Source organism: Molothrus ater, chromosome 26 (genome assembly GCF_012460135.2).
Source record: "Molothrus ater isolate BHLD 08-10-18 breed brown headed cowbird chromosome 26, BPBGC_Mater_1.1, whole genome shotgun sequence".
Taxonomy (NCBI): domain Eukaryota; kingdom Metazoa; phylum Chordata; class Aves; order Passeriformes; family Icteridae; genus Molothrus; species Molothrus ater.
In genome coordinates, this window is record NC_050503.2 from 5,587,883 (window position 1) to 5,655,837 (window position 67,955).

The 67,955-nt window shown below is 51.0% G+C and overlaps 2 protein-coding genes and 2 long non-coding RNA genes across 7 annotated transcripts; 1 reads left to right on the forward strand and 3 right to left on the reverse strand.

The window, feature by feature from the left end:
* Window positions 1-1,111: 1,111 nt before the first annotated feature.
* On the reverse strand, window positions 1,112-17,562 carry COMP (cartilage oligomeric matrix protein). Its single transcript, XM_036399655.2, has 20 exons — window positions 17,313-17,562; window positions 14,710-14,793; window positions 12,975-13,063; window positions 12,445-12,496; window positions 11,620-11,792; window positions 10,171-10,308; window positions 8,883-8,960; window positions 8,275-8,442; window positions 7,176-7,280; window positions 6,949-7,056; window positions 5,945-6,104; window positions 4,895-5,013; window positions 4,594-4,646; window positions 3,556-3,749; window positions 2,957-3,135; window positions 2,748-2,796; window positions 2,382-2,578; window positions 2,103-2,275; window positions 1,786-1,925; window positions 1,112-1,657 (listed from the first exon to the last, which is right to left on the reverse strand). Exons 1-20 carry the CDS (start codon window positions 17,386-17,388, stop codon window positions 1,611-1,613), a joined length of 2,382 nt encoding a protein of 793 aa, XP_036255548.1. The 5' UTR covers window positions 17,389-17,562; the 3' UTR covers window positions 1,112-1,610.
* A 3,359-nt stretch (window positions 17,563-20,921) lies between these two features.
* On the reverse strand, window positions 20,922-39,080 carry LOC118697087 (uncharacterized). 2 transcript variants are annotated; one of them, XR_004981723.2, is made up of 3 exons: window positions 38,951-39,080; window positions 21,390-21,480; window positions 20,922-21,288 (listed from the first exon to the last, which is right to left on the reverse strand). It is a non-coding gene; the product is annotated as an uncharacterized LOC118697087 (long non-coding RNA). The 2 variants fall into 2 exon arrangements; XR_008508853.1 differs by lacking the exons at window positions 20,922-21,288; window positions 21,390-21,480 and adding an exon at window positions 34,974-35,711.
* A 3,020-nt stretch (window positions 39,081-42,100) lies between these two features.
* On the reverse strand, window positions 42,101-44,165 carry LOC129046939 (uncharacterized). Of its 2 annotated transcripts, none has more exons than XR_008508845.1 (2): window positions 44,080-44,165; window positions 42,101-42,433 (listed from the first exon to the last, which is right to left on the reverse strand). It is a non-coding gene; the product is annotated as an uncharacterized LOC129046939 (long non-coding RNA). The 2 variants fall into 2 exon arrangements; XR_008508846.1 differs by having other exon boundaries at window positions 42,101-42,450; window positions 44,080-44,162.
* On the forward strand, window positions 43,718-67,792 carry UPF1 (UPF1 RNA helicase and ATPase). 2 transcript variants are annotated; one of them, XM_036399560.1, is made up of 24 exons: window positions 43,718-44,263; window positions 50,080-50,222; window positions 51,220-51,309; window positions 51,556-51,723; window positions 52,514-52,694; window positions 53,137-53,298; window positions 53,909-53,993; window positions 54,137-54,235; window positions 54,429-54,546; window positions 55,348-55,507; window positions 55,625-55,743; window positions 55,979-56,143; window positions 56,316-56,430; window positions 56,591-56,734; window positions 58,229-58,442; window positions 59,120-59,237; window positions 60,195-60,351; window positions 61,410-61,552; window positions 62,244-62,418; window positions 63,045-63,126; window positions 63,937-64,098; window positions 64,188-64,405; window positions 64,736-64,858; window positions 65,362-67,792. In XM_036399560.1, exons 1-23 carry the CDS (start codon window positions 44,039-44,041, stop codon window positions 64,853-64,855), a joined length of 3,363 nt encoding a protein of 1,120 aa, XP_036255453.1. In that variant the 5' UTR covers window positions 43,718-44,038; the 3' UTR covers window positions 64,856-64,858; window positions 65,362-67,792. The 2 variants fall into 2 exon arrangements, with proteins under 2 accessions (XP_036255453.1, XP_036255454.1); XM_036399561.1 differs by having other exon boundaries at window positions 54,438-54,546.
* Window positions 67,793-67,955: the final 163 nt, after the last annotated feature.

The window sequence follows — 67,955 nt, forward strand, 5'->3', positions numbered from 1 at the left end:
CTTGAGCTTAATTTCCTTAATTCCCTTAAGGAAAGGCCCTGGAAACCCCCTCTGGACAGGAAGGAAGCAGGAAGGCCCCTCCTCCCCCCGCAGATCCCGACCTTGGCTGTTTTTTTCGGGAGAAACCCCAAAACCAGCGCGTTTATTCCTCGGAGCAACGGCGCCCCCGTCACTGTGATGGCAATGTGAAAGCGCAGGTAGCCTTTGTTACGTGTGTCTGTCCTTTTTAAAAAACAACCAGGAAAAAGAAAAAAAACCCAAAAAAACCTCCCTCCCTCTTAGAATTAAACTTTGTAGTGTTCCTGTTCTTTGTATTTTGAGTTGCATCTTATTTATACGGCGCAGTGTAGGCATGGATTGCATGTCGGTTTTCTATGCGGGCACCACGACATTCTGACTGTGTATTATAAATCATTTTTACCTTTTTAAACAGGGAAAAACAAAAAAAAAAACCAACAAAACAAACAAAAAAAAAATAACAACAACACAACAGAATCATTGTGTGGAATTTCTATACTGCAAAGCCAAACACTACATGGAGTCCTCTCTTGGTTTGTGTTATTTATTTTCCGAGGCGGTTGGGGCGGGCGGGGGGCGGGCGGAGCCGTGTGTGCGTTGCCTTATGTGGGCTTGACCAATTTTATCAAAATAAAGGCCTGAAGGGGTAAAATCCACTGGCTCTTGTCTTCAGGGGGTGGAGGGGTGGGATGGGGAAAGCGTGGACAAAGGGAGAGAACCCATGGAAAAAAGGGAGAGAACCCATGGAAAAAAGGGAGAGAACCCATGGAAGAAAGGGAGAGAATCCCGTGGGAAAAAGGGAGAGAATCCATGGAAGAAAGGGAGAGAATCCATGGGAAAAAGGGAGAGAACCCTGTGGAAAAAAAGGAGAAGCTTGAATTGTTGTTCCAGCAAGAAGCAGGCAGGGCAGGGCTGAGGAGAGGGGGGTTCTTGAGGAAAAGGTGCCTCCATGCTTTGGCATCTCCAAGAAAATTCCCAATCCAGCCCAGGCTCTCTCAGCCCCATTGAGCCCTGGAGGGTTCCTCCCTTCCACGTCTGCAAGGGAAAAGCTTCAGAAGAGTGGAGAGAACACAGACATGACCAAGGAGAAATCTAGAATTTATTATCCAGCATTCCAAGTGTTTATTTTCCAACATTCCAGAACAAAGATACTCTCCTTAAAGTGCTTTTTCATTCATTAAAATGAGCAACCGAGGCCACTCCTCACATCCCTCTCAGACTCGTGCTGAGTTTGCTTTGCAGCAGGTCTTGAAAAGGAAAACAGCATTCACACTCAGGAGGAGCCTCGGAGCAGGGAGAAGATTCCTGGGAATCATCCACGCCCAAGGAACTCCAACCATCCCAGCTGCTGCAGGGAGCTCCCAGCGCGGCCCCGAGCCGGGGCTTGCAGCAGCTCGGGCTCCTGGTCACACTCCCTGTCTCCACCTCTGCCCTTCCCAGAGGATCTGTGTAACATTTTCAGGGATTTGCTGGTGGGGAAGGGGAGCTGGAGGCGGTGAGGGCGGGGTGGGAGGCGCTGACAGCGCTTGGGGCGGGATTCCAGAGCGGGAGCGGGCGGCGAGCGCGGGCTGGGGCGGGAGGCGCTGCGGGGATCAGTCCTGCTGGAACCGGAACGTCTCGTAGTCCTCTGGGATGGTGTCTGAGGGGTAAAGCAAGCAGAGATCAGGGGCAGGAACAGCAGGGAAAGCAGCCTCGGGTCCCGTTCGCTGCCCCGCTCCCGTGGCTGGACAAGGGAGGAGAATTCCCAGTTTGCCTTTCCCGACTCACCGTTGCAGCGGTAGCGGAGGTTGGACCAGATGATGTTCTCCTGGGAGAAGCAGAAGACCCCGAGGCGTCCCCCTCTCATGGTGGTGTCCAGGACAACCCCAGTGTCTGCCACGACCTCGGGGCCCTCATAGAACCGAGCCCTGGCGGGGAGCAAGGCAGGGAATGGCGGGAGCTGCCCGGCCTCAGGGCTGCTCCATCCCCGGGATGCCCGAGGGGCAGCACAGGGGTCCCTGCCCATGGCCGAGCTCCCTTCCAGAACGTTCCGGGGCTCCCTGGGGCTGATTTCCCTGCTGGGGATGGTCCTGGCCGAGCCTCACCTGATGTAGCCGACCTGGGGCCGGTGCTGCAGGAACCAGCGGTAGGAGGTCTTGTCCTTCCAGCCCGAGTTCCTGGGGTCCTTCCAGAGCAGCTTCACCTGGTCCGTGGTGTCTCCCGTGTGCCACAGGGAATTCCGCAGGTACTCCCCAGGGCCCGTTTTGGATTTCACTGCCTGGGACAGAGGAGAGCCTGCTCAAGGTGTGCACAGAGGATTCCACACAGCTGCTGATCCCGAGGCAAAATTCCAGCAGGGAATTCCTTCTGCAGGGTTCCTGTACCTTCAGCTGAATGCCAGGCTCTGCCACTGCCCGGAAGGGGTTGGCCTGCCAGTAGGTCTGTTCCATCTGCTTCCACATCACCACGTAGAAGCTGGAGCTGTCCTGGTAGCCAAAGATGAACCCGGCGTAGTCGTCGTCCGTGGCCGTGTTGACGTGGAAGGTGCCCTCAAAGTCCACCCCGTTAAAGGCTGTGTACCCTGTCAGGGGCAGCAGAACAGAGCCAGGACTCAGCTGGGGAGGTGGATTTTTCCAGGGGCAATCTGGACTCTGTGCACTACAGGAAACAGGGGATGGAGTCATGGAGCAGTGGCTGATCAAAGCTGCAGCGAGTGATGATTTCCCAAAGGGAGAAGGGAAATTCCTCACCTACAGCCAGGCCAGGGTCGCTGTTCATGGTCTGGACAATCTCCATGCCCTGAGAGAGAGAAATTGTGACTCTTTAGTGCAGTTCCAGACACATCAAACTCCCTCTTGTGCTTCTCCAGGGCTGGGACTCGGGGATTTGGGCACTGCAGAACCACGGAGCCTTTGAGGGAAACCCCCCCAGGACTGTTCCCAGCTGGAGCTCTCCCCACCTGGTTGAGGACGATCCAGTTGGGGTCAATCTGAGCGTCCCCCTCGGGGTCCAGCACCACGGTCTGGAAGGCCCTGAAGTCCGTGAGCGTCACCTCGGCGTTCTCGGGGCAGACGTCGATCCTGTCGATCACCATGTCCCTGTCGAAGTCATCCTCACACAGGTTCCCCACGCCGTCCCCTGGGCACGAGGAGGAGGAGGAGGAGGAAGGAGCCTGGAGCAGCAGCTCCTGCCCTGGGTTTGCTCAGCCTCGGGCACCACCAGGGGCAGCTGAGGGCACCGAGGGACTGGGGCACCCCAAGGAGCTGCAGAGAAACCTGGAGGCTTCTCCTGCTGGCAGAGAAACCCCTCAAAGCCCAGACACTTCTGGGAGAGAGAACCTGACCCAAACATGGCCCCAAACCTGACCCCAAACCTGACCCCAAACCTGCCCCCAAACCTGACCCAGTGCTGGCACTGTGGACACCTGCAGTGTCCCAGGTCTGGCACGAGTCAGTCCCAACAAAACCCAAACTCCTGTGGTTTCCAGAGCCTGGAGTGGCCCCAGGGACCCCAAAGGACCCATCCCTCCCTCCCTCCCTCCCTCCCTCCCTCCCTCACCATCCGAGTCCTCCTGGCTGGGGTTGGGCACCAGCCTGCAGTTGTCGGGGCCGGGGGGTCTGAAGTCGGGGATGCCATCATCATCATCATCCTCGTCACACTCGTCCCCCAGCCCGTCGCCGTCCGTGTCCACCTGGGAGCTGTTGGGCACCGTGGGGCAGTTGTCCCTCGAGTCCTGGTGCCCGTCCCCGTCACTGGGGGAGAAGGGACAGGGACAGGGACAGGGACAGACACAGGGACAGGGACAGGAACAGACACAGGGACAGGGACAGACACAGGGACACGTCACCCACGGCCACCAGCACGGGGAGCTGCCCCGGGGCTGGGGCTGCAGCTGCATCTGTGACTTCAGCCCAGGAATGGGTCAGGAATGTCTGAGAGTCCCCAGGACGAGGGAAGAGCTGAGAATCTTGGCTCCATGTCTCAGAAAGCTGATTTATCATTTTATTATATTTTATACTATATTATATATCACATATTATATTAATTATATTATATTAATTTACTATATTATATTAATTATACTATATTATATTATACTATACTACATTACATTACATTATATATGCTATACTAAAACTACACTAAAGAAAGAGAAAAGAGACATCAGAAGGCTGGAAAAGAATCAATAATAAAATCTCGTGACTGACCAGAGAGTCTGACACAGCTGGCTGTGATTGGCCATTAATTAACAACAATCCACAGGAGACCAATCAAAGCTGCACCTGTTGCTAAACCATCTCCAGAGCACATTCCAAGCCATCAGATAATTATTGATCACATTTCTGAGGCTTCTCAGGAGAAAAATCCTAGAGGAAGGATTTTCCTAAAGTATGTCAGTGACATTCCTGCTGGAAATGGAGCTCTGGGAGTGCTCCTTCCTTCCAGTGGTCACTTTTTGTGAGGTCTAAAGAAAATTTCACCTCTAAACCTCCATTTTTTATAGGATAAGGCCAAGCCAGGTTTTCACAGCCTTTTGGTCCCTTCAATCCCAGGATTTCATGCGAATAATTAGAATTTTTAATTTCTGCAGCTCACCTGTCCTGGTTGGTGTCACATTCATCTCCCACCAGATCGTGGTCAGTGTCTTTCTAGAAAAATAAAGGAAGAATAATTTAAATTTTCCAGAGGAAAAGGCAAGGAAGGGAACAGAGAGCTGCCAACAGCAGGAGACTTTCTGTGGGATGTTTTGGGGGGATCCTGAGGAATTCCAGCAGTGGGGCAGGGCAGGGAGGGAGAGCCCAGAGTGCCCAATTTCCCTGTGTGCCCCAGGAGGGCGGCAGCTGGAACTGAGCCCTGGCCTGGCCGGTGACAGGAGGGGCTCAGCCGGGGCCCGTACCTGGTCAGGGTTGCTGAGCGTGGGGCAGCTGTCACAGGCGTCCCCCACGCCGTCCCCGTCCCCGTCCCTCTGGTCAGGGTTGGGAACTCTCCTGCAGTTGTCCACGGTGTTCTTGATCCCTGCAAAACAGGGGAGAGTGGACCCACAAAGACCCAGGCTAAAGCAAGGATTTCAGCATTGGGGGATTTCAGTGTTTGCTGGCATCCCTGGCTGCTGGGAGCAGCTTTTGTGCACTCTGTGATCAGCTCAGGTTCCAAAGCCAGCCAGGCTTGTGTCCACCCCAGGGGCCTCCCCCAGCCTCGAGCCAGGAGCTGCTGCCAGCTCAGATATTCCCAAATTTCTTCCTTAAGATGCAGCACAAGGCAGTCAGGATGAGGCTGGCTGGGACTGTGTGTCACTGTCATTTCTGAAAAATCCCTTTGCCAGGATTTCTTCTCCCGGCAAGCTGAGAAGCCTCAGAGAAAAAGGAAAACAATAATTATCTGATTGCTTCTCTTGTGTTTTGCTGCTTTGGAACGTGGCTGGAGATTGTTTGATTGGTTTCATGTGAATTGTTTTAACTTAATGACCAATCAGGGTCAGGCTGTGTTGGGACTCTGGAGGGAGTTATGAGGTTTTGTTACCATTTTTGTTAAGCCTTCTGGCTCTATCTTTTCTCTATTCTTTAGTATAGTTTTAGTATAGCATTCTTAAATATAATATAATAAATATAATATAATAAATATAATATAATAAATATAATATAATATAATATAATATAATATAATATAATATAATATAATATAATATAATAATAAATGAGTCTTCTAAGAACATGGAGTCAGATTCATCATTTCCTCCCTTCCACGGGGAACCCTGAAAAAACCACGGCTGTGGCCAATAAAAATGAAAATAAACCCAAGGGGGAGCAGCACCCGTGAGAGGCTGAGCTCGGGGACACGGGGACACGGGGACCGCCCTGTCTGTCCCCAGAGGCCGAGCTGGGGTGACACAAACAAAACCAGCATTATCTCCATTTTCCTGGCCCAGCCCGGGGGCAGCCGCTCTCACCGTCCCCGTCCATGTCCTCGTCGCACTCGTCGCCCCTGCCGTCGCCATCGATGTCCCTCTGGTCGTTGTTCTTCACCTGCCGGCAGTTGTCACACGCGTCCCCAAAGTTGTCCTTGTCGGCGTTGCGCTGGTCCGCGTTCCTGGTGTACACGCAGTTGTCCTGCAGGGACAGGGGGCACGCGCTGGGGACACCGGCGCCTCCCGGGCTGTCCCCAGCGGGGCCGGCTGAGCACGGGCCCTGCGCGACCTCGGGGTGCCAGCCTGGTCTGGGGTCCTCAGAGCCCCCAGGGCGAGGCCACGCTGGGACCCCTGGACTCCACTGGGACCCCTGAATTCAAACTGGGACCCCTGAATTCAAACTGGGACCCCTGGACTCCACTGGGACCCCTGAATTCAAACTGGGACCCCTGAACTCCACTGGGACCCCTGAATTCAAACTGGGACCCCTGGACTCCACTGGGACCCCTGAATTCAAACTGGGACCCCTGGATTCAAACTGGGACTCCTGAATTCAAACTGGGACCCCTGAATTCAAACTGGGACCCCTGGACTCCACTGGGACCCCTGAATTCAAACTGGGACCCCTGGATTCAAACTGGGACCCCTGAATTCAAACTGGGACCCCTGAACTCCACTGGGACCCCTGAATTCAAACTGGGACCCCTGGATTCAAACTGGGACCCCTGAACTCCACTGGGACCCCTGATTTCACACGGAGGTCTCTGAACTGCCACTGGGACCCCTGAATTCCACTGAGACCCCTAAATTCCCACTGGGACCCCTGAGTTCCTACTGGAACCCCTAAATTACCACTGGGACCTCTGAACTCTCACTGGGATCCCTAAATTCCCACTGGGACCCCTGAGTTCCCACTGGGACCCCCGAATCCCCACTGGGCACCCCTAAATCCCCACGGGGACCCCTGAACTGCCACCGGGACCCCCGGATTCCCCCCGCAGGTGCCGCTGCCCCGCAGGAGCCGCCGGGGGCAGCAGAGCCCGGACCTCGGCGTTGGGGATCCCGTCCCCGTCGGCGTCGTCGTCGCAGGCGTCCCCGATGCCGTCCCGGTCCGCGTCCTCCTGGCCCGAGTTGGGCACGGTCACGCAGTTGTCCTGCAGGGCAGAGGCTCGGGAATGTGGGACTGCAGCCAGCCCGGGCTCCGCAGCTCTCGGCAGCACCCAGGGCCGGCCCGCGGGGAGATTGGGCTGAAATCCCCGGATTTCCTGCTCACCTTGCGGCAGCTCTTGTCGGAGCAGCGCTGCTTCTCGTCGGGGACGCCGTCGATGTCCGTGTCCTTGCCGCACACGTAGCCGTTCCCTGCCCAGCCCACGAGGCACTGCAAGGGGCACACACACAGAGTCAGCCCCCAAACCCCGGGGTTTGCCAGGGACACGGCACGGAACGCTGCCGATCCGGGATGTGAAACCCTGCAGGGAAATACCGCCCGGGGGAAACATTTCTGGGATTTCACCAGCTCGGACCGGGCCCTCGGCGCTGCTGCAGCACAAGCTGGCCCTGAGGAGGAGCAGAGCTCGGCTCTGAGGCTGCCGATCCTGGATCCCGAGTCCCTGGATCCTCCCTGCTCAGCCCCAGGGAATCCCGCACCCGACAGGTTCGCAGCGCTCCAGGGAAAACCGAAACCCCAAAAAGCGGGAGGGAGCAGCCCAGGGAGGAGCTCGGGGGACGAGCAGGGATGGTTCGGGAAGGGCGATGTCCAGGAGAGGGCAGTGGCAGACCCGGGAGAGGAGCGCGGGACGAGGAACGAGGAGCGAGCAGACCGACCCCAGTCCCAGGGAGTTTGGGATGAGACCGACCCCAGTCCCAGGGAGTTTGGGAGCAGACCGACCCCAGTCCCAGGGAGTTTGGGATCACAGCCGACCCCAGTCCCAGGGAGTTTGGGATCAGACCGACCCCAGTCCCAGGGAGCTTGGGAGCAGACCGACCCCAGTCCCAGGGAGTTTGGGATCAGACCGACCCCAGTCCCAGGGAGTTTGGGATCAGACCGACCCCAGTCCCAGGGAGTTTGGGATCAGACCGACCGCAGTCCCAGGGAGTTTGGGATGAGACCGACCCCAGTCCCAGGGAGTTTGGGATCAGACCGACCCCAGTCCCAGGGAGTTTGGGATCAGACCGACCCCAATCCCAGGGAGTTTGGGATCAGACCGACCCCAGTGTCGGCAGAGACTGGAACCATTCCCCATTTGCAGGAGGGTCAGGCCAGACCCCTCCATCCCACGGGATCAGAGCCGAGCCAGTCTGGGCAGGGCGGGATCAGACCCCAGCGCCCATAGGGTGGCACCACACCCCAGAGTCCCTAGAGGTGCCCGCACCTGGCAGGACAGCGAGCCGTCCCTCTCCACCACGCACTCGGCTTTCTCGTGGCACGGGCTGATCTCGCCGTTGGGGCAGCGCCGTGCCCCGGTCGCCGTCGGGCTCCGGCAGCCGCTGATCTGATCCCCCACAAAGCCCGGCTTGCAGGCCCCGCATTTGTAGGATCCCTGCGGGGGGAACGGGAGCGGGAACTCGAACGGGAATCCCGGAAAATCCCGGAAAATCCCTGCTCGGGATTTGCTTTTACCCTCCCGGTGAAGCCCTTCCTTGGGCCACCTGCCCTGGGGCACTGCCCTGGATCCAGGGGCAGCCACAGCTGCTCTGGGAACTCCATCCCATTCCCTCCCCACCCTCCCAGCCAGGAATCCCTTCCCAATATCCCACCCAAATCTCCCTCTTCCCACTTTAAATCCATTGCCTGGCTCCTGTCCCTCCAGGCCTTGTCCCCAGTCCCTCTGCAGCTCTCCTGGAGCCCCTTCAGGCCTTGCCAGGGGCTCTGAGCTCTCCCTGGCGCCTTCTCCTCTCCAGGTGAGCACCCCCAGGTGTCCCAGCCTGGCTCCAGGGGGGCTCCAGCCCTGGGACCCTCCCCAAATCCCTGAGGATTTACCCGAGTGTTGATGCAGATGGAGTTTGGGACACAATTCCTGGCAGCTCCAGTCTCACACTCGTTGATGTCGGTGCACACCTGCCCAGGGGGAACAGGACCCACCTTCACCTTCACCCCAGGGGGAACAGGACCCACCTTCATCCCAGGGAGAACAGGACCCACCTTCACCCCAGGGAGAACAGGACCCACCTTCACCTCCATCCCAGGGAGAACAGGACCCACCTTCACCCCAGGGAGAACAGGACCCACCTTCACCTTCACCCCAGGGAGAACAGGACCCACCTTCACCTTCACCTTCACCCCAGGGAGAACAGGACCCACCTTCACCTTCACCCCAGGGGGAACAGGACCCACCTTCACCTTCACCCCACCCCAGGGAGAACAGGACCCACCTTCACCTTCACCCCAGGGGGAACAGGACCCACCTTCACCTTCACCCCATCCCACCCCAAATCCCAGCACTGGAGCGGGGCCAGAGCAGAAGCAGAGCCCTGGCACACCTCACTAGGCCAGGACTAGCGAGTGCTCCTGCTGACAAGCTTGAGGCAGGTCCCAGCAGGGCTCCAGACCCCCCTCCAGAGTCAGCAGAGGCTCCATGGATTTGGAAGCTCAATGGCTGCATCCCACGACCAGCCCCAAATTCCCAGAGCTAGATGTGGGATAATAACCCCTAAAAACCCCAATCAGCCCAGGCTGTTGGGATTTTTAATCCGCCTGGAGCTGTCAGAGAAGCTGGGAGGGGGTGGCAGCAGCTGCAGGAACTTTTCTGTGTCCCATGAATCCCAGGAAGGATTCCCATCCCCATCCCATTCCCATCCCCATCCCATTCCCATTCTCACTCCCACTCCCATTCCCATCCCATTCCCACTCCCATCCCATTCCCACTCCCAGCCCTGTTCCCATCCCCAGGATGGCCCCACAGCCCCAGAGGAGCTGGGATGCTCTGCCCAGCCCCAGTTTGGCACAGGGGAGGTGGCTCTGGGCACTCTCCTCCCCCTGCATTCCCACCTGGAATCCATGGAATTGTGGAATCCCAAAACAGTTTGGGTTGGGAGGGGCCTTTAACCGCCCCATCCCCACCCCCAGGGACACCTTCCACTGTCCCAGGCTGCTCCAGGCTGGCCTGGGACCCTCCCAGGGATGGGCATTCCCTCCCAGCCCCTCTCCACCCTCCCTTCCATCCTGGGGAGCCATCACCTCGAGTTTCCCTCCTGCTTCCTCACATTCCCAGCTGCAGAGGGGAGAGCATTGCCAGCTGCTGAGGGACACAGGTCCCCGAGGCCCTCACCTGTTTGTTGGCCCTGGCAAAGGCCATTCCCACCCCTTGCAGCAGCTGCCCGGTGAAGCCGGGCGGGCAGGGGTCGCAGCGGAAGCCGGGGTTGGTGTTAATGCACTGGACTTTCGGGAAGCAGGGGTTGGCATTGCACTGAAACAACACACAGGGTGCCCAGGGCTGTGCCAGGGGGCAGCTCCAGCCCTGGGGCACCTCCAGCTCGTGGGGTTTTAGTCTGGAGGAAGAAGACAAAAGGGCACAGAAGTTCCTCAGAGGGCTCCCCCAGCCCGGCGTCCCCTGGGCTGCAACAGAACAAAGTCAGAGCCATTGGAGCTCTGACTCCCCTCAGGTGACACCAGAGCCCTGGCACGGAGCTGCTCTTGCTTCACCTTTTCCTTCCTGGAATCCTCAGGGGCCTGGACAATTCCCCACCCTGGCCCTGAAACACAACTCGAGTTGTTTGTTCACCACCCTTTCTTTCCAAAATTGCTCCGAATGCTTTGCTTCCTCCAACACTTCATTATTTTTCCCTGGATTTTTATGCTCTGTCCTGGCAGATGCCTCACAGGAATACAGTGGACCCCCATGTTTTGGGCTGACAATCCCAAAATCTGCCATGGAGCCTTCAGCAGGTGTTTAAATTGAAATGCAATCGAGGCTGTGCGAGAGTGGGATAATCAAGTTCGTGGTTTGGGAAGCACAGAGCTCAGGAGCCCTACAAAAAAATCCATGGATGAGCAGAGCTTTGCACACACACAGAGCTTAAAATTGGTGGAATGCCACATTTCCTAAAAAAAGAGAAAATGTCCTAAAAATAATACACGGTATCTGCCCAGCAAGGTTTGATTTAAGGGCAGAAACAAAGCCCTGTGGCTGGGATTTGCTGTTTCCAGGATTATCTGGGAACTGTTTGATCCCATTCCACACTCAATAAATCTTATCTCGAACAGCTCCTCAGCAAAGGAGGCGGCTCTGGTGTTCCAAACTCCCCTCCCTGTGTGGCACAAACCTCAGGATTTATTTTGTTGGGACTGGGCTGGCCCTAAACCCTCCCTGGGGAGGGCCAGGCACAGAATTCCAGAGCCTGCAGGAATTCCAGTGTGTGCCAGGCACGGAACTGCAGCTCCTGCAGGAAATCCAGAGTGTGCCAGGCACAGAATTCCAGAGTCTGCAGGAATCCCAGCGTGTGCCAGGCATGGAACTGCAGCTCCTGCAGGAATCCCAGTGTGTACCAGGCACAGAACTGCAGCTCCTGCAGGAGTTGCAGCTCCTGCAGGGATCCCAGCGTGTGCCAGGCACAGAACTGCAGCTCCTGCAGGAATCGCAGCTCCTGCAGGGATCCCAGCGTGTGCCAGGCACGGAGCTGCAGCTCCTGCAGGGATCCCTGCCCCGCGGCAGCGCAGGGGCCGTGCTGCCCGTTGTTCCCGGTGCTCCCTCCCTCTCCCCCGGCCCGGCTCTGCTCACCTCGTTGATGTCGGAGCAGTGGGTGCCGTTGCCGGAGTAGCCGGCGGGGCAGGGCCCGCAGCGGAAGCTGCCGCCGCTCTCGGTGCAGGGCACGCCCGGGAAGCAGGGGCTGGGCACGCAGCGGCTGAACTGGGTCACGGTGACCACAGGGCCGGTCACCTCCGGCCGCATGCCTGGGGACAGCAGCGCGTGAGCACAGCGCCCCGGAGCCACCGGAACAGCCTGGGGCGTCCCAGAGCCACCATGGGGTGTCCCAGAGCCACCACAGCATGTCCCAAAGCCACCATGGGTGTCCCAGAGCCACCAGCTCAGCTCTGGGGTGTCCCAGAGCCACCACGGGGCGTCCCAGAGCCACCAGCTCGGCTCTGGGGTGTCCCAGAGCCACCACGGGGTGTCCCAGAGCCACCAGCTCAGCTCTGGGGTGTCCCAGAGCCAGCGGGGGGTGCCCCAAAGCCAATATGGGATGTCCCAAAGCCACCAGTACAGTTCCAGGGTGTCCCAAAGGCACCAGCTCAGCTCTGGGGTGTCCCAGAGCCACCAGCCCAGCTCAGAGGCAGGGAGGCAGAAGCAAAGGCTGGGGTGAAGGGTGTGAGGACCAGGACCAACTGTGATGAGCAGGAATAACTAACTGTGCTGACCAGGACTGACTGGGATCACCAGGCCTCACCGTGGTGACCAGGCCTGACCGGGATCACCAGGCCTGACTGGGATCACCAGGCCTGACTGGGATCACCAGGCCTGACTGCTCCAGGCTGGGATTTGCCCCCGGCGGGCAGCAGAGGGCACAGAGGGCACAGGGGGCTCAGGGAGCACAGCCGCACTCACCACAGGCATCACACTCCATGACCGTGTTCTTCAGGAACGTGATCTCCTTGATCTGCAGGGGAACAGCAGCGGGGCTGAGCCGGGGCCAGGAGCCCGGCCAGTGAAATCAACCAACAATAAATAAATAATAACAACAACAAAAACCTTTTTTGAAGGTTTTTCTCACCTTGAAGTTTTTCCCAGCTTCAAGGTTTTTCTCACCTTGAAGATTTCCCCAACCAAACTGAAGGTTTTTTCAACTGGAATTTTTTTCCCAATTTAAAGGTTTTTTCAACTGGAATTCTTTCCCAACTTAAAGGTTTTTTTCCACCTTGAAGCTTCTCCCAGCTTGAGAGTTTTTCCCCAATTATCTCCCAATTACTAAACCACCTCCGGACTCTGCTCTGCAGCAACGATCTGCTCACTCTACACAGGGAGCAGAGAATTCCCAGACCTCAGGAAATCCGGAATTAGGCCCAGGCAGGATCTCCCCAATTCCAGAGCAAGCAGAGAATTCCCAGACCTCAGGAAATCCGGAATTTTTCACCCACCTGCTGCTTCAACAAATCTCGAACTTCCAGCAGCACCCGGTTGGTTTCCCTCATTTCTTGCAGCATTTCTGGCCCGACTTCTCCTCCTCCTAAAAAAACCCCAAAATTGTTGGGAAAATCCCAGAATATCCCAGGTTTATAATCCAGCTGATTATAAACCTGGGAAGGTTTATATTCATATGTATTATATGAATACATATATATTTATTGAATGTATTTATATGAAATACATGAATATATATGAAAATATGAATATATTAGAGCATATTTATATATTCATATATTTATATATAGAATATATTTATTCATATATTCCATATTTATTTATATGGAATATATTTACATGAAAATATAATCTATATGAAAATATAGTATATATTAATATATTATTGCATCAATGATAATGATATCAATAATATTTAATTATTACTCACATAATATTTTATATTGTATTCATTATAATAATGTGAATAATAATGATAGGAATGATATTTTAGTTCTTATTCCTGTAATATTTTCTATTACATGAATAATAATTACATATAATATATATATATGAATAATAATTACATATTATATATATATATATAATTGCTATATTATATTCTGTATATATTATAGAATATAATAACTCTATGGATAAGATTGATATATTATTATATGAATAATTTAATGTTCAGCCTCCACCCCGAGGAGTTCCTGGCTGGAATCTGGGAGCAGCCCCGGGCTGGCACAGCAGGGTCTGCTCTGGCACCAGCCCTGAGCCTCACACCTGGGCAGGGATTTGGTGCCAAGGGCAGCAAACCCTGGGCTCGGGGCTGGGCACAGCTGGAGCCTGCGGCTGGCCCGGGTGTGGAAAACCGGGAATGCTGCCCCTCTCACCACCCCTGCTCCCATGGAATTCCTGGGAATGCTGCCCCTCTCACCCCTGTTCCATGGAATTCCCGGGAATGCTGCCCCTCTCACCCCTGTTCCATGGAATTCCCGGGAATGCTGCCCCTCTCACCACCCCTGCTCCCATGGAATTCCTGGGAATGCTGCCCCTCTCACCCCTGTTCCATGGAATTCCTGGGAATGCTGCCCCTCTCACCCCTGTTCCATGGAATTCCTGGGAATGCTGCCCCTCTCACCACCCCTGCTCCCATGGAATTCCCGGGAATGCTGCTCCTCTCACCACCCCTGCTCCCATGGAATTCCCGGGAATGCTGCCCCTCTCACCACCCCTGTTCCATGGAATTCCTGGGAATGCTGCTCCTCTCACCACCCCTGCTCCATGGAATTCCCGGGAATGCTGCCCCTCTCACCACCCCTGTTCCATGGAATTCCCGGGAATGCTGCCCCTCTCACCACCCCTGTTCCATGGAATTCCTGGGAATGCTGCCCCTCTCACCACCCCTGTTCCATGGAATTCCTGGGAATGCTGCTCCTCTCACCACCCCTGCTCCATGGAATTCCCGGGAATGCTGCCCCTCTCACCACCCCTGTTCCATGGAATTCCCGGGAATGCTGCCCCTCTCACCACCCCTGCTCCCATGGAATTCCCGGGAATGCTGCTCCTCTCACCACCCCTGCTCCCATGGAATTCCTGGGAATGCTGCCCCTCTCACCACCCCTGTTCCATGGAATTCCTGGGAATGCTGCCCCTCTCACCACCCCTGGTCCCATGGAATTCCTGGGAATGCTGCTCCTCTCTCCCCTGCTCCCGGGGCATTCCCAGAGCTCCTCTCCCTCTCACCTGCTCCCAGGGCATTCCCGGGAATGCCGCGGCTCAGGGCGGGCTCCCTGCGGGCGGCGGCGCTTGGGAAGGGCCGGCTGGGATCTTGGGGACACAAAGGACAGGGGGGCTCAGCCAGGGAAAAACGGGAATGCTGCAGGGGGAGCTCCAGGGAAAACCGGGAACGCTGGGGGTCAGGAGCTGCTCCAGGGGAAATTGGGAATTCTGAAGGTGAGGAGCTGCTCCAGGGGAAATTCTGGAGGTCAGGAGCAGCTCCAGGGAAAACCGGGAACGCTGGAGGGTCAGAAGCTCCTCCACGGGAAATTGGGAATGCTGCAGGGTTGGGATCCTCTCCAGGGGAAACCGGGAATGCTAGAGGTCAGGAGCTGCTCCAGGATAAATTGGGAATTCTGGAGGGTCAGGATGAGCTCCAGGGGAAATTGGGAATGCTGCAGGATCGGGATGAGCTCCAGGGGAAACCGGGAATGCTGCAGGGTCGGGATGAGCTCCAGGGGAAACCGGGAATGCTGCAGGGTCGGGATGAGCTCCAGGGGAAACCGGGAATGCTGCAGGGTCGGGATGAGCTCCCGAGCTCAGCCAGGGAGGGGATCCCCGCTGTTCCCTCCCGTTGGGATTTGGGGTCTGCAGGGTCCCTTTGGGACGGGGAGAAATCTGGGACGTGCCCAAGGGAGGGAGGGAGGGAGGGATGGAGCTGGTGCTGCTGGAATTTGGGATTTTTTGGGATAATTTGGGAGTGAAAAGGTCACTGGACACAGAGTTTAAGGGAGGGATTCTCCCAAAATCCCAGTGTCAAATTCCTCGTTGGCCATGAGGATGCACAACCTGGGTTTCTCTGGGTTTTTTCTAGAATTTCTCGATTTTCCCTATAATCTCTCATTTTATTCCTAGAATTTCTCTATTTTTCTCTCTGATTTCTCAAATTTTCCTATAATTTATCATTTTCCCCCCATAGCGTCTCATTTTTTTCTATAATTTCTCTATTTTCCCCCTATTTCTCCATTTTCCCTACAATTTCTCAATTTTTCCCGTAATTTCTCATTTCCCCCCATAATTTCTCAATTTTTCTATAATTTATCTATTTTCCCCCTATAATTTCTCAATTTTCCCCCTATAATTTCTCAATTTCCCCCCTATCATTTCTTTTATTCCTCTAATTTCTCCATTCCCCCCTAATTTCTCTAATTTTTTCCCATAATTTCTCTCTTTTTTCCCAGAATTGCCAATCCCCTAACAGAAACCACCCCTTACCTACAGCAAAGAGAAAACCAGGAATAAATCCCACAAAACCCTCTGTGTGTCCAGGGGAAAAATCAGCTGGAATTTGGGCTCTCCCTGAGCGGGGAAAATTTCCCAGCACCGATTTCATAAAAATTCCTCATTTCCACAAGACAAACAAACCCAAAACCTCGTGGATCTTCCCCAAAAAAATTAAATTTGGTGAATATTTGTGAGCTCTGCAGTAAATTTTGGATTGGGAATAATTTGGATTGCCAGAAATCCTCCTGGAGCTGAGAATTCCCCAAAAGCAGATTTGGAGAAGTGGAATTGGAACTTTCCTGGAGGGCAGGAAATCCAAGGATGTGCTGTGGGATGGGGATTATTAATTTCCTTTATTTTCCTTAAATAAAGTTTCACCTCTCAGGAGGAAAACTGGGTAAAAAATCCCATGGAACGTTATTTACACAAAATTTTCCTACAAAATCCCCCTCAACATTTTCAGGCTCCAGCTGAAAAATCCTCCCTCTTTAGCCCCTTCCACCCCTCAGCATTTCAGAGCAGCCTAAAAAACCCTCAAAAAATCAGAATTGAGTCAGGATTAAAGTAGAGTTAAAGTGGAATTAAAGCAGAGTTAAATCGGGGTTAAAGTGGAGTTAAGGCAGAGTTAAAGCAGAATGAAATCAGCATGAAATCAGAGCTAAAGCAGAGTTAAATCAGGATTAAAGCAGCATTAAAATGGAGTTAAAGTGGAGTTAAAGCAGAATGAAATCAACGTTAAACCAGAGTTAAATCAAAATGAAATCAGAGTTAAAGCGGATTTAAATCAGAATGAAATCAGGGTTAAATCCGAGCTAAATCAGGATTAAATCAGAATGAAATCAGAGTTAAAGAAGAGTTAGAGTTAGAGAAGAGTTAAAGAAGAGTTAAATCAGAATGAAATCAGAGCTAAAGCAGAGTTAAATCTGAGTTAAATTCAAGTTAAATCAGAGTTAAATCCAAGTTAAATCAGAGTTAAATCCAAATGAAATCAGAGTTAAAGCAGAGCTAAAGCAAAGCTAAATCAGAGTTAGAGCGGAGCTACAGCAGAGTTAAACCAGAATGAAATCAGTGCTAAAGAAGAGTTAAAGAAGAGTTGAAGCAGAGTTAAAGCAGAGTTAAATCAGGGTTAAATCAGAATGAAATCAGAGCTAAAGCAGAGTTAAAGCAGAGTTAAAGCAGAGTTGAAGCAGAGTTAAAGCAGAGTTAAAGCAGAATGAAATCCGTCCTAAATCAGAGTTAAACCAGCATTACACCCGAGTTAAAGCAGAGTTAAACCAGCGTTAAACCATCACCAAACCATGGTTAAGCCGTGACCAACCCATCCCCAAAGCAGCGTTAACCCTCACCGATCCTCCTCTGCTGGCCCCAGCAGCCGGGGCAGGCGAGCGGCAGCAGCAGCAGCGCCAGCAGGGCCGGGGCCATCTCGGGGCTCCGCGGGGGCCGCGCCTCTGCCCCGCTCCCCACGCGGGGCCGCTCTTTATGGCCGTCCGTCTGTCCGTCCCTCCGTCCGTCCGTCCCTCCGTCCGTCTGTCTGTCCGTCCGTCCGCCCGTCCTGCCCCCGGCCCCGCGCGTCACCGCCGCTGCTGCGCCAGCTGCAGAGTAAACACAGACGGCAGCAGCTCGGAGCACAGAAAATCCCGCTTTTTTTTGCCCCTTTTTTTTTTTTTTTTTTTTGGTGTTAAAATAGGCAGGGGAAAAAAAAAAAAGCTGGAAGAGAAAACTGGAAGAAAATTCCCGTTTTTTTTTTGTTTTTTTTTTTTTTTTTTTTTTTTTTGGTGCTAAAGTAGGGAAGAAAAAAAAATCTGGAAGAAAAAACTGGAAGAAAATTCCAGGGTTTTGTTTTTGGGTTTTTTTTGGGATTTTTTTAAAGAATATTCCAGTTGGGTTTTTTGTTTGTTTTTTTGTTTGTTTTTTGAGGGGGGAGTGGGGTTAGGGTTACGGTTGGGGGGGGGGGGTGTTGGTTTTATGTGCTAAAATATGGAAGAAAATTCCAGAATTTGTGGGGTTTTGTGCTAAAGTGGGGAAGAAAATTCCTTTTCATTTTTTTTTCTCTGCTAAAGTAGGGAAGGAAATTGCAGATTTTTTAAAGTCGTTGTGATTTGTTTTTAGGCGGGTTCGTTTCTCCCTCACAGACACCGGGCAGGCGATGGCTCAGGGCTGCGTTTCCCTTCCGAGAGTGCCCTGAGACACCCGGAGCGCCCCGGACCTGCAGAAAATGCAATTTAAACTCCCCGGGGGCAAATTTCCCCTCATGAAATTGGATCCGTTTCCATTTCCGGGGTTTTTATTCCCAAACCCTTTTCCAGAGGGACTGGAGGGGGAGTTTAATTCCTGTAGGAAGGACAAAGTACAAAAATGAGGGGGGGAAAAAAAGCAAATTTTACAGATTTTTCTGTAAAGCATCAGGAAGCACAGAGAGGAGTGAGAAATCCACCCTGGGAAAAACTGGAAAAAAAAACTTCCAAGAATTTCCCAAGAACATTCCAGGTGGGAGTCGGGAAGGGCCGGAACATTCCAGAAATGCAGCAAAACCCCAGGAGAGGCCCAGGGAAAGCCCAGGAAACAGAAGCTCAGTCTGGAAATAGTGGGAGCAGCAGGAATTTGGGATATTTACAGAAAATGGGATTTTTTTTTTTCCTGCTTTTACCTCAGACCTCCCAAGCTCCAGGTCCCTGAGGGCGCTGCTGGGCCCACCCAGGCCCCAGAAGAAATAATAAAAAATTAAAAATAAATAATAAAATAAATAAAAATATATTAAAATAAAATTAATAAAATTAAACATAAATATAAATAAAATATACAAAATTTTAAATAACTAATAAAAATAAATAATAAAATAAAAATTCCCAGTTTGGTGTGCCAGGAGTGTTGGAATTTATGGATTTTTACCCTTTTTTTGCAGCAAATTCTCACTGGAAAGAAGGGAATTTGGACTCAGTGACATTTGGGTGGCTCTGCTGGCAAATCCAGCCAGGGGCTGAAGGGTTTGATCCTTGTGGGATCCAAATTTTGGAATTTCCCTGGGTTTAGAATTTCTGGATAAATCAACCCATTATTATTATTATTATTATTATTATTATTATTATTATTATTATTATTATTATTATTATTATTATTATTATTATTATTATTATTATATTTCTGCACAAACCAACCCATTATTATAATCATCATTATCACTATCATTATTATTATTATTATTTTGTTATTGTTACTAAGATGATGATGATGATGATGATTATCATGATGATGATTATGATTATTATTATTATTATTAAGAGAAAGGATTTTTTCCCACTGATATCCTGGGGGAAAATCTTCTTTCTAATCTGAATTTTCCAGTACCAAATGAGGAGTGAGTGATGGAGAAATTCCCTGTCCCACATCCCTGAGGGATCAAATCTTTCACCCAGAGCTGTGAAATTTGGGGCTCTTCCAGCTGGGGAGGGCAGGAGCAGCCAGAAAAATCAGAATTTTCACATTCCCACCCCAGGAAAGGCAGCACAGGGAAGGAAAAGCACATTTCTTATCACTGGCCTGACAGCACAGCAATAAAAAAGGGGTTTTGCCAACAATTCGTGAAAAAAATGAGGTTTTTTAACTGTGGAAAAGTCATAAAAGTGCAGCAAGAAAGAGATGTAACTGCCATGGAATGAAGAGTGGACAGGGTCACTGGGCAGAGACACAACTGAGCAAAAATCTGATTTTGGTGGGGGCAAAGAGAGGCCCAAATCCCCACTTTGCAGGAAAAACAACCCTGGGATCCTGGAATGGCTTGGCCTGGAAGGGCCATCCACAGATATCAGATTTGAGTTCTGTATTTTAATAGATTTTAAATTTATTTTTATGTTTTTATTGATCAAAGAAATCCACATGATAAATGAACATCCAAACCAAAGCCTTGACAGTTCAGTCTCCACTGAATTCTGGATTTTTTAAATTTCCAGTCCCCAGTGAATTTTGGGTTTCTAAATTTTCACTTTCCAGAGAATTCTGGGTTTTTAAGTTTTCCTCACCAGTTTTGGAGAGGAGAAAGCACTTTGGGACTCTTTGTGCCCCCAGCCAGCCAGGGAGGGATTGTTTTTAATTTAAAGCCCATCAGGAGTCATCTGCTGCCTCTGGACAGAGCTCAGCACCTCCAAAATCCCATTTATAACTGATAATAATAATAATAATAATATCTGTTATTCTATATAATGGTGGTCACATGATGGATAAAAAGAATCCCATTTTCTATTATTTCCATTATTTAACAGCCAAATCAACTCACCAAAACCACATTATTGACAAGTCAGGTCATTTCCTTTGGGACTTTTTGCTCCAGGCTGCAAGAAACCCCAATAATTGACATTAAAAGGAATTAATGCTCCTGCATATCAATGCAAATTTAAAAAAAAATAATTTTTTTCCCCATTTTTATCCTTTTAGAAACCCAAAGGGATTTCTCTTTAGGCTGCAGCAGATTTTTGGGATCAGCTGTGGCCACGGAGAGCAGCAAAGTCCAGCAGAGCTGGTTGGGCTGAGCTCATTCCCACCTTTATTTTCCTTGGATTCTTCTGATTCCTTCCGAGATCCAGCCCTGAATTCCCTGCTCCAACCCAGGACAAGAACAGAGCAGAAAACTTTGCTTGTTCCTGTTGAAAAAACCCAAATTCAGGAGGAGCTGATGGGGAAACATCTCCCAGCCTGGAGCAGGATTATTATTGAAGCTTTACTGATTGAAAAAAAAAATCAAAATATGCAGCAGAAAATGTTTTTTGGGATTTTTTGGAGTCTGGGCTCTGCCAGGTTCGTTACCTTTTTTCCCTGCCTGGAGCTGACATCACAAACGAGAGGAGCTCACAAACAAACAGCAAAAAGTGAAGCTCCTGCTGCCTGCAAGTTGAAATATTTTCCATTTCTCTGTTTTGAACAGGCCTCTGCCAAGAGAAGGACAAAAGTCAGAAGGAGGAAAATGTTATTTTTCAGCCTTGGAAGGTCAGGGTCTAAAAATAAGTGGAAAACATCTCCGGCCTGGACTGGGCTGAGGAGGTTTCAGAGGGGCTCTGGTGCATTTCTGGGGTAAAAAACCAAATTACAGAGGAGACACAAGGAAAGCTCCAAAAAACTTCTCCTTTTCACCACAGTCTGGGCTTCCAAGGGTTTCTCTTCCCTGTTTCCAAATCCTTCCAGCCAGGGGATGCAGGCAGTGACATTCCAAGTTTGAAGGGATTTTTAAGGCCATTCCTCCTTTTTTTCATTCCCCGGGGACTCCAGGAGCAAATTTGTGCCTTCATTGTGGTTTGGAAAACTTGCAGTGCAATTCCATGCTTTGCTAGGATCCTGGAACCCAAACAAACCCCAATAAATCCCAATAAACACAAATAAATCCCAATAAATCCCAATAAATCCCAATAAAATGATGCTTGGAAGCCCAACCTTACTTGAAAGAACCATCCTGGTCCCAAGGTGCCAGTCCCTGCTGGTGACCCAGCCTTCCCATGGCTCAGATTCCATAAATGGGGAAGAAAAGAGCTGGAGAAATGAAGGACAGAGTGAAACAATGAGGGGCGAAGTTAAAGAATTAGGGGTGGGGTTAAAAAATTACGGGTGGGCTGAAAAAATTAAGGATAAAGTGAAAAAAACCTTTAGGATAAAGTGAAAAAATTAAGGCTAGAGTTAAAAAAAAAGGCCAAATTGCACAATGGAGCTGTGTCCAGGTTTGATTCACTTTGCCACTGATTAAATGGAAAAATGAAAAGCATTAAAGTGATTGAACAAAGGTCTTCAATGCCTTGGTTTGCTGAGGAATTGAGAGTGAGACAAAAGCAGAGTGCAGCAGGCTGGGGCTGCTCAGAGCATGGATGGATTGTTGGTGCTCTTGCCAGGATTAATGGGGTCATTCCTCATTTCTGCATCACCCTGGTGTTTGTCTCACATCATCACTGCTGCTACTGCTGCCCATCGTTAATTAATTAATTCATTAATGAGTGTCTCCGGGTCGTTAGCTCAGCTCTGAGGGGATCCTTTTGGGATCTGTTTGTTGGGATTGTTTTAGCAACGGATGAGAGTCGGGTTTTAACAAGACCAAGCTGGAAAATCTGGATCCTGGTATTTTTAAAATCTGGAACCTGATCTTTTTAAAATCTGGACCCTGATCTTTTTAAACCTCTGTTTGTGCAGGCTTTGAGCAGCAGGGTTTTGTCAGGCCTGGGAGCAGGAAGGTGGGCAGGAAGGAGGCTCCTGCCTCCAGCTGCAGTGCCCGGCGGTTCCCATGGGGGATTTGGGGGAATTTGCACATGGAGCATCCAAAGTGTGAAATATCTGAGCCCTGTGCCAGCAGGATCCTGAGAACACCTGGAATTCACCTGGGATTGACCAACCCAGCCCTGTGTCCCCAGGATCCTGTCCCAGAACACCTGGAATTCACCTGGGTGGACCCACCCATGACCAGGAGGCCAAGGAAGGTCCCCAAGGTCCCCAGGCAGCCCTGGCAGGGACAGAGGGGACAAATCCCGGGGGAGGTGGGATCAGGAGGAGCTGAGTCCCATCCTTCCCAGTCTCCCCAGTAAGGAGCCTGCACAGGGGGTGGGATGTGGGAATGGTGCTGGGGCCGCTCCCCTGGGAGCGATTCCCAACACATCCATGGCTGGGAGTGATTCCCAACACATCCATGGCTGGGAGTGATTCCCCATCCATGGCCGGGAGTGATTCCCAACACATCCATGGCTGGGAGTGATTCCCCATCCATGGCCGGGAGTGATTCCCAACACATCCATGGCTGGGAGCGATTCCCAACACATCCATGGCTGGGAGTGATTCCCCATCCATGGCCGGGAGTGATTCCCAACACATCCATGGCCATTCCTGGCCCACCTATGGCCATTCCTGGCCCACCCATGGCCATTCCTGGCCCATCCATGGCTGGGAGCAATTCCTGGCCCATCCATGGCGATTCCCGGCCGGTCCATGGCGCAATCCCAGCCCCAGGAGAGCTCTGAACCCCGCAGGAAACCGCTCGCATTTTTTCCTGCACGATTCACGGCCTTCTCCAGCGGGGACAATAAAAGGTTTGGAGCTCCGGATTAAGATCGTTGGTAACAATGAGCTGCTCTTCCTCCAGCAGCCAGCGGGAGCCCAGACACGCCGAGGAATCCGGGAAGAATTCCCTGGAATTGCACTGGAAAGTCGGGGGAGGCTGGGGGATGTTTTGTCTGAGAGAGGTGCAAAGGGATGAGAGAGAGGAGCCGTCCCTGCTTGCTGGGAATTGTTGGGGCTTTCGTGCTCTGAGCCTTCATCTTTTCCCACTAAAAGTCCTTTGGCTCTGATCTCCCCTTTTTTCTTTTTTTTGGGATTTTCTCCTGCAAAACACTTCCCAGAGCCATAATGACAATAACACAGCTCTGCTGCTCCGTGTTCCCAAAACCCTCTGGGATGGCAGAGCTTGAAACCAAAAGCTGTTGGAAGCAGCCTGGCTTTTCCTTTTCCCCTAAATGATGCATCCCACTGATTTCTGTGGTGAAACTCCTGGGTTTTGGGAGCCAGGGGTCCCAAATGATGCATCCCACTGATTTCTGTGGTGAAAGCTCCTGGGTTTTGGGAGCCAGGGGTCCCAAATGATGCATCCCACTGATTTCTGTGGTGAAACTCCTGGGTTTTGGGAGCCAGGGGTCTCCAGCAGGAGCAAGCCGGAGGTGGCTCCTGCAGGCAGGACTGGGGGTGCTCAGGGCTCTGGGCACTCCAGGCCTCCATGGCTCAGGGAGCTCTCTCGGGAGCACGGCGCTGCCTCTGAGCACGTCCCAGGGTTGATGAGCTCCAAAGGAACATCTGGCACCGAGCTCGGGGATCTCCTCGCTGCTGGAGCTGCCTGTGCGTGGTGGGCTCTGGAGCTGCACAAGAATTCGCATTTTGGGGAGGAAAAAAGGCGTTTTTGTAACCCCAGGGGTGGCCCAGATGTGGATTCGGTGGCCTCAGGTTGGTGCCTCCCGGCACAGCTGGGGACATCCAGGACAGAGCTGCCATCTCTCCTTCCCTCAGGGAGGATTCACCCTGAAAACAGGGACAGGGAGCACAGCCAAATCCAGGGGAAAAGGGAAATATTTGGGCTGGAACTGCAGAGAAAATCTTGTTTTTCCCAGGGGCTGAGGGATGGATCCCCTGCAGATGGAGCTGGGCACATCCCCCAGGGAAAAAGGGAATTTCTGGGCCTGAGGGATGGGAAGATGGGAATTGGGAATTTCCCAGGAATTGCGGCCACGCTGCCCCCAGAGCTGCCCTTCCCATGGGCATCCCAAGGGAACTCCAGAGATTCTCCAGCCAGAGCTTTGCTTGAGGAAACCTGCCCAAATCTCCTGAATGCACAGCAAAACCCAACCTTTACTTCATTAATTCAAAATTAATGCCACTTCTCTTGCCTCTTCCTCTCACTGACTGCAACGGGGGCTGCGTTTCCCCTCTCGGTTTTCCCTTTTTCCATTAATAAAACCCCTCAACAAACGCAGCAGGAAGATATCTGGGATAATTTAACAGCTGGAAAAAGGCAAACCCAGCAATCAGGTCTTTTCAGGACACCAGTGATCAAAGAGGTGCTCTGTACAAACGATTTTGCAGCCAGCTCTTGGCAGGAGACAGAAACCTTTTCACTGCTGGAAATGAGATTTGAGTTGTAAGGAGAGGAAGAAAGGATCGATCACTGTGTGCTAATTCCCTTTCTCCCAACTGGAAATACTGAGTGGGACAGAGAAAAAGGGGGGAAATAAATTGATTATTGAACGTAATATTCTCTGTCTCGTCTCAGGAAGAGATTAAATTCACCTTAATTTGATTAAATTTGGTTTTAATAGAAGTCATTTAACACTTGTGTGAGGAAAAAGGGCTTTTTCTTATCTAGGAAAATGGGGGAGAAAACCTTTCTGAATTACAATGAGAACTCTCCAGGAGAAGTGGGTTTGTTTTTTTTTTTTTGCTGTGGAATGGGGAGATTTGTGAAGAACACAAAGAAAAGAGTGGTAGAGGAAGCACCAGCAAATTCTCCATGCTGTTCTTTGAAGTGGTCTCGTTGTCCTTAGGCAAAATGAGAATCCTGAATAAGAAAATGGATTTATTACCAAACTCTTCCTCTTGTGGGGGTGCTGGAGCAGAGCTTTGTCTCGATCCTTTCTGCCTGTCCCCCTTTCAGCCGATATTTCTCCCCCAGCACACCAAAAGGAAGTTTTCTTCCCCAAAATCTGCTTTGAGCGCCTTTGGGAACTGCTCCCAGAATCCTGAGCAGGGGAGGGTTCCGGAGCAGAGAGGGACAAGGCCAGGCCAGCCCTGCTGGGTGAGTTCCTCCCCTGGATCCCTGGGGCATTCCCGGCGTTTTCCAGCAGGGACCTGGCTGTGGGCAGGGACAGGGGCACCCTCAGGGTTCCTCACCCTGTGCTTTGTCCCTCTCCAAAGAAAGATTTCCTCCAATGAAAAGATGAATTTCCAAATGGGAAAGAGGGGAAGTTCCAGCAATAAAAACCTGCAGCAGTTGGGGAGCAGTGGGAAACACTTCCAATGCAGGAGAACATTCCCAGTCTGGAGCTACAGCTCCTTCCTGAAGGTAATTCATAAATGTAAATCAAAACCATTCATTGAAGAGGTTCAAACCAGCAGCTGCACTCGTGGAAATGCTCATTTCACCCCCTCCTGCCTTTTGGGACAACCCCTGGCTCCCAAATCCATTTTTTCCCTGGCTGCCACCCCCTCAGCTCCCCTTATCACCCATCTCTTCTGTCCCACACGTTTTATTTTGCTCAGCTTTGAGACATTACAGATTCTTGGCCCCATCAGCAGATGGTGCTGCTTTGGACGTCCTCGATGAGCTCAGAGGAAAATCCAGCATCATCCAGGCTCTGGGCTTGTTTTGGGGTTTTTGGTCACTTCCAGAGAAATGGAAAAACAGCGTGTGCAGGCTCACAAGGGGTGGGAAGCTCTCCAGAAAGAAGGAGGATGGAGACTGACGCAAACCTCTGGAGTTTTCCAGAAAATCTCAGCCCCAGAAATCTCCTAGGAATGAACTGGCTCTGGAGAGTGCTGGCAGTGCCTTCTCCTGGCCCCACCCAGGGCTGAAAAACAGCCTCGAGGGCAAACCTGCTGCTTTTCCATCATCATCCTCAGGATCATGGGCTGTGGAGAGACCCAGAGTCAGCCCTGGCTCCGTCTGAACTGCTCTTCCCACCCCAAAATTGCAAGGGCACAGGTTTGGCCTGATGGTGATGGTCCCAAATTCCTTTAATTTGAATTCCAGATGGAAACCACATCAATCTGTGCATTTTTGCAGTGTTCCCTCCATGAAATCCCAACTCCTTTTGGCCAGCACAGAGTCAGGTTCTTCCCTGAACATCCCCTCGAGCCAGGGCACGCTGGGTGCTCATCAACAGCCAGAGAAATCCCCACCAGGAGAGAGAATTCCAGGAGCTCTCCCTAAATTCCAGCAGCCTCCTGGACACCTCTGCAGCCCTGGAGTGCTTTCTGCACAAACCATTCTGCCCTGCAAATTTAATCCTGCCTTCCAGGAAAACTCACCCAGTTCCAGGAACCCCACACAGCCTCAGGTGGAGAAATGGGAATGACAGAAGCAACTTTTGTGCTGGCAGAGCTGAGTGTCCCGGGCACAAAACTGCAGCAAAAGCTGCTGAGGGGGCCGAGATTTCCCAAGGAAATCAAAAATCCAGGCATGGCTTGGAGAGGGGAACTTCTGGAAAAGAGGAAAGAACGAGCCTAACCCTGTGGACTCAGCAAAATCTGATCTCACAGCCTGAGCTCATTGCTGGCTCCCAGCACAGCGGGAAGAGAAGTTGTTCCTGGGGAGCTCCAAGTCCTAAATCTCCTCCTAAAACAGGAGCTTTTTGTCATTTCCAGCTGCAGGTGCCCCTTCCTTTGCTTGCTTTGTTGGGTTTTTTTTTTCCCCAGCTGAGGTTTGTGGTGGAACAGGGAACGAAAAGAGGACAAAATGTGCGAGGCTTTATCCAAGGCTGAGCAAGGCTCAGCTTTCTAAGGCTGGATCAGTGGGAATTCATTTAAAACCCCATGGAAAGGGCTGATCCTACAGCTTGGCCTGAGGGTGATCCTCATCTCCCTCGTTTCCATTTCAGATTCCATGAGGTGATTCCATTTCAGCCCGTGAGGGAGAAGCCCCACAAAGCAGATTTTAGATTCCACGTGGCCACGAGTGAGCTGGAACCCCAGCCCTGAGGTTACAGGGCCAGAGAGGCTCCAGCGTCCTGCTGCTCTTCCCAAAAGCTGCAAATCCAGGTCTGCCCTGCTGCCCTGCACTCTGCAGCGAGCAGAAACCCGAGCCTGTCCTTCCCCTTCTCCTTGCTGTGCTCTGCCCCTGAGGAGGCCAAAAGTCAGGAGGGAGCCCCTGGAGTGGCACAGGGGGAGAGGAGCTGTGCAAGGGAGTGACTCTGGGAGGAAAAGGGGGAAAAAAAGGGGGAAAGAAAGGGGGAAAGAAAGGGGGAAAAAAAGGGGGAAAAAAAGGGGGAAAGAAAGGGGGAAAGAAAGGGGGAAAGAAAGGGGGAAAGAAAGGGGGAAAGAAAGGGGGAAAGAAAGGGGGAAAGAAAGGGAGAAAAAAAGGGGGAAAAAAAGGGGCATAGAAAACATTTTTTCCTCCAGCTGGTGAAAAATCTGCCCGTTGTGCAGTAGCAAAAATCTCCTTTTTTTTGCAGCAGCTGCAGCCTGGAAGCTGGGGAGGATGAAAGCAAAGGAAAGGGTGGGAGAGGGCTCAGGCAGAGCGATGAGGGATGGGGGAGCTGCGGCAAAGCAGTGTGGGGTGGCGGCGGGGCCGTGGGGATAGACAAAAACAGACAAAAATAATGGACAAAAATAGACAAGAGCTGCGCATGCGTGCGGCTGCTCCCGGAAGCGGCGGCGCGGACTGAGATCGCTGCTGCGGGGTCGTAGCCGCTGCGGCGCGGGGCGGGCGCGCGGCGGGAGGCGGCGGAGCCGCGGGAACGGGGCTGCGGCCGCGGCAGGGAACGCCGGCACGGCCGTGGTCGCAGGAGGCGGCGGAGCCGCGCCGTCCAGCAGCTCTGAAGCGGGGGCCGCGGTGGGGAAGGCGCGGCTCGGCCCCCGCCATGCAGCGGCGGCGGCAGGAGCGAGAAAGCGACCACGGGCGGCGGCGGGGCGGCCTCATCAGCGGCAGATGCTCCCGGGGTGGCGGGAGGCGGGAGGAGCGGCGGGGAGGCGGCGGCGGAGGCTGCAGCCGCCGCCGTGGACGCCGCGGCGCCGGCACGGGGTGGCTGGGCGGGCCGGGGCGCCCCGGTCCCGGCGCAAGCGGTGCCGTGCCGGGGCCGGGGGATGGCGCTGAAGCGCCGGCAGGGACGGGGTTCTGCCCCGCCGCGGGGCCCGTGGGCGGCTCGGGGTGCGCTGCGTGCGCTTGAACGCCGGGGGGGGGGGGGGGGGGCGGGCTCCCGCGGCAGCGCGCACAGGGGCGCTGGGGGCGGCGCGGGCGCGCTCGGCACCGCAGATCCGGGAGCCGCAGGGAACTGCAAAGACGCGGCAGCGGCGGGACCGGGCCGCCGCCGGCCCCGCTGTGTCGGCAGAGGGGGACGTGGGGGGGGCAGGAGCGGCCGCACTCGCGGGGAACGGGGGGGGGGAAGCGGCGGGACCCGCGGCGGCAGGAGGGGGCGGGGCCGCGGTGGCGCCGGGGGGCGGGCTCGTAGAGGCGGGATTAGGGGGCGGGGCCGCGAGGATGGCAAAACCGGGGGCGGGAACCACGGTAGCCGGAAGAGCAGGGACCAACGGGACGGCAAAAGCGGGGATGGCGGGGCCGGGGGGCGGGGCGGCAGCGGCGAGCAGCACCGCGGGTACCGGAGCCGCGCGGTCCGACGGGGAGGGGGGGGGGGGCGTGTCCCGATGGAGCCTCGCGGCGGCGGGGGGCGGAGCCGCAGGAGGGGCGGGGCGGCTGCTGCGGGCACCCCCCGTGCGGCAAACACAGCTCAAGCCATGCCCTGCAAGCTGGGACCGGCCCCGCGGCAGGCATGGCCCGGCAGGAGGTGCTATTAAAGTGCTTTATTCAAACTGTGTCCGAAAAGTCTCTGGTAAACACGACTGAATGGTCAGCATTGGGGAAATTCATTAAAATCCGTTCTATGAGGTTTAACTCCCGTTTATGACAGTCTCGCTTTACGGCAGCTTTTGCCACAGTCTCGCTTTACGGCACCTTTTACGACAGTCGCGCTTTACTGCACCTTTTACGACAGTCGCGCTTTACGGCCCCTTTTGCGACAGTCGCGCTTTACGGCAGTCGCGCTTTACGGCAGCTTTACGACAGTCGCGCTTTACGGCACCTTTTACGACAGTCGCGCTTTACGGCAGTCGCGCTTTACGGCAGCTTTACGACAGTCGCGCTTTACGGCGCCTTTTACGACAGTCGCGCTTTACGGCACCTTTTGCGACAGTCGCGCTTTACGGCACCTTTTACGACAGTCGCGCTTTACGGCAGTCGCGCTTTACGGCACCTTTTGCGACAGTCGCGCTTTACGACACCTTTTGCGACAGTCGCGCTTTACGGCAGCTTTACGACAGTCGCGCTTTACGGCACCTTTTGCGACAGTCGCGCTTTACGGCACCTTTTGCGACAGTCGCGCTTTACGGCAGCTTTACGACAGTCGCGCTTTACGGCGCCTTTTACGACAGTCGCGCTTTACGGCACCTTTTGCGACAGTCGCGCTTTACGGCACCTTTTACGACAGTCGCGCTTTACGGCAGTCGCGCTTTACGGCACCTTTTGCGACAGTCGCGCTTTACGGCACCTTTTACGACAGTCGCGCTTTACGGCCCCTTTTGCGACAGTCGCGCTTTACGGCACCTTTTACGACAGTCGCGCTTTACGGCAGTCGCGCTTTACGGCACCTTTTACGACAGTCACGCTTTACGGCAGCTTTACGACAGTCGCGCTTTACGGCACTTTTACGACAGTCGCGCTTTACGGCACCTTTTACGACAGTCGCGCTTTACGGCAGTCGCGCTTTACGGCACCTTTTACGACAGTCGCGCTTTACGGCCCCTTTTGCGACAGTCGCGCTTTACGGCACCTTTTACGACAGTCGCGCTTTACGGCAGTCGCGCTTTACGGCAGCTTTTACGACAGTCGCGCTTTACGGCACCTTTTGCGACAGTCGCGCTTTACGGCAGCTTTTACGACAGTCGCGCTTTACGGCAGTCGCGCTTTACGGCACCTTTTGCGACAGTCGCGCTTTACGGCACCTTTTACGACAGTCGCACTTTACGGCCCCTTTTGCGACAGTCGCGCTTTACGGCACCTTTTACGACAGTCGCGCTTTACGGCAGTCGCGCTTTACGGCAGCTTTTACGACAGTCGCGCTTTACGGCAGCTTTACGACAGTCGCGCTTTACGGCACCTTTTACGACAGTCGCGCTTTACGGCACCTTTTACGGCAGTCGCGCTTTACGGCAGTCGCGCTTTACGGCACCTTTTACGACAGTCGCGCTTTACGGCAGTCGCGCTTTACGGCACCTTTTGCGACAGTCGCGCTTTACGGCACCTTTTACGACAGTCGCGCTTTACGGCCCCTTTTACGACAGTCGCGCTTTACGGCACCTTTTGCGACAGTCGCGCTTTACGGCCCCTTTTGCGACAGTCGCGCTTTACGGCACCTTTTACGACAGTCGCGCTTTACGGCAGTCGCGCTTTACGGCAGCTTTTACGACAGTCGCGCTTTACGGCAGCTTTACGACAGTCGCGCTTTACGGCACCTTTTACGACAGTCGCGCTTTACGGCACCTTTTACGGCAGTCGCGCTTTACGGCAGTCGCGCTTTACGGCACCTTTTACGACAGTCGCGCTTTACGGCAGTCGCGCTTTACGGCACCTTTTGCGACAGTCGCGCTTTACGGCACCTTTTACGACAGTCGCGCTTTACGGCCCCTTTTACGACAGTCGCGCTTTACGGCACCTTTTGCGACAGTCGCGCTTTACGGCACCTTTTGCGACAGTCGCGCTTTACGGCCCCTTTTACGACAGTCGCGCTTTACGGCACCTTTTGCGACAGTCGCGCTTTACGGCACCTTTTGCGACAGTCGCGCTTTACGGCCCCTTTTACGACAGTCGCGCTTTACGGCACCTTTTACGACAGTCGCGCTTTTACGACAGTCGCGCTTTACGGCAGCTTTTACGACAGTCGCGCTTTACGGCAGCTTTACGACAGTCGCGCTTTACGGCACTTTTACGACAGTCGTGCATTTCGGCACTACCTTTTATGGTACTTTACAGCAATTTACGGTTTTTATTGTGCTTTTCAGTTATTTTTAATTAATTTTATTTTTTTATTTTAATTTTTATTTAATTTTTATTTTTCATTTTCCTATTTTTAAAGCTTTTTTATTTTTTAAATTTTTTTTAATTTTTTTATTTTTAAATTTTTTTTCATTTTTTTATTTTTAAAGCATTTATTTAATTTTTTTAATTTTATCTTTAATTTTTATTTTTCATTTTTCTATTTTTAAAGCTTTTTATTTTATTTTTTAAATATTATTTTTTATTTAATTTTTATTTTTCATTTTCCTTTTTTAAAGCTTTTTATTTTATTTTTTAATTTTTAAATTTAATTTTTATTTTTCATTTTTCTATTTTTAAAGCTTTTTATTTTATTTTTAAAATTTTTTTTCATTTTTCCTTTTTTAAAGCTTTTTATTTTATGTTTTTAATTTTTTTTCATTTTTCAATTTTTAAAGCATTTTAGTTTATTTTTTTAGTTTTATTTTTTATTTAATTTTTATTTTTCATTTTTCTTTTTTTAAAGCTTTTTATTTTATTTTTTAAATTTTTAAATTTAATTTTTATTTTTCTTTTTTCTATTTTTAAAGCTTTATTTTTTAATTTTTTTCATTTTTCTATTTTTAAAGCTTTATTTTTTAACTTTTTTTCATTTTTCTATTTTTAAAGCATTTATTTTATTATTTTAATTTTTATTTTTTATTTAATTTTTATTTTTCATTTTCCTTTTTTAAAGCTTTTTATTTTATTTTTTTAATTTTTTAATTTAATTTTTATTTTTCATTTTTCTATTTTTAAAGCTTTTTATTTTATTTTTTAAATTTTTTTTCATTTTTCCTTTTTTAAAGCTTTTTATTTTATGTTTTTAATTTTTTTTCATTTTTCTATTTTTAAAGCATTTTATTTTATTTTTTTAGTTTTATTTTTTATTTAATTTTTATTTTTCATTTTTCTTTTTTAAAGCTTTTTATTTTATTTTTTAAATTTTTAAATTTAATTTTTATTTTTCTTTTTTCTATTTTTAAAGCTTTATTTTTAAATTTTTTTCATTTTTCTATTTTTAAAGCTTTTTTTAAAATTTTTTTCATTTTTCTATTTTTAAAGCATTTATTTTATTATTTTAATTTTATTTTTTATTTAATTTTTATTTTTCATTTTTCTATTTTTAAAGCTTTCTATTTTATTTTTAAATTTTTTAAAAATTTCTCTATTTTTAAAGCATTTATTTTATTTTTTTAATTTTATTTTTTATTTAATTTTTATTTTTAATTTTTCTTTTTTTAAAGCTTTTTATTTTATTTTTTAAATATTATTTTTTATTTAATTTTACGACAGTCACCCTTTATGGCGCTTCCTTTTATGGAACTTTTACGGTACTTTACAGCACTTTACAGTTTTTATTTTGTTTTTTATTTATTTTTAATTCATTTTATTTTTTAAATTTTAAGTTATTTTTATTTATTTTTAATTTTTCTTTTTTTAAAGCTTTTTATTTTATTTTACTTGCTGCTGCCCAGACCAGCTCAAGCTGGCGATTGTGGTGGTGTTTGAGGGTCCCCAGGACAAGGGAAGAGATGAGAATCTTGACTCCACCTTTCAGAAGGCTGAAATATTATTTTATGATCTCTATTCTATTAAAAGAAAATGAGATATTAGAACTACACTAAAAGGGCAAGGAGACATCAGAAAGCTGGAAAGGAATGAATAATAAAAACCTGGGACTGCTCACAGCCCCGACGCAGCTGGACCATGATTGGTCATCAAGTAGAAACAATGCACAGGAGACCAATTCAAGATGCCCCTGTTGCTAAACCATCTCCAGCCCACACTCCACAGCCAGCAGATTGTTATTGGTTCCATTTCTGTTCTGAGGCTTCTCAGGAGAAAAATCCCAGCAAAAGGATTTCCATCAAACACGTCAGTGCCAGGTGCGGGCCCCCAAACACTACCCCAGCCCTTTTCCTTTTGCCCCCCAGCCCTCAGGCTCTGTCTGTCACCCTCAACCCCCTCTCTCTCAGCTGCCCCTCAGCTCCTGTGTGTCACCCTTACTCCCTCTCCTTTGCTCCTCAGCCCCCAGCTTCTGTCACCCTCCTGCTGTCCCTGCCGCCCTCAGCCTCTCTGTGTGTCACCCACTGTGCCCTCTCCCTGCTCCTCCCTCAGCTCCCAGCCTGTGCCACCCTCAAGCCCCCACAGTGCCCCTCGAGCTGCCCCCAGCCTGTCATGCTTGAAAGGACCCTAAAAAAACCCCTATCAATTCCCTTCTCTGTCCTGCCCTTCTCCCTGTCCATCTCTTCTCTGTCCTTCTCTCTGTCCTGCCCTGCTCTATCCTGAATTCTCTGTCCTGCATTCTCTGTCCTGCATTCTGTCCTGCCCCTCTCTCTGTCCTGCCCTCTCTGCAGCCTTGCAGGGGTGTTCTGGGGATGCTGCCTGGCCTCCTGTGCTGCTGGGGGAGGCTCTGTTCCAAGGGAGCTCTCCAGGGCTCTCTGGAGCTGCTCCCCTTTCTGACCCCACCTCCTTCCACCAGGAGCTGGCCCCTTTCAGCTGCCAGCCAGCCTCTCCTGCCAGCCTCGACAGCTTTAGCTGGAACAATTTCCTTTGAACTCGGCTTGAGTGAGCATGTCCATGGTGATGGGAGATGGCTTTGTGTCCCTGCACCCTGCCCTGCACCCTGAGCACGGGGAGGTGGGCAGGGATGGATGGGCAGGGATGGGCAGGGCACCCTGGGCAGCAGCACCAGCCCCTGATGGGCAGAACCAAGGGCAGGAAGGGCTGGTTCTGCTCCTGGAGCTTCCCCGGGGCAGGCAGGACCCTGCAGGGCTGCAGGAGTGGGTGTTGGTGGGGTGAAAGCAAAGCAGATCTTCCTCCACCATGAACAAAACTGAGCTTTGCTGGGGCTGGGGTTCTCTGGTGGAGAAAAAAAATGAGGGAGGAAAGGAAAAGGAAAAGGAAAAGGAAAAGGAAAAGGAAAAGGAAAAGGAAAAGGAAAAGGAAAGCTCCTGCTGTATCCAACCTCAGCTTTTTCCCTCCTTTCCCCTCATCTCTCCCACAGCCTTCCCCATCTCTGCTCCTTCACCTCCAAGAAGGGAATGTGGCCTCCTCCATGGCTTGGGAATGTGCTGCTGCCCAAGGAGGTTCTCCCGTGCTCCCAGGGACCATCTCCCTGTTTGCTGCTCAGATTCTCCTCCTTATTCCTCCTCTAGCTCCCCCAGAAAGAAGAGCCCTCTCTTGGGGCTGTTGGGAAACTTGACCTTTCCATTTCTGCTGCCTGTGCCTCACCCCCAGCCCCACCACATCAAGAGCCACTCTAGTCCCTCCTGTCCCACTCCTGCTCCCAGCCTGGCCCACGTGGGCCGGGCTCTTTGGCAGGACTGGGCTCTCCCCAACAAAATGGGGTTTTATTTCCTCTTGTGCAGTGAGAATGAGCTTTTGCAGCCAACTCTGTAGGTGGGGAAAAAAAAAAGAAAAAAGAAAAAAAAAAGAGTTTTTTTTTCCTTGGATTGTTGGGTAAATTCCTTGGGAGCTGCCTCGGGGGAATCACAGTTCAGCTTCTTCTTTTTGGAGGTGATGTAAACAGTGAAACAGTGCAGGGCTGCTCCTCTTCATCCTTTCCTCTGCTCCTAAACACCCTGGGCAGGCTCTGGGTGCCTGCTGGATGCTTCCTGTGCAGAGAGGTTTTCCTGGGGGTGACACCGAGGGCAGTTCCAGCTGTGATCCCCTGAGCCTGCAGGCCACAAACCAGCACAACATGGACACACAGCTCTCACAAGGTAAAAAGAGATTTTTTAATTTCTGACTCCAACATTTATAGATTTATAGATTTCCAAGAGTGACAGTGGGTTGGAGGGTGACAGTGCCACCTCTGCAATGACACTGGACAAACCACCAGCCCACTGGAACAACATCCCTGGGTTGTTTCAGCCTTTTGGCCTCTCCAGGCAAGGAGTGGATGCAGCTTTTGGCTGGATTTGGGTTAAATCCCAGCAGAAGATCTGGGATCACTCTGGGATCTCAGCCTGGGGTCACAACAATCCTTCAGGCTGTTCCTGTGCTCCAGGATTTGGCTTCTGACTTCCAGACAGAGGAGTGAAAGCCCTGTCCAGGGTTTGAACATCTTCCTCCCCTCCATTTCCTTGGAATCCTCCTGCTCACTGAAAATTCCAGGGTTTTCATCCACCTTTTTTGGAGGTTATTCTGATTTGGTTTTCCACCATGACCTTCCACTTCTTGGACTTTCCATTTTGCTGCAGTTCCTCCCCCCCCGGCTGCTGGCCCCGGGCTCTGCTTACCCAAACTTGAACATTATTTTTGAACATTATTTTTCAGCTGAAATGACATCATGGCTGAAGTGCTGTTTAAAATTACTGCTCCAGACCTCCCTCACATCCCCTTTTGCAATCCCCTCTTCCAGCAAAGCCATGCTCTCATCTGGAGCCAGGAAGGGTGGCCTAAAACTGGGATGTCTTGTCCACATCCATTCCAGGACTTTTGCTCTGCCCTCATCCTATAGCCAAGAAAAAAAAATTCCAATTGAACATTTCAATTTTTTAATAACACTTGCTAACAACTCCATAAAAATAATTCTGTGTTCTGGGCCCTCTCCACATGACATCAGGCTCATGGATTTCTGGGCCAGGCTCCCGAGGCCCTTTGCAAACTCCTGTTTGCTCATAAATCAGGGCCAGCGGTGCCGTTTTTAGCACAAACAGCCCCGGTTCAGAGTTTCCAGCCTCCTCCATGGCTGTGCTGTGCTGCCACGGGCCCTGCTCAGAACCCAGCAGCTCCACCAGGCTCCACTTCCACCACAGCGCCTGGAATGCGAACCCCAGCTCTGCTGGTGACCCTGCAGGGAGCAGCATGGGAAAAGTCCTTATCTCTGAATTTCCATGATTTCTCCCAGTGATTATTCCCTGTCTCTGCCCTTCCTGGGGGAGCTCTGCCTCCTCACACAGGCCTGCAGCAGGCAGGAGGCTCTGCTGCCTCTGGAGGAGCCTGGGCTGGGGCCAGGGAGGGGCTGAGGTGTTTCCATCGTGATCCTGCCCGGCCTGTGCCACCCCATTGCCCTGCACAGAGAAAAGCAAGGCACGATTCTGCCCAAGAATATTTCTGGGTTCCATGTTCTCTGAACCCCAGAGAAAGGAAAAACACAATTCTCATCATTTGCTGTGCCTGTGTTTGTGCCACAGCAGAATGCAATGTGGGGACTGTTCACCCACAGTGAGGGTGGTTTGGGTCCCTCACCAGCCTTGTTGCCCACGTGGAAAAAGGGAACAAAGGGAAAAGGGATCGTCCCTGGCAAAGGGAGCAGCTGGAAGAGCCCTGAACATGAGGGGGATGAGGGGAAGAAGGGAAAAGGAGCAGCTGGAAGAGCCCTGAACATGAGGGGGATGAGGGAAAAAGGGAAAAGCAGCAGCTGGAAGAGCCCTGAACATGAGGGGGATGAAGGGAAGAAGGGAAAAGGAGCAGCTGGAAGAGCCCTGAACATGAGGGGGATGAGGGGAAGAAGGGAAAAGCAGCAGCTGGAAGAGCCCTGAACATGAGGGGGATGAGGGGAAGAAGGGAAAAGGAGCAGCTGGAAGAGCCCTGAACATGAGGGGGATGAGGGGAAGAAGGGAAAAGCAGCAGCTGGAAGAGCCCTGAACATGAGGGGGATGAGGGGAAGAAGGGAAAAGGAGCAGCTGGAAGAGCCCTGAACATCAGGGGGATGAGGGGAAAAAGGGAAAAGGAGCAGCTGGAAGAGCCCTGAACATGAGGGGGATGAGGGGAAGAAGGGAAAAGGAGCAGCTGGAAGAGCCCTGAACATGAGGGGGATGAGGGGAAGAAGGGAAAAGGAGCAGCTGGAAGAGCCCTGAACACGAGGGGGATGAGGGAAACCTTCCCAGCACGTAGGGGCACAGCCAGAGCTCCAGGGCCTCTCTGTTTTCTCTGTTTCAGGGTGTTGGGGCCGTGGTGCAATGGGAATGTTCCCCTCTGGCAGTGTGGGGCAATCTGGGAGCCCACAGCCCCCTTGATCTCGTCCCAGGCTGTTTGATGGCAGCCCTGGGCTCATTTCCAAGGAGCTCCTGACTTCTGGGAAGGCCTCACAGAACTACACTGGGACCATTGATGGCCTGAGGGCAGCCCTGGCTGGGTTCCTCCCGAAATCCACAGAATTCTGCAAGGAAAACATTAAAACATTCCTTGTCCTTCCTCAAAGCATCCCCCAGACACCACAAACACAGCTCCTTGCAAGGCCATCCACCATGGCAAAACAGCTCCAACACCAGCACTTCTGGGGTCTCTCCATTCTGTTTGATTTTTATTCAGCAAAAAAAAAAAATGAAAAGGAAACTTAAATTTGATGAAATATCACCAGATTTTCCTATAGCTGTGGAAGCATAAATGACTTTACACTCCTTGTTTTCCAGACTTGGAGTATTTGCAAGGTAAAGATAAGGCCAAGCTGGGCAAATTTAACATCAAAAGGGGCTGAAAAGGAAAATTCTTCAGGGATGGAGGCCAGAAAATGAAATTTTCCTGTTTCAGGCCATTTTTGGGTGAGGGTGTTTCGTCCTGGAGCCCTCCTGAAGTCCTGGTGTGGCCAAACACACCTTGGACAAGCTGGGACACTCAGCCAAACCCCAATTATTGATTCCTTGCATCATTTCATCATTAAGAGCCAAATTAAGATTTTTCCACAGCAGGAAAGAAGGATTTCCTTGGGAGGATTTATTTCCTATGCAGAGAATGTAAATATGTTATTCCATTACACCAAAAGCCAGGGTGGGACTCCAAAATTCCTGATTTTGAAGGGATTTTTTTTCCTCTTTGAAGATACAACCCCAACCTCAGCTTTAACCCTGAGTGTTCTGCCTTGCCCCCGGATGAAAAACCTGCATCACACAGAATCTGAGGAGAAACCCAAACCTGCCCACATTCCCAAATTCCCGTGGGATAACCTGGAACCTCCCCTTTCCCCCAGGTTTTGGGGAGGATCAGCAGCCCCAGAGCCCTGTGGGAAGCCTGGATTTTCCATTACTCCACAAGCCCTGCATCTGCCCAGGAAAGCTGCCAGCAATCCCAACAAACAGGGACATTTTGGAGCCCATCAGCAGCTCCACATTTTGTTTTTGAGCTCAGCTCCAACAACATCTGCTTTGGAGAAAGCCCTTTTTTTTTTTTTTTTTTTTTTTATTATTATTTTTGTTTTCCCCCGGAGCTGTGGATGCCCCTTTGGAAATGGAGGATTTTTAACAACTCTGCTCCTTCCAGAGGCAGCTTTAATAGGGAACAGATCCTCCCAAAGTTCTCCTTGAATAAATTCAGGAGTTCCAGCAGCTTTTCCTTGGATTTTAGGAACTCTTGGCTTTTTCTTAGTGAGTTTTACCTTCCCATGGCGACTCTGAACCTACAAAAGGCACAAGTTCTGCCCATAAAAAGCTTTTTTCCCTGCACTAATTCCTTGAATTCAGGTCCTGTCTTGTTGTTTCAGCTCTTTTCAAGGAAAGGGAATTTTAACACAATTTTGGAAGGAAGGATTTCAAGTTTCCTACTGAAACTCAGTATTTTTAATTCTTATTTTAATATTCAATTCTGATTTACTGGAGTTCATTTATTTATTTATTTATTTATTTTTAGTATCCATTTGGAGCTGGTTTGGAGCACCAAGTTTCATTTCCTTTTCATCTCCTGCTGTTATCTTTTATTATTTATGTTTTATTATCTGTTATCTTCTAATACCTGCTATCTTTTAATGTCACTCACCACTCATTTCTGAGAACTTTCTTCATTCAAAATCCCTGGATTTTGCCCAAAATCTTCTCCTCCTTTTCCTTCATGGAGTTACATCCCTGTGACTTGTTCTGGGAACATTCATCCCCAATTAAACTTGCAGGTAAATCAAAATTAATCAGATTTATCACAATTTGCTGAGGGATAAAAGCAAAAACAAATCCTGAAGAAAAGCCCTTTTCTGTGAATTTTCTCCACTGAAATCAGAGCTGGATTTGCATTTCCCGTTGCACTAAAATTTCTGGCAAATTAAAGAAGTTCTGAAATTTATTTAATAACACTTTTTGGAGATGTTCTTGGCTTGTGAAAACATTCTGGGCATGGTAAAAATAGGGGCTTGGTAAAAATACAAAAATAAATAAAAATATATGAAATTATAGAAATAAATATAAAATTAGGAATATACGACAATATAAAATAGAAATAAAAATTATAAAAATATATAAATAGAATAGTATATTATAAAAATATAAAATAAAAATAGTTATGTAAATATGTGAAATTATATAAATATATTAATATATTAAAATGACCACTCAGTGTCCCAGCATTCAATGGGCCTTTTAATGTGATATTAAAATGTTGTCCCAAAAATGTAAGACTGAAGTCCATAAAGTAATAATTTTTTTAAAATACGGATTTTTTCCCTCCCATTTTCCTTTTTCTCAGCATTTTTATCCCAATCCCAGCCTGCCCAGCCAGGCCTTTGCTGCCATTAAGGATGAATCAACTGCAGATCCCTAAAAATCCACTCTGCATTAATTCCAAGCCAGGGCATTTCAGGCCTGGGACTTTGAATTCCACAAGAGCCCACGAAATACTCAATATTTACTTCAGGGGGTTTTTATGGGGCCTTTGTTCCATGCAGAAATTTTATGGGATTTGGGATTTCCTGGCATTTGCATCATCAGCTGGTAATTAGTGAAGATTCCCTGGGAATAAACAGAAATCCCTCCCCAACCTCCACAGGCATAAACTCACCGGGAATAAACAGAAATCCCTCCCCAAACCCACAAAATCCTGGGGGATTTGTTGCTCCAGGAGCTCAGGACGGAACAAAATCCCAGCCAGCCCAACCTCTCCCTGTCCTGACATTCTAAATGGAAAAAGCTGAGGGAAAATGAGGAAAATCTGGGAAAAAAAAAAAAAAACCCAAAAAACATTTTAACTATTCACATTTCTTAGCCCATTATCTGTGAAGACTTTTTAAGATTTTACGGGATGGATTCAGGATTTTAGGGATTTTTTTAGGATTTTATGGGAGCTGTAGGAATGCTGTGATCCCCAAACAAAAGGGAAATGTGTTGCTATGATCCCACCTTGAGCTGTTCCTTGGATTCTTCCTTTCCCAGCTCCTTTTGCTTTCCCTCTGTGTCCCTCTCGTGGTGGCTCAGGAGAATGGCCCAGCTCATTCCCAATTTTTTCCCTACGGATTTAACCCTTAAAAAAAACCTGAAATTTTGTCAGCATAGAGAATATTTTTATTTTTTTAAAAACCAGACTTTTTTTGTTGTTCTTTCATTTATTGGTATTCAATAAATTGAATACCGATTGGTTGGTTCTTTTATTTATTGGTATTCATAAATAAAATTTTAAGGCATTTTCATTTAAGATTAGTTTTAAGGAAAAAGGAAACAAAAAGGCAATAAAGGTGAAATAAGTAAAATTTTAAGGCATTTTCATTTAGGAATAATTTTAAGGAAAAAGAAAGAAAAAGGCAATAAACAGAGACAGAAAAAGAAGAAAATGGAGAATTTGGGTGAAATTCTTTATTATGAAAGGCACTGGAAGAGATTGGTGTGGATTCCCCATCCCTGGAAGTGCCTGAGGGATGGGGTGGGAACAGCCTGGGATGCTGGAGGGGTCCCTGCCACAGGAATGGATGGGATTTAAGGTCCTTCCACCCCAAACCATCCTGGAATTCTGTGAGTTTTCAACCCTCTGAGCACAAAATAAAAAGATGCGCCCAGAGCAGGGGGGAAATAAAGTGATTAATTTGCTTCATTTATTATTTATTGTCCTTAACGAACACCCCGGGTGCATTTATTGCTCTGGGTGGGAGCTTCCCTCGAGCTCCTCCCTGCCCACCTGACCCCTGCTCCACCCTCACCTCCCCCTAACCCCATTTTTACCCATCCCAGGGTTAAAAATATCCCATTTTCCCCCCGTTTCGGCCGGCCTGGGCTCCATTGGCTGTGCCCCCCTCACGTCAGCAGCCTTATCTCCATGGCTGGGAATTCCTGGAGACCAATCCCAGCCCTGGCCCCAGCCGAGGAGGAGGAGGAGGAGGAGGAGGAGGAGGAGGATGCCAGCGAATCCCAGAGCTGCTGAATTCAAACCAGCCTCAGGGAACGGCCTCTCCTCCTTCCCAGGGCTGGCGTTTCCCCCAGCACCTCCAGCTGCTCACCAGCACCTGGGGATAATCACCTGCACGCTGCCACCTCCTGCGAGCAGAAAATGCCTTTAAATATCAGTTCACCCTTTGAAATATCAGTTCACCCTTTGAAATATCAGTTCACCCGGGTTTCTTCTCTTCTGGCGAATTCCAGCTCCTGATCTGCAGGGAAACGGGGAGCTCAGCACCGCTTGCAGGGAATTGTGCCAGTTTTTGCCTGTTTCAATTCCACACTGGCTGCACAGCGCTCAAGCTCAGTGAGTCACAGCCTCTCCTCTGCAGCAGCCCGGATCTGAGGGAGAAACCTCGCGCGAAACACCCCAAACCCACAGCCTGGGAGCTCTGCAGCCTGCCCGGGCATCCCCCTGATTCTGAAAGGCTTCCAAGCGCCCCCAGAGCTTCCAGCGCCGCCATGGAGCAAAGTTATCCCCAAATTCCCGTGGCTGTGCTCTGGGCCGGTGCAAAGAGAGTTCCAACCCCCAGTTCAAACCAGTCTGGTTTCCCAGCTGCTTGTCCAGCTCAGGCAGGCCGTGCTGGGGGATCTGCAGCTTCAGCACCTCAGACAGCAGCACCAAAGTGTCCCCAAGGCCGCCCTGAGGGGACGCAGCCCGGAGGGACCTTTCCAGCTTGCGCCGTTATTCCTGAGCTGGGCAGGGACAGGAACCCGGCACAGCAGCGCAGCTTTGATCCCCTGCCAAGACTTTTGAGGATTCTGTCGAGCAGCCAAATGTTTGGAGTGTGTTGTGTTTATTAATAAATAAAAGTGTTTGCAGCCAGCAGCCACCTGGCTTTGTAATGTTTTTTTTTTCCCACCCCACTCTGGTTTGGTTCCACTTTCATCCTCGAATGTTATTTCACGCTTTCTCCCCGTTACTCTTTGGTCTGATCAGTTTATTCCACTCAAAAACGAGATGAATTCAGTCTCTCTGCAGAAGTGGATTCTCTGGATTTGTTTTTTTCCCCTCCTTTTGCTGCACAATATTCCCAGGACAGGGATGTTTTCCAGTCTCCATCTTTTCAGTTGCAGATGTGGAACATGTTGATTCAGGCTGGGCTTTATCCTACACCAAAAGCAAGACTATAAAATCCAAGTTATTTATAAGAGAAGATACATATTTGCATCTCAACTTGGAAGGGAAGAGGGACTGAATATCCAGCCTTTCCCAACACACAGAAGATTTCTCTTAAAAGGGATTTATTGTGTGCTGATCCAACGGAATGAGGGTAAATCCAAAGTTTTTTTGTATTTAAAGGTAGAAATGTGGTGCTCCCTTCTCTGACCTCAGAGAATCCCCAGTCGAGCAGGCCCAGAGCAGCTCAGCTTTCACTCAGGGCTACAGGTGTGACTGGAATTACAGCTGGAGCAGGAATTCCTGCAATTCTCGATCCTTAATTCCCACTTAACCCCGAACAGGGGCTCAGTTCCAAGGGAACAGGCAGAGCTAGCAGCTCAGGTGGGCACAGTGACCCCATTGTCACCACAGGGTCACCCACCTCAGCCCTTCCCCTCACGAGGGTCCAGTGCCACCACATCTCCCCTCAGAGTGACCTGTCCAGGACCTCAGCCCCTCACGAGGGTCCAGTGCCGCCACATCTCTCTCAGAGTGACCTGTCTAGGACCACATCCCCTCAGAGTGACCTGTCCACCACCTCAGCCCCTCACAAGTGTCCAGTGCCAACTCAGAGTGACCTCTCAACACCTCAGCCGCTCACAAATGCCCACTGCCACCACATCCCCCTCAGTGACCTCTCCACCACCTCAGCCTCCACAGCCCCCGCCCCTCATCTCGGTGTCCCATTGGCTTCCACAGCCGTCACTCAGAGCCAGGCACAGCCCACACAGAATCTCAAGAACCCATTGGCTGCCAGGGCCGTCACTTAGACCTAAGCCCCTCCCGCCAACGTGGGCGATGGTGGGTGGAGCGCGCACTCCCGCCCTCTCGCTCTCATTGGCTGCTACGCCTGTCACTCAGACTCAAACCCGCCCCTCCCGCGTGAGTGTGGGAGAGCACTCCCCCATGCCAGGCGGCTCTGGACACTCCCCAGCCCCCTTTTAACCCTCATCTCGATGGCCCATTGGCCGCCACACCCATCACTCAGAACCAAACCCCGTCCCCTTCCCCCCGCTTGCACTGAGCGGGCGGGCGCGCACTCCCCCCTCCCTCATCTCACCAACCCATTGGCTGTCGCACCCGTCACTCAGAGCCAAGCCCCGCCCTTCCCCATGAGGGCAGCGCGCCCCCTGGCGACCGCGCCGTGCTCCCCCCCCCCCCCCCCGTACGTGCTGCGTGTGCGTCACCCCCCCCCCGCCCCCTCCCGCGCGCGCGCGCTGCCGTCGGCGCGTCCCCCGCGCGCGCTCCGCGTCACCGCTCACGGGCCTGGCGCGCGGCGGCCGGACGGACGCTCGGACCCGGCCGGACACACGGACGCGGCCCCGCTCCTCTCCCTTCTCCCGCCCGTTGGCTCCGGGGCCGCCCGGCGGAGCGGCCCGAGCGCGGCGGCGGCGGCCGCGGGTTCGTTTTTGTGTGTGGGGGGGGCGCGCGGCCTGGTGCGCGCGGCGGATCCCGCCGCTCGCGTAGCGCGGCCGCCCGGGCTCGCTGAGGGGGAGGCCCGGGCTGGGGCGGGGGGGAGAACGAAGGCTCCCGGCCTGAGGAAACGCCGCCGCCATGAGCGTGGAGGCGTACGGCCCCAGCTCGCAGACCCTCACCTTCCTGGACACCGAGGAGGCCGAGCTGCTCGGCGCCGACACGCAGGGCTCCGAGTTCGAGTTCACCGACTTCACCCTCCCCAGCCAGACCCAGACCCCGCCCGGGCCCGGCCAGGCGGGGCCGGCCCAGGGCCAGGGGCCCCCCGGCGCGGGGCAGGGAGCTCCGGGCCCGCTGGAAGCGCAGGTGAGGGGGCCGGGGGGCGGCCCGGACCGGGGGGTCCGGAAGGGGCGGGCGGGGTTGGGCGCTCGGGCCCCGCCGGGGCGGGCGGGGAGCGGGAGCCGCGTGTGGAGGAGGCGGAATCGGAGCGGGTTGTTCGGGGAGGAAACTCGCGGCCGGCTGGCCCAGTCGCGATAGTTGTGTCGTTGCGACAGGGAGGAGGAAAACCCACCGAGCCTGGGTGTCGGTTCGGGTTCTTTCTCCTTAAAACAAACGTGGGGTTAGGGGGTGTTTGCTTATCGGAAGTTGGGCGCTGAGGAAATTCGGGTTTTTTACTTCCCCTCTCTAAAATACGCGTTAATTTCTTCTTGTTGTTACTGTGAATGTTAATTTTTTATTTCAGTTTCCACTTTCTTTGCTGCACGGTTGTTGGGCTGGTTTGTTTGGCGGTTGTGTGGCAGGGCTAGGCCTGAGACAGGTTCTGAGCTCTGCTTCCTCGTGGCTTAAAAACAGGTTTTAGTTTAGGGTTTTTTTATTATTACAGTTGATGGCTGGTACCTAAAAGAGAATGAAGTTGTGTTTATTTAGCAATTCACAGCTCGTAGGCAGGGGAGGAATTGGGATTACAGCTCCCAAGAAGTGCTGCAAATGAAGATAACAATCTCAGTGTGCCCGTAGTAAACAACGAAAACACCAAAGAACTCTCCCGTATTTTTAAAAAAGCCACACTTTTGTGCAGCTCAAAGATCATGCAATATTCAGGTTCCTCCCAGAAATCCCATTATTAACCATGAAATGCTTGTACATCACCCACGTGTCAAGGGATGAGTTTAGACAGGAGGTGAGCGCTGTAGGTGAGGTTTTATCCCCAGCCAACCATCCTGGACCTGGTTTTTGTCCTTTTACTGGCAAAAGCTGCCCCAGCTGTGTCTGTGAGGGGAGCAGGGAGCACGGCAGCTCCACAGGTGTGCAGGGCAGCACTGAGGGAGGGTTCCTCCTCTCCTGGGGTTATCCCAGCACAATGAAATCCATTTTTATGCCCGAAAGTGCTCGGTGACAGCAGGGATGTGCTCGGGTCGCTGTGTTTGTGAGTCAGAGAGCTCAGAGCTGTTATTTTCTGTTCCTTTGCACCTTTTGGATTTGGTAGAATTGATCCAGTTTGGCCCTTGAGAGATCAGGATTCTTTCCTAGCAGCAGTAAAATCTCTGTGACTATACATTGAAAGAGAATGTTAATCACATTTAATTTCAAACCTTGAATGGGTTGTGAGCACTCCAGAGCTCCCAGTAGGGAATTTGTGGCCAAGGAGAAGAAAAACCACCCCAAAATCAGCCTCATAAGCTGAAAGTCCAGACAAGAGGATTATTAATTGGCCTTTTTTTATTTGTCTAAACACGTTTGGAAAACCTTTGAAGTCAAAGTAAAAAAAAAAAAAATAATAAAAGCTCTGGAGAGCACCTTCAGGTACTGGTTTTGTCTCCTGGCTAAAAGAAAAGGATTTTATCTTGATTTTTTAAAAAATCAGGGCGGTTTTGAGTTTCTGCAAACTTTTGTGGTCATCCTGGTGCTCGTTCTGACGTTGGAAATGTCATTTTTGGGGAGGGACTCTCAGAGGTGGAGTGAAATAAAACAAAGCCCAGGATCTGCTCAGACCTGCCCCTCTCAATGGGCTCAGGGCTGATAAAATCACAAAATCTGGGTTTTTTTAAAGGTTCTGGGCAAAATTTTTGCTGCCCTCACCAGATAATTGAAGTTTGTTGTTCTTTTTGGCATCTTAATTAATGACTTCTCCAATTGATCAGGTTTTGCTTAATGAAATATTAGCCCTGTGATTATAATTAAAGCTAATTAAATAAAAAATTTTATTTGGAGCTGAGGAATATTGAGGGTGGAATCTTCTGCTCTGCTGTTTCTGGGGTCTTTTTAAAAAGATGAGTTGAGCAATGCAGGGCACCTCATGTTTTAGGAAAATTTGATGTAGTTAGTATAAAAGAATGTCCTTTCCCAATATATTTAATTAATAGTTTAATAGTGTTACAATTGGTTAATAGTCAATTGCCAAAAGTAGGAGTAGAGCCCAAACATTTTCTACAGAAAATTCTATTTCCATTGTTTCCTAGAATTAATTAAACACAAGAATCGATTTTCTGAAGTGTTTTAGGAGGAATTTAAAATCCTCAGAGCAGCTGTGGCTGCCCCTGGATCCCTGCAGTGTCCAAGGGGCACCCCGGGATCACACGGGGTACCCTGGAACCCCAAACCATCCCTGCAGTGTCCAAGGGGCTTTAGGGTCCCTTCCCACCCCAAAAGGAATCAAAGCACCCTGGGGTTCTCTGCAGTGTCCAAGGAGCACCCCGGGATCACGGGAGTGCCCCCAGATGGGCTTTAGGGTCCCTCCCCACCCCAAACCATCCCTGCAGTGTCCAAGGAGCACCCCGGGATCGCGGGGGTGCCCCCAGATGGGCTTTAGGGTCCCTTCCCACCCCGAAGCAGCCCGGGGCTCTCTGCAGTTCTCGCTCCTGCCTCCCTTTGCTCCCTTTCCCCTGCTGCTCCCTCGGTGTGGCTGAGCTCAGCTCCGGGCGCGGCTCAGCGGGGCCGGGGCAGCTCCTAGGCCGGCGCCGTGGCCTAGGCAGGCTGGGTTTAATTTGCAGGGCTAACAAAGGCTGTTTTGTCCGGGCCAGACGAGTCCTTGTTGCTCAGGTCCCATCTGGAAGCGCCGCTCCCTCCCAGGGGCGAGGCTTTCCCAACTTCCTCCTCGGGAAAGGGAAGGCGAATCCCCCTCCCTGGGGATCCCTGGGGCAGAGCCCTGGGCAATGCACAAACAGCAGCAGCAGCTGCCGCCTTTGCCAGCCGGCCCCAAAAACGTGGGGTTTGGGGATTGCCTGGGCTGGGATCCAGCTGCAGGACTGTGCTAGCACGAATCCTGCAGGAGTGCAAGGGCAGTTGCAGTTCTTGTTGCAGCTTGAATGCAGCACTTGAAAGCAGAGCTGGGTGAGGAGGAGCAGGTGTGCTCACCTGGGCTGGGCATGTCCTGTTACCCTGATCTAGGATCCCACAGTCCTGGTTGGATTTGGGATGGAAAACTTCAACCCTGGAAGTCCCAGAGGCAGGGACACCTCCGTCCCACTGTGCCAGGGTGCTCCAAACCCGTCCAGCCTGGCCTGGGGCACTGCCAGGGACTCAGGGCTGGTCACAGCTGCTCTGGGAATTCCATCCCAGCCAGGAATTCTGCCCGATATCCCACCCAAATCTCCCTTTTCCCAGTTTAAATCCATTCCCTGTCTTGGGATTCCAGTCCTTGTCCCAAATCCCTTTCCAGCTCTCCTGGAGCCCCTTTAGGCTCTGGAAGGTGTCCCTGGAGCTCCCCTCCTGCAGCCTGGCCTTGAATCCCACAGGGAGCAATCCCTGATTCCCACCATCCCGCCCAGCCCTGCCCCTCTGGCACTGGAGCCACTCCCTGTGTCCTGTCTGTCCCTCTGCAGCTCTCCCGGATCCCTCAGGGGCTGCAGTCCTGGTGAGCACCACCTTGGCACCTCCTCCGTGGGACCAGGCACTGCCAGCCTGGTTGGACGGGCCTTCAATCCCACCCCAATCCCAGGGACAGCTCCCACTGTCCCAGGCTGCTCCAAACCCCCTCCAGGCCATCTCCAGGCCATCGTGGGCCGTTCTCAGGGCTGCAGCAGCCCCAGCTCCCTGTCCCCGCTGCTTTGTGTCCCTCAGCTGTGTCCAGCCTGGTTTGTGTCCCAGGGAGCTTTGAGGCCAGCACAGAGCAGGGCAGGCCCGGCAGTTTTTGGGAGCAGTTCTGTGGCACTCGGAGCCGGAGCTGCCAAACTCGCCGTGCCAGGAGCTGCAGCCAACATTCCTTGGAGCAGAGCAGTGGCCCCCCTGCCACCAGGGCTGCCCGTGCCAGGTTTTTAATGCAGGGCTGACATCACAGGAGCCTTTGCAGCGATCACTTCCTCCTGCAGAGCTGCCAAGGGCTGGGGCTGCACCTCCCAGCTCGGCTGACATCACTGCTGCCTCCCCGAGGGCTGGGACAGCACAGCCGCTCCTGCCCTTGGCACTTCTGCCTTGAAAAATCCCAAACGGAGCCCAAACTTTGCTGCTTTCTTTTAGAAACAGGAGGACAGGTTTTTTGGGAGCACCCAAAAAGTGCATTAAAATCAACCAACCTTAAAATAACACATTGTGGGGTAGAAATGCTGGGAAGGAGTTCAGATCAACTCCAGGCTTTGGAATCCCACCTGGGCCAGATCAGGCCTTGTTTATCTGCTCTGAAATGGCTCTGTCAATTGGAAATGGAGATTTGAGGTGGATATTTGCAGAAATGGAGATTTGAGGTGGATATTTGTGTGCTGACACCTGTGCAGAGTCTGTTCCTCAGTGAGCTGATGGGATTTCTCCTCACCCCACTCACGGGCTTGTGCTGCTGCTGCTCCTTCTGTGGGGTTTGATTCCTTTTTCCATCTTCCCTTTTGCACTTTCAGTTCCTTTGGGCTGATTGTTCCTATTAAAAGGCAGAGCTTGGAGAGAACACCAATAAAAGCCAGCCCATTTATTTATTTCTTGTATTTTATTGAAATGCTCCTCATTTCATTTGCAGGGCTGGAAACGGAGCTGGTGGCTTTGAGGGCAGGCCCTGATGGCTCAGGGCAAGTGGGAAGTTGGCTTTGGACTTTAACTCTTGCAATTGGCTGTTAAATTTTTAATGTGGATCTCTCTAAATGAGGAATAAGCTGAGTTTGCTTCATTACAGCTTGAAGAGGGCAACTTTTTAATTTATTTTTGATGCCTTTTACAAAAGGTTTTGTGTTCTCAGCTTTCTGTTAGAATGAAGTTGCACCTCCCAGAGAAATTGCATGAAATCTAAGTTGTTTAAATATTGTATTCAGAGACAAAGGCCTTGAGTGATTTTTGTCCTGTTTGGCTGGTTAGAATTTATAAATAAATCTTAACTTTACAAACATTGGGGGTGTTAATTGTCCCTTTGATAGGGAAATGACCCCAGCCCTCCCTCAGATGTGTTGGGAATATTCCAGTCACTTTGGTGGCCCCTTTCCCACAGTTTCCACTCAAAATTAACATGGATTAAGATAAGTTTATCCCTGTTCAGCTTTTGGTGGCAACTTGGCTAAAGAATGCAGAGAATAAACCGAATGTTTGGGTCTTTGCCAGCTCAGTGTTGAGGTGCTAAAGCCCCTCAGGGCTGGAGAGATTGAACCAGGATACCTGGGAAGCCCGAGGGGCAGCAGCTGCAGTGGCCATGCCAAAGTCCCAGCGTGACATCCACACCTCCTGGTGCTAAAAGTGCCCAAAAATGGAGTTCCTTTGGTCAGGAGAAAGTTGCTGAGACAGCACCAAGTGTTGCAGAATTCCGTGGTTCTGGCAGTCCATGGTGGGCACAGGATTTGGTGGGGGAAATTCCTGTTCCCAGGTGGATCCCTGGAATAAATAAGGGTGAGAAAACAGCTGCTGGAATTGTTGAAATGGAATTTTGTTATGTAAGGCTGTGGAAAAATGTGACTGCAGAAAAGCAATCTCCCTGTTTTCCTGCTTATCAGTTGGAGTTCAGATAATCCTGTGAAACAGGAGGTGATGGAGCAGGTATTGATTGTGGGATTGTATGGAAAAATACAATCTGCAGGAAAGCAACCTCCTCCTGGAAACTTTATTCCAATTTATCAGTTGGAGTTGAGATAATCCTGGAAAGAGTGGAGCAGGTCCTGGTAATGGGCATCCCTGTGTAACGGGTGTGGATTCAATGCTCTTGGCAGCATTTTCTGGGGGGGTTCCAGTGCCGCCCAAGATTCTGGGGCTCATTTTGGGTGTGCACCCCAACCCAGGTGAATGGTCCTGATGGGATCCTGCAGAATGGAGCTGTGGATGAGAACGTGGCCAAGACCAGCCAGCTCCTGGCAGAGCTCAACTTCGAGGAGGACGAGGAGGACACCTACTACACCAAGGACCTGCCTGTGCACGCCTGCAGGTGGGGCTGCCAGAGGGCACCGGGCCCAGGGGACTGGGAACAGCTCCCAGAGCTGTGCTGGGGCTGCTGGGCAGATTTGGGAACAGCTCCCTGTGTGCTCCTGGAGATCCTGGGCAGGTTTGGGAACAGCTCCCTGTGTGCTCCTGGAGATCCTGGGCAGATTTGGGAACAGCTCCCTGTGTGCTCCTGGAGATCCTGAGCAGGTTTGGGAACAGCTCCCTGTGTGCTCCTGGAGATCCTGAGCAGGTTTGGGAACAGCTCCCTGTGTGCTCCTGGGGCTCCTGAGCAGGTTTGGGAACAGCTCCCTGTGTGCCCCTGGAGATCCTGGGCAGATTTGGGAACAGCTCCCTGTGTGCTCCTGGGCCGATTGGGGAACAGCTCCCTGTGTGCTCCTGGGCAGATTTGGGAACAGCTCCCTGTGTGCTCCTGAGCAGGTTTGGGAACAGCTCCCTGTGTGCTCCTGGAGATCCTGGGCCGATTTGGGAACAGCTCCCTGTGTGCCCCTGGAGATCCTGGGCAGATTTGGGAACAGCTCCCTGTGTGCTCCTGGGCCGATTGGGGAACAGCTCCCTGTGTGCTCCTGGGCAGATTTGGGAACAGCTCCCTGTGTGCTCCTGGAGATCCTGAGCAGATTTGGGAACAGCTCCCTGTGTGTTCCTGAACAGATTTGGAGCTGCCACGTCCACTTCTGGCCAGCTCAGAGCTCCCTGGGGGATAAATCCCAGGCTCAGCCACCCCAGTGATGAGAATATTAAATAGTGAGAATTTTAAATATTGAGAATTTTAAAAAATTTGTATTACAATATTAATTAAATAGTTAAATATTTATGTCTCACAGCAGGAATTTGGCTCCTGTTTGGTGCTTGTCCCAGCACTGATGTTCCCCACTTTCCACTTCCCCTTGTTTCTGTGCCCTGTAAATCCAGTTGGAGTTTGGGTTTGGATTTTCCTCTCAGCAATAACCAATCTCTTGCTGCCTTTCCCTGTGCAACTGCAGCTACTGTGGGATCCACGACCCTGCCTGTGTGGTTTACTGCAACACCAGCAAGAAATGGTTCTGCAACGGCCGTGGGAACACCTCTGGCAGGTAAGGGATGGAACCAGGAAACAAAAACGTCAACTTTGTACCCATTGCCTCTTCTTTTCACTCTCAGAGCAGCCCTGCACTGAGAGATGTTCCCTGCATGGATGGGCAGAGCCACATCCTCCCAGTGTGTGCTGTGATAAACAGATTTGTGTGTGTGTTCCTCATTGCTACCACAGGTGTTTGTAGTGTGAAGCTGCTGTCAGTCTGAGCTGTAACCTGAGCTGTGACCTGTGCTGTTCCTTGCAGCCACATTGTGAACCACCTGGTGAGAGCCAAGTGCAAGGAGGTGACCCTGCACAAGGACGGGCCCCTGGGAGAGACGGTCCTGGAGTGCTACAACTGCGGCTGCCGCAACGTCTTCCTGCTGGGCTTCATCCCAGCCAAGGCCGACTCCGTGGTGGTTCTGCTCTGCAGGTCAGGCACGCCTCTGCTGCTGTGATAAACAGCAGCCCTTGCTTGCATTTTAGCCCAAAATACATTGTATTTCCTGGTTTGCCACCCTTTTCCCTTCGGGTGGTTGCACAGAGTTCAGGGCTGCAGGTGGATAATGCAGCAAGGGGAGTTCTCTTGTGTTCTGTGGGCAAACATCTTGGTGCTGTAGAAAAGTGGTTTTTTCCTGAATTCTGCATTCCTTAATGGAAGAAAGGTGTTTTTCCCTCTGTTTTGAGCTTTGCAAGAGGCACAGTTCTGTTCAGGAAGTGACTCTGGAGCCGTGGAACAGTGACTCTCACTCAGGGTGTTTTTCTCTCAGCTCAGAGTCATTTGAGGCCACAATAAATCAGAAATTGCTCTGACAGGCTAAGTCAGAACTGAAAATTTATAATTGTGAGTGTTTTAATTGGGTGCTGTCGCTGTGTGTTTGCTGGTAGAAATTGTATTTCTGTGGAGGAAGTTCTGTTTGGGAAATAGCCTCCTTTTCTGGTCTGAGTGTGCACAGCCTTCATGGACAATAGCCACCTCCAAAGGTGTCATGTTAAATATTTTAAATCCATTTTCAGCCCTGGGAACACCCAAGCAACACTTGTCACAATACTGAAAGAAGAACTGAGAAATGAATTTTCCCAGCAGACTGGGGTTGTTTTGCTTGGATTTCCCCTGGTTTTTGAGCAGTTTCAGGCGCACACCAGCCCAGCTTTCCCCCTCCACACCAGACTGTCCCTCCCTGTTCCGATGTCTCAACTCCTGGCTGTGTTTGGTCCTGCAGGCAGCCCTGTGCCAGCCAGAGCAGCCTGAAGGACATCAACTGGGACAGCTCCCAGTGGCAGCCCCTGATCCAGGACCGCTGCTTCCTCTCGTGGCTGGTGAAGATCCCCTCGGAGCAGGAGCAGCTCCGCGCCCGCCAGATCACGGCCCAGCAGATCAACAAACTGGAGGAGCTCTGGAAGGTACAGCCTGCGCCTGGAGGGGTTGGTTCCACCAGGGCTGAGGCTGTTCTCGAGGGAGGGCTCTGGAAGGCAGAAATCACACAAGGTGTAAATCCTGCAGTGCCACACTGCTCAGAGGATTCGGGGAACTGTTGAAAGCTTCACCAAGCTGAAAACCAACTTCCCTTGCTCATATCAAGACTTCCAAATAGTTGTGCTTTAAGTGGTGCCCAGCAGAGCAGGGAATTGTTTCTCAATCAGTTCTGGGGCTTTTGACAGGTTTTTTGTGCCTCCTTTAAAATTTAAACCGGGTTTAATACAATTTGTAATGCCCTGGTGTAGCCTTAAGGGTAGTTCCACCTTGATAGCGCTCCCTGTGTCAGTAAAACACAATTTTACCAGTCCTGCTGTCAATTTTTACACTTCCCACTGTGAAACAAAACATCTCTGCTTTTATTTCCAGGAAAATCCATCTGCAACCCTTGAGGACTTGGAAAAACCTGGTGTTGATGAGGAACCCCAGCATGTCCTGCTTAGATATGAAGATGCTTATCAATACCAAAATATATTTGGTCCTCTGGTCAAGCTTGAGGCAGATTATGACAAGAAACTGAAGGAATCTCAGGTAAAACGTGTGAGATTTGCTTTTTGAGGGGCTCCTGACAGTCCTGGGGTCAAACATGGAATCACAGCACAAAGCCTTGAGTGCAATAAATAAATAAATAAATAAATAAATAAATAGATTGCTGTGGTGTAGCAGCACTGGGATATCAGCAGTGATGGTGCTGTGAGAGCAGGGAGAGGAGAATCCTCACAGTCAGGGGTTTTAAGAGCTTGAAACACTTGGGAACTTCTCACCTTTGCTGTGTTTAAGTTTTCCTTTCCAAAAAGCACCTTCTGTCCCAGAGGTGCAGCTGTTTGCTACCCTCAGAAGCTGCAGCTCCCTGGCAGGGAAATGGGAGTTCTGAGAGCTCCTGGAAACATTTCATGGGTGTTTGAGGAGGGGGAGAATTCCACAGCTGGTGAGCAGGGCTTTGTTTCTCACCATTAGCTCTCAGAGCAGAATTCACCTTCTGCAGGTGCTGTGAACTCAGCCACAGGAATGGACACAGATTTTTGTGACATTGGAACAGGCAGTTTTGTCATTTCTGCACTGTTTGAAGCACAGGACTGACTGTGGTGGTTGGCAAACAATTCTTCAGGAAAATAATAGCTGCTCTTTTTGTTACCCTCAGACCCAAGATAACATCACAGTCAGGTGGGACCTGGGCTTGAACAAGAAGAGAATTGCTTATTTCACTTTGCCAAAGACTGATTCAGGTAAGGACACCTGGGCAGTCTCTTTGTCAGGGGTTTTTTGTCCCTTTGATAAAAGCAGCCTTCAGAGCCCTCTGAGGGCTGGCCTGGGGAGGCTCTGGAAGGTTTTTGTGGCTGTTCAGAGCTTTTCCCCCCTTCCTTTGCAGACATGCGCCTCATGCAGGGAGATGAGATCTGCCTGAGGTACAAGGGAGACCTGGCCCCCCTCTGGAAAGGAATTGGGCACGTGATCAAAGTTCCTGATAGTATCCTTTACTTGGAGAGCCCTCAGCAGGGCTGGCCAGGGCTGGGGTCGGTAACAAGCCATTCATTATCTCCAAAAGTAATTTCTGCTAATTAAAAACTCGGGGTGGGAGGGGGTGGGGGTCCGCTGAAGAAAATCACCAAAATTGGGGAGAATAAAATTCAAATTTTTGCTCGAAATTACTACTTAACGAGGTTCTACAGATTATGGTGATGAGATCGCCATCGAGCTGAGGAGCAGCGTGGGAGCTCCCGTGGAGGTCACCCACAACTTCCAGGTGGATTTTGTGTGGAAATCCACTTCCTTTGACAGGTATGGAGGCAGCAGCCCCAGCCTGGCAGGCACTGCATGCACTCGCTGCACAGTTTTGTTCTTTGCCTTCGCTCAGTGGTTTTCAACCAAGAAATTTGTCTTGGTTTGGCAGCAGCCAGCAGAGATCTGAGTGTGTGGTGAGCACCTGGTGCCTGGTTCAGAAATGGAATTAATGGCACAAAATGGCCAGTTGGTCTCATTTGGAAGGGTTTGTTGCAAACACATCAAAGGGAGGAATTTACCTTATGTTTAATAATACTTGAAACAGAAGAAGAAAAACAATTTTATAGTTGAGCTTCCTGAAATCGCTTTAAACTGTTAAAATATCAAAATTTGGCTGTGGAGCCCACAGGCTTCAGCCAAGTCTGTGTTTGGTAAGACAGGAGTTGGCTTCTTATCCTATTATTAGAATTTCCTATTAGTAATATATCCTATTACTGTTATCTCCTCTGATCCTATTATTTTATTCATTGTGGCTGCAAATTTTCTTTAAATCTTGCACCTAAATTCCTGTCACAGGTTCTTGCACCTGAAATTACTGTCCCAGATTCTGTCACCAAAGCTGGTGCTCCTCTCCACGTTTTCTGGGAATACCTTGTAATGTTCATGTGGGGAAAAAACAAAATGTGCGTTCTCAGAGTGTAATTTCTGTGATTTTAATTCTGTTAATTCTGTGTTTAATTCTGTTAATAAGTGTTGGCTGTTCTCTTTCCCATTTGTGTCTGACACCTGCTGTAGGACACCTGGGGGTGCCTCACACTGATCTTTAGGAATCATTTTCCTGCTTTTCCTTCATTTCAGGATGCAGAGTGCTCTGAAGACATTTGCAGTGGACGAGACCTCGGTGTCTGGGTACATTTACCACAAACTGCTGGGCCACGAGGTGGAAGATGTCATCATCAAATGCCAGCTGCCAAAACGCTTCACAGCCCAGGGACTCCCTGATCTCAACCACTCTCAGGTAACCTCATCTCCTCTCACTGCCCAGGATGACAGAAAGGATTTAAAAATAAAGCTTAAACAACTTAAAGCCTGTGTTGGGAATGTTAAATAACAATAAATCTTATTTTTTTTTTAGGTTTATGCTGTCAAGACCGTCCTGCAGCGTCCTCTGAGCCTTATCCAGGGTCCCCCTGGCACTGGGAAGACAGTGACATCAGCCACCATCGTGTATCACCTGGCCAGGCAGGGCAACGGGTGAGAGCTGCTCTCTGAGCCTTTGTGTGAGCTGGATTCCTGCAAAGAATCCCCTTGATTTTAAAAGCAAACGTAATTTGTGTCATTGAACTGTACTGTCTGGGGGGACTTGGGCTCGTTGCACAAAATACCCTTCCCCTGCATATCGTTAGGGGATGTGTTACTACTTACATTTTATTGCAAGTCCAGTGGAAAGAAATTGCAGTTTATTGAGATTGTTGGCTGGTTTTGCCAGGCCTGTGCTGGTGTGTGCCCCCAGCAACATCGCCGTGGATCAGCTGACAGAGAAGATCCACCAGACTGGCCTCAAGGTGGTTCGCCTGTGTGCCAAGAGCCGCGAGGCCATCGACTCCCCCGTGTCCTTCCTGGCCCTGCACAACCAGATCAGGAACATGGACAGGTGAGCAGTGAGGAAAAACTTCCATTTTTGGGGTTCGTGCTGGGCACAGCTGAGGGCTGTTGTCACTGCTGTTTGCTTGATGGGTTTATTTTGTTTTAGTTACAAATTGCTTTCACTGCAATCCTACAAATGTGGTTGGGCTGTAAAGGAAAATTCCTGGGTTGTTTTTCAGCATGCCAGAGCTTCAGAAGCTGCAGCAGCTCAAGGATGAGACTGGAGAACTTTCCTCTGCTGATGAGAAGCGTTACCGGGCTCTGAAGCGCACGGCGGAGCGGGAGCTGCTCATGGTGAGGGCCTGGGGCTGATCCCCCAAATCCCTGGGGCTGTTCCCCCCAAATCCCCATGGTCACTGCCCCAAATCCCTGGGGCTGCCCCTCCCCAAATCCCTGGGGCTGCCCCCATCCCGTGCCCCCCTGCCCTGCTAATCCTGCTCCCTGGCTGTCCCAGAACGCTGATGTCATCTGCTGCACGTGTGTGGGAGCTGGGGACCCCAGGCTGGCCAAGATGCAGTTCCGCTCCATCCTCATCGACGAGAGCACGCAGGCCACCGAGCCCGAGTGCATGGTGCCCGTGGTGCTGGGGGCAAAGCAGGTAAAGCCCTGGCTTCCCCTGAAAAGGGTCTGGGAACACAGCAGGAAGCAGCACTGAGCAGCCACATTCCCAGTGCAGGCACAGCCTTCTTCCTTTTCTAGAACATAAACTTACCTGACTTCATTTGGGCTTAGCCCTGTTCATTTGGGCTCAGCCCTGTTCATTTTGGGCTCAGCCCTGTCCATTTGGGCTCAGCCCTGTCTATTTTAGGGTCAGCCCTGTCCATTTGGGCTCAGCCCTGTCCATTTGGGCTCAGCCCTGTTCATTTTAGGGTCAGCCCTGTTCATTTTGGGCTCAGCCCTGTCCATTTGAGCTCAGCCCTGTTCATTTTGGGCTCAGCCCTGTTCATTTTGGGCTCAGCCCTGTTCATTTTGGGCTCAGCCCTGTTCATTTTGGGCTCAGCCCTGTTCATTTTGGGCTCAGCCCTGTTCATTTGGGCTCAGCCCTGTTCATTTGGGCTCAGCCCTGTTCATTTTGGGCTCAGCCCTGTTCATTTTGGGCTCAGCCCTGTTCATTTGGGCTCAGCCCTGTTCATTTTGGGCTCAGCCCTGTTCATTTTGGGCTCAGCCCTGTTCATTTGGGCTCAGCCCTGTTCATTTGGGCTCAGCCCTGTTCATTTTAGGGTCAGCCCTGTTCATTTGAGCTCAGCCCTGTTCATTTTGGGCTCAGCCCTGTTCATTTTGGGCTCAGCCCTGTTCATTTTGGGCTCAGCCCTGTCCATTTGGGCTCAGCCCTGTTCATTTGGGCTCAGCCCTGTTCATTTGGGCTCAGCCCTGTTCATTTGGGCTCAGCCCTGTCCATTTGGGCTCAGCCCTGCTCGTTTCTGTTTCCATGGCCTGGAAGGTGTTGGTGCTGTTGGAACACTCTGGAGAGGTACCAAGATTTTACATTAAAATGATCACCTGAAAAGAGAGTGACACGAAAGGTTTCTGAGCCTTTGGGGAGAGCTGAAGCCTATCACAAGTTGGAATGATTAATTCCTAATATGTCAGGGAATGGTTTAAACTGACAGAGAGTGGGTTTGGGTTTTATATTTTGGGGAAATTGTTTCTGGGAGGGAGGGGCTGGGATGGAATTCCCAGAGAAGCTGTGGCTGCCTCGTCCCTGGGATTGTCCAAGGCCAGGTTGGAAAAGAGAAGTTCCAGGGAGATCTTAGGGCCCCTTGCAGGGCCTGAAGGGGCTCCAGGAGAGCTGGACAGGGACTGGGGACAAGGGATGGAGGGACAGGACACTGGGAATGGATTTAAAGTGGGAAGAGGGAGATTTGGGTGGGATATTGGGAAGGGATTCCTGGCTGGGAGGATGAAGAGGGAATGGATCCTGGGAGTGCCCAAGGCCAGGCTGGAGCCGCCTGGGGTGGTGGGAGATGCCCCGGGGCTGGGATTTAAGATCCTCCCACCCCAAATCACAGTCCTCCATTCTCTGTAGGATATTTCTGTTATCCCAAACAACCTCCAGCAGCCAACCTGAGCTCTCCCCGAACTCTCCCCACAGCTGATCCTGGTGGGAGACCACTGCCAGCTGGGCCCTGTGGTGATGTGCAAGAAGGCAGCCAAGGCCGGGCTGTCGCAGTCGCTGTTTGAGAGGCTGGTGGTGCTGGGCATCCGGCCCATCCGGCTGCAGGTGCAGTACCGCATGCACCCCGCGCTCAGCGCCTTCCCCTCCAACATCTTCTACGAGGGGTCCCTGCAGAACGGGGTCACTGCAGGTAAGGAGGGCACTGGGGCGGCACTGAGGGAGCAGCACTGGGCAGCCTCACGCCCGGGGTGGGCACCCCAATGTTCCCCTTTGCATCACATCAACCTGGCTGACGTCATTTGGGGCCAGTGCTGTTCATTTGGGGTCAGTGCTGTTCAATTGGGGTTAGTGCTGTTCAATTGGGGCCAGTGCTGTTCATTTTGGGGTCAGCCCTGTTCATTTTGGGGTCAGCCCTGTTCATTTTATGGTCAGCCCTGTTCATTTAGGGTTAGCCCTGTTCATTTGGGGTTAGTCCTATTCATTTTAGGCTCAGTCCTGTTCATTTGGGGTTAGCCCTGTTCAGTTGGGGTTAGCCCTGTTCATTTGGGCTCAGCCCTGTTCATTTGGGCTCAGCCCTGCTCGTTTCTGTTTCCATGGCCTGGAAGGTGTTGGTGCTGTTGGAACAATCTGGAGAGTGAATAAGGTTTTATATGAAAATGATCATCTGAAAAGAGAGTGGCACTAAAGGTTTCAGAGCCTTTGGGGAGAGCTGCAAATCTTGAGCAGGGATCAAAGCAGGCATTCTCTCATCTGGGTTTGGGTTTTTAATAAAAAAATTTGCATCACGCTTCATTCTGAGGCTCTTTGATATGGAAATTGCCGAGGGGTGTTGCTGATTTGTTCTGCTCCTGTTGCTGTGCTCCTCAGCTGACAGGGTGAAGAAAGGCTTTGATTTCCAGTGGCCCCAGCCTGACAAGCCCATGTTCTTCTACGTGACCCAGGGCCAGGAGGAGATCGCCAGCTCAGGCACCTCCTACCTGAACAGGTGAGCTCAGCTCTGGCACCCGAGCTGCCTCTGGGCAGGGCTGCTCACGGGTAAATCCTCACTGGGGTGTAACGAGGGCCTCCCTCAGGGCTTCAGAGCTGCTTTTGCCTGGGCTCCTCTCACAGCAAACCAGGAGGGAGCAGCTCAGAGCTGGGGTTGCTGTGTGGAGGGGTTCACCTCACTGCTGGAGAGGGAGCAGGCCATGATAGAATGCCTGATGTGGGTGAATTTGGGCCAGCAGGAATTGCTGATCAAGTCACATTTTGAATTCCAGTAACTCCTCAAGCAGAATCCTGAATCTCAGATTTACTTCAAAAGGGATGGAAATGCACTTTTTTTTTTCCTCCTATCCCTTTTTTCTGCACATTCAACCTTCTTTTTCAACAAATAAATGTAAAATCTGCTCCTCTTGGGTCATGGTTGTTCACGTGCCTGGCAGGGAAACCAGCCCAAGTTGTGAACAAAATATCAGCTGAGATATTTTTAATCTCAGCCTGTTTCCTGAGCAGCATGTGCAAGACTGGATACAGCGGAGCAGATTGTGCACAAACAACCAGCACAATCAATGCCTGGCTGATAGGGGGCACTGACATTCAAAACATTCTGTATTTAAAGCTTTAAGATAAAGCAGCTGAAGGATCTGGGGGGTGTTTGGGATGATTGTAAAAGTTCCACGTGTACATTTAACTCCAGCAAGAAATCCCATTTGGCATTGAGGTTTTGCTGTTTGTTGTGCAGTGCTGAGGAGGTGGAGGTGAAACCTGTGTGGTTCTGAGGCCTTTGGGATGTTGGTTTTGGCCCAAATTCCTCTGTGCGTGTCCAGAGTGAGGAGCTGGAGCTGAATTAATTGCAGTGCTCGAGCAAAATTGATCTTTCCATTGAAGCACCCTCACGTGGGAGCCTTTAAACCCCATTACCTTGCTAAAAACTGAGCCCTGCTGGGCTGTGCCTCTGCAGGACCGAGGCTGCCAACGTGGAGAAGATCACCACCAAGCTGCTCAAGGCGGGGGCCAAGCCTGACCAGATCGGCATCATCACCCCCTACGAGGGCCAGCGCTCCTACCTGGTGCAGTACATGCAGTTCAGCGGCTCCCTGCACACCAAGCTCTACCAGGTACGGGCTGCACCAGCCCAGAAGGCACTGCCTGGGAAATTCTCCGCGGTTTGTTACGTCTAGTCCATCTTCAGGCCCAGTCTTTGGGGTTTTTGAGTTGGTTTTGGTTAATGTGGGTCGGTTTTTGAGTTTTTGAGTTGGTTTTGGTTAATGTGGGTCGGTTTTTGAGTTTTTGAGTTGGTTTTGGTTAATGTGGGTCGGTTTTTGAGTTTTTGAGTTGGCTTTGGTTAATGTGGGTCGGTTTTTGAGTTTTTGAGTTTTTGAGTTGGTTTTGGTTAATGTGGGTCGGTTTTTGAGTTTTTGAGTTGGTTTTGGTTAAAATCAAGGAGCAGAGTTAGGAGGTACCAGTGGGAACAGGGAGAGGAGGAAGCCCTGCTGAAATCTGTGTGCAAGGAGGTTGTAACAAATCCTGTGAGACACAGAAGGGAGAGGTCCCTGTGGAAAACCTTGTGCCTTCAGCAGCCCTGCGTGCCAGGGGACGTGCAGGAAACCAAGCAAATAAGCCCTGGTGCCCACACGATTGATTTGCTTGGGAACACGTCCTGCCACCAGAGGAACTCCTCCACCAAACAGAAAAATGAGCTGCTACAAACAGGACAGTTCTGTGTTTAATATGATCTTGTTTTGCAAGACTGAGAACTTGAGCAGTGTTTTCACTGCAGGGAAACTTGGTGGAAATATTTTCCCCTGTGCCAGGAATGATGTGTCCCTCTCACTGAGGTTTCTCAGGGCTAATTTGGACGTTTCATCCTCCAACATTTTGGAACAGTCAGAACCTTTTGGCAATGTCTTCAAGCAAAGAGCTGCTTTGCACAGTTTTGGGGAAACAGCAGAACCATAAAGCTGAACATGAAAGGAATTTCTCCTGAACTGAGACTCCCTGTTCCCTTCTGGGGCAGCTGCTCAGTGCCCAGAGGAATTACCAAATCACTCCTCCCTCCAAAACCAACATTTTTCTCAGCCGATGGAGGGCTCAGTGCTGGCCCGGCCCTTTGGCAGTGCCTGCTGGTGGCAGAGCTGTTTTGCTTCCGTGCCTGAGGTGTTTTCCTGTGCTGCAGGAAGTGGAAATTGCCAGTGTGGACGCCTTCCAGGGCAGGGAGAAGGATTTCATCATCCTGTCCTGTGTGAGGGCCAACGAGCACCAGGGCATCGGCTTCCTCAACGACCCCAGGAGGCTGAACGTGGCCCTGACCAGAGCCAGGTGAGGGAAGAGGGGCATGGAGGGGTGCAGGGGCAGGACAGGGCAGCGAGGGCAGCCTTGGGCTGATACTGGGAAGGAATTGTTCCCTCTGAGCGTGCGAGGGGTTGGGCTGCGGTTCCCAGAGCAGCTGGGGCTGCTCCATCCCTGGAAGTGCCCAAGGCCAGGCTGGAGCAGCTGGGGAGGTGTCCCTGCCATGGCAGGGGTGGCACTGGGTGAGATTTAAGGTCCCTGCAACCCAAACCATTCTGTGCCATTTTTATGTGCTCATCTCAGCCCCTGCCACCATTTGGCACCAGTACATTTGGGAAGTCACCATGTCCTTCCCATTTTCAGCACAGGTCCCTTCCCTTCATCTGCTGCTTTATCACTTCCAGCAACCACTTGGTGCCCACTTGGCTTTTTGAGCTGCCTTTGATTCCAGAGAGGCTGAGGAGGAGCCCAGCACCTCAGGTGCTCCTTGCCTTCCCCACTGTCCCCGAGCCCCAGAACCAGCACTGGGGGTTTGCTGGGACACAGGGCGAGCCTGGAGGAGGAGCTGCCTGCTGCAGGCTCCTGCCAGGTGTTGAGGCACATCTGGAGTGGCTGCTGTGAGCAGCCCCAGCTGCATCAGGCTCCTCCTGCAGCCCCCCGAGAGGAGAAGCCAGGGGCTGCTCTGCTCATCGTCCTTTCCACAAATCCTCTGTGTCCACAGGTACGGGGTGATCATTGTGGGGAACCCCAAGGCCCTGTCCAAGCAGCCCCTCTGGAATCACCTCCTGAATTACTACAAGGAGCAGAAGGTGCTGGTGGAGGGGCCCCTGAACAACCTGCGCGAGAGCCTGATGCAGTTCAGCAAACCCCGCAAGCTCGTCAACACCATCAACCCTGTGAGTGACCCGGGCTCCTGACAGCAGCCAATTAGCCCCTGATGCCTTAATTAATGCTCAATGGGTGGAATGAGCCGCCCACACAGCCTCACACCCCCACGGGTTTCCATTTTTGCTGCCTTTTGGTGCAGCGTGACTGCAGGGGGAAGCGGCTGCTGCTGTCCCTGGGCTGAGCAAACTTCATCATTTCTCCTTAATTGCAGGATTTTATTGGGGGTAAATCTTGAGGTGAATGAAACGAAGGAACTGGTTTGTGGAGAAAGGGCAAACTCGCTTTTAACCCTCAAGCTGCAAATTTTATACAAATTATTACTGGGGGAGCTTGGCAGCCACCACAGGACCCCGAGTGGAGCAAGGGAATGGCCAGGGCCTCAGAATAGACTGAAAACTCATCAAATGTCTCACAGCTTGGGACAGGCTGCTGGAAAATCTTACTTCTGGTGTTCAGGATGTGGCTGAAATAATAATAAAAGGTTTTCTATGCGTTAGAATTAATTTCCACAACATTTGTGCCATCTGTGGAGTTTTATGGATTTTTACCCAAAATAGCTTCCACTGAGGTTGCAGTGCAAGGTTTTCTGGGGGAAAAGAAGGAGGATGAATGCTAATTGCCAAAATCCCTGCAGGGTGCCCGTTTCATGACCACTGCCATGTATGATGCACGCGAGGCCATCATCCCTGGCTCTGTCTACGACCGCAGCAGCCAAGGTAAAGGAAATGCCCAACGTTCGCTTTTTAGGGGTTTCTTTTTCCCCTAACCAGCCCCTGAGGGGTCACATCTTACACACCTCAAACTTTGAAACTTCTTGAAAGCTTTTAAACTTGTGCAGATGTTGAATTTGTTAAAGATTTAAACTCCAAACTACAGAAATGGAATTTAAGAACTGGAATCGATGGAATTTGAAGACTGAAAATGTTTGGGATGAGTTTAAGGGCTGAAAATGGAATGAATTTAAGGAATGAAAACGTTTGGGATAAATTTGAGGGCTGAAAATGTTTGGGATGAAATTGAGGCTGAAATATTTGGGGTGAATTGGAGACTGAAGTGTCTGGGGATGAATTTGAGGCTGAAAATGCTGTGGATGAATTTAAGGACTGAAGATGCTTAGGACGAAATTGAGGACTGAACATGTTCAGGATTTAATTTAACAACTGAAAATGCTTGGGATGAATTTGAGGGCTGAAATGTTTGAGATTTAATTTAACAACTGAAAATATTTGGGATGAATTTGAGTGCTGAAAGTCTTGAGCCTGGATTTTGCTCTCTGTAAATAGAATCCCAGCCTGACATGTGCCGAGCAGGTGCAAAATGAGGGGGAAAGGAGTGTGAGCAGCATTTCAGGGATCTCGGGTGGTGCTGTGAGAGGAGCTGTGGGATGAGCCTGTGTTGGGTGGATTTGTGCAGTCCCAGGTGTGGAATCAGCAGCGAGGCAGAGCCGCTGCTCCTGGGGCGGGGGGAGCTGGGGATGGCTCCTGCAGCAGCAGAGTCCCTGAGCCCCTGTGCTCTCCTCTCCCCAGGCCGTCCATCCAACATGTACTTCCAGACCCACGACCAGATTGGGATGATCAGTGCAGGCCCCAGCCACGTCACTGCCATGAACATTCCCATCCCCTTCAACCTCGTCATGCCCCCCATGCCCCCCCCGGGCTACTTCGGCCAGGCCAACGGCCCCGCTGCAGGTAAAGGAGCCCTGGCAGGGCTCAGAGTCCCCAGCAGAGGCCTTGGTGCCCCTCAGGTTCTCACTGCTGCCTGCCTGGGTCTTTTCCAGGCCGTGGGGCTCCCAAAGGGAAGACGGGCCGCGGCGGGCGGCAGAAGAATCGCTTTGGGATTCCTGGCACCAGCCAGTCCAACCTGCCCAACAGCCAGGCCAGCCAGGACGTGGTGTCCCAGCCCTTCTCGCAGGGCCCCCTGACCCAGGGCTACATCTCCATGAGCCAGCCCTCACAGATGAGTCAGCCTGGGCTCTCCCAGCCGGAATTATCCCAGGTGAGTGAGGATTTGGGGATAGCAGGAGCCTCTCCTGGGGTTCGTGTTGGTGATCTGTGCCTGCACCTCCTCCCTGCTGAGGGAAACGAAACTGAAACTGCTCTCAGTGACTCAGCTGCAGCGTTCACAGCCTGCACTGATGGGGCCGTGGAAGGGAAATGTTGCTTCAGCTGATACACAGCTCAAAACCCCCTTAATCTGGGGAAATTCTGCACCAAAAAGAGCAGATTTAAAAAACCCAAACGCTCTCAGCTTTTTGATGAACCTGGTTCTGCCTTGCACTTGAGCTGGACACTGATGTTGAGGCTTCCCTCACCTCTCCCCTTGCAGGACAGTTACCTTGGTGATGAGTTTAAATCCCAGATTGACGTGGCGCTGTCACAGGACTCAACTTACCAGGGGGAACGAGCTTATCAACATGGTGGAGTGACGGGACTGTCACAGTATTAGAGTGTAAGCACCCCTCTGCCCCTCCCCTGAGCCAAACTGTCCCCATTCCCTGATTTGAACTGTTCCCATCCCCTGATTTGAACTGTTCCCATCCCCTGATTTCAACTGTCCCCATCCCCTGATTTGAACTGTTCCCATCCCCTGATTTGAACTGTCCCCATCCCCTGATTTCAACTGTCCCCATCCCCTGATTTCAACTGTCCCCATCCCCTGATTTCAACTGTCCTTTACCCTGATTTAAACTGTCTCCATCCCCTGATTTAAACTGTCCCCTCCTTTAATTTATACTGTCCCCTCCTTGATTTTAACTATCCCCTCCCTTATTTAACTACCCCCTCCCCCTGGTTTAAGCTGTCCCCTCCCTGGTTTAAGCTGTCCCCTCCCTGGTTTAAGCTGTCCCCTCCCTGGTTTAAGCTGTCCCCTCCCTGGTTTAAGTGTCCCCTCCCCAGTTTAAGCCTGACTGGGTGAGCAGGACTCCCCTAACTGAGCTCTCTGTCTGCCCCCAGGTTGAGGAAGAAGAGCTAAGCTTGTGTGGAGCTTAGTTCATCAGCATTTTATTCTGGGTAATAAAAAAAATAAAATAAAATGGATACCTGTTTTCCACTGCTAAAACTGAAGCACCACTGTGTGAGAGCAACAGGAGAGAGAAAGAAACCAACCAACGGAGAGGAGAGAAAAGAGAGAGAGAGGAGCGCGCGAGAGAGGAGAGAGCCACTGCTGGAGCTCACTGAGCCATGGAGCCGGAGAGAGGAGAGAGAGCCCTGAGGAAGGAACTCACCCAGCAGAGTGCTCAGCTGAGTCCCCCCAGCTCCGGAGAAGGGCCTTAACAAAGCAGGTTTCACTTCATTCCATACTTCTCTTGGCGAGCAGGGCATTATGAACCTTTCAGAGCAGATGGGGAGAGGAAAACCCTCACCTCAGAGTTGGGCTCGTTTGGTGAGGGTACTGAAAACATTTTAGCAGGAACTGTTTACATTTTAGAAGCAGAGTATCTGAGAGAAGGGGGGGAAACAAAGAGAGACAAAGTCCCTGCCTAGGTGAGAGCCAGCCAAGCAGAAATCCAGCTCTGCTCAACTCTGAGGTGCAGGTTTTGTTGTCCAACACTGGCTCTGAAATTTGTTGTCATCGTGTCGCCCACATTCTGAACGAGGTGGTTTTAAAGAGATTCTTTCAAAAAGAGCACTGAATTTTTTAAGAAGTTTTGTCTCTGAATTCTTAGTGGTGGACCTGGGAGATTTAGATCCTTGTTCTGAGAAGCTTATATTACAAAAAAAAAAAAACCTTAAAAAAAACCAAAAAAAATGTTTCAAACAAAAATTAGAGCACCATCCTTGAGAACTTTCAGTGTGATTTCAAGTTGCAGCAATCAGCCTCTTCTTCCTACATGGGATAGGTTTAGAGTGAGAGGAGCCTGCGTGCTCGAGCAGGAGGGTTTCAAAGTGTTTTCTGTATGCTTTAATTGGCAACTGTCTGGACTCTACTCTGTGAAAAACAGCCTTTCTGTAAGATGAACTTTATGCTTGAAAGGGGACGGGTTCCTGTGCCCTTCGGCCCTGGAGGGAAGGTGCAGCCAGGCCTGCTTTGGTCCCCACAGCCCTGGGGAGGAGCAGTGGAAATTGGGGATTATTTCGGGTGGAAGGGAAGGCTCCGCACCTCTGCAGGAGCAGGATGGACAAACGGACAAAGCAGGCAGGTGGTGGAAGGTGGTGGCCTCTGAGAGACAGAGCTGGGTTTAATTTGGGAGAATGGGTCGGGCTTTGGGGCGGTGGAGGCAGGAGAGGACAGAGTGAGGAGTTGAAGGGAATTTCCAGGGGGAAGAAAGTTTGTTCAAGCTTTGCTCTGTGGAGCAGAGCTCTGAGCCCAGCTGGGAGCAGGGCTGGGAGGAGAAGCCATCCACGCTCTGAGGTGTAGCCATGTCTGGAACACTCACAGGGGAACACTTGGGAGCTCTCCATTTCTGCCAGAAGCTTTTTTAGGAGCAGCACAGAGAGAATTGATTCCTCCAGCCCCGTTCTTAGCAGATCCTGAATCAGAGGAGCCTCTACCTCCCAGCTGGGCAGCAGCAGAGATTGAGCAGAGCCTGGCTGTTCTCAGCCTGAGTTAAGCTTTACACTCAAAGGGCTCCAAGTGTTTCTAGTCCTTTTCTTGGGGGGAAACTCAAAATACCTCTCATCTGAATGTACTTAAACAAACAGCTCAGAGCCCCTTTTGTACCGGGGAGGGGGCACCCTTCCCTTCCTGTCCTTCCTGCAGATCCCTGCCCTGGATTTGCTGGACTGGCCCCAGAGCAGCCCTGGTGTGGAGCACCCCCAGCCCGGGAGGGATTCGCTCCCCCAGCCCGGGGGGAGCTGCAGAAACTGCAAAAACCACAAAAATCTCAACTCACAAACCCATTCTTTTCTCATCCAAAGCCTCCAGAGTTTAGATTCTAAAACAGTGAAAGAATGGAGACACAGGCCACCTTCCTTCCTCGTGAGATGGACTTGTTTTATTTATTAACATTGCCGAAGGGCTTTTTTAATTTTTTTTTTCCTTGGTAGGCAGCGTAGTGGCGTAGATTTTCGGGTAGGTTTAAGCTGAACCCCTCTGTGCAAAGCTTTCCATGAGTATTGTAGCCCCCAGCTCTCCCCTCGCCCTTTATTTCACTGCTGGGAATGCTTGCCTCTGCTTCGTGCTGGTTTTTTCCTTTGTAGCAGTTCAAACTCTTTTTGAGTTTTACAAATCCAGACATCAGTGCTAGCACGGTGTTAAAACTCTTTTCTTTTTTTTTTTTTAATTAATTAATTTTTTTTTTGTCTCAGTTTTGTTTTAAAACCTGTTTGTCATCAATAAAAAAAAAAAAAAAAAGAATAAACAGCTCTTGCATTCAAGGTGGCCCCTAAGTTTCAATGAGGAAACCATGCAACGTTCATTAAAGCTTTAGTCTGATTGTATAAACCTCAAGTTTATTACTTTTTTTAAACACAAGACTAGTACAAAAGTGGGGGTGTGCATAGCAGAGGGGGTGAGCGACTCGACTGGGGGAACTGGGAATACTGGGCAGGGCCCCCACTCTCTTCCAGCCCCAGGATGTGGGAGAAGCTCCCCCTGCCCTGCAGGA

Bases quoted from the DNA above. Each gene is read 5' to 3' on its own strand.
- COMP (XM_036399655.2), bottom strand. From the start codon at position 17,388: ATGGCCCCGGCCCTGCTGGCGCTGCTGCTGCTGCCGCTCGCCTGCCCC. The intron at 7,281-8,274 runs GTGCGGGCACCT...TGCCCCTTGCAG, and splicing joins ACGGCTCGCTGTCCTGCCAG to TGCCTCGTGGGCTGGGCAGG. The intron at 4,647-4,894 runs GTACGGGCCCCG...TTATTTTTCTAG, and splicing joins CGCTCAGCAACCCTGACCAG to AAAGACACTGACCACGATCT.
- UPF1 (XM_036399560.1), top strand. From the start codon at position 44,039: ATGAGCGTGGAGGCGTACGGCCCCAGCTCGCAGACCCTCACCTTCCTG. The intron at 54,236-54,428 runs GTATCCTTTACT...CTACTTAACGAG, and splicing joins CGTGATCAAAGTTCCTGATA to GTTCTACAGATTATGGTGAT. The intron at 56,431-56,590 runs GTGAGGGCCTGG...TGGCTGTCCCAG, and splicing joins CGGAGCGGGAGCTGCTCATG to AACGCTGATGTCATCTGCTG.